Source organism: Aquarana catesbeiana, linkage group LG12, assembly GCF_042186555.1.
Source record: "Aquarana catesbeiana isolate 2022-GZ linkage group LG12, ASM4218655v1, whole genome shotgun sequence".
Lineage (NCBI taxonomy): Eukaryota > Metazoa > Chordata > Amphibia > Anura > Ranidae > Aquarana > Aquarana catesbeiana.
The window spans coordinates 23,630,730-23,702,818 of NC_133335.1; the positions used below are offsets into that span (position 1 = coordinate 23,630,730).

At 43.9% G+C, this 72,089-nt stretch overlaps 1 protein-coding gene across 1 annotated transcript; it reads right to left on the minus strand.

Moving 5' to 3' along the window:
- Positions 1–2,507: 2,507 nt before the first annotated feature.
- LKAAEAR1 (LKAAEAR motif containing 1) lies at positions 2,508–57,739 on the minus strand. The gene is made up of 4 exons (XM_073607425.1): positions 57,592–57,739; positions 32,878–33,216; positions 5,040–5,162; positions 2,508–2,672 (listed from the first exon to the last, which is right to left on the minus strand). Exons 2-4 carry the CDS (start codon positions 33,172–33,174, stop codon positions 2,610–2,612), a joined length of 483 nt encoding a protein of 160 aa, XP_073463526.1. The 5' UTR covers positions 33,175–33,216; positions 57,592–57,739; the 3' UTR covers positions 2,508–2,609.
- Between the last annotated feature and the right edge of the window lie 14,350 nt (positions 57,740–72,089).

Consider the following 72,089-nt stretch of genomic DNA (forward strand, 5'->3'; position numbering starts at 1 on the left):
GTTTTCTGATTGGCCGAAAAAAGAAGACTCCCGATTGGCCCTCAAGAAGGAGGGATGAAATGGAAGTCCCCACCGCTGTGGAGACCTGCAGAGAGCAGGGGAACGGGAGGCCGCCACCGAGTATGGAAAGCCGCGGCGATGGGGTAAGTGTGACTGACCATCCCACCGACCGACCCGATGTCAGTGGCATACTGTTTGCCGCCCCCCCAAGAAAAATTCCACTGGCCGCCACTGGGTATGAACACTTTTTCAAGGCAATGTATTACAGCTTACAATACAGGAACTGTGAAATCTAGAGGTCTGTGTATAGTCATTGATTCACTTCAGTTTCTTTCTATATTATATTATGTTTTAAATGCATTTAACCATTAAATGTTACTAGCAGTCAAACCAAAGAGATACGTGTGTGTAGGTGAAGGGAAGCACTGACAATTCAATTAAGTCTGCTGCACCTGAAAAACCCCGAATACCAGGAATGAAAAGTGATTGATGGTGTAAAGGTGCACTGATTCTAGGTAAAGGCTGGGAAAACACACAGTGTTATAAAATATAATGAACAATAATGTTGCCCAATGTGAACACAATGGGTAAATTGGAAGCAGGTGTGTGGTCTAGATTGACCTATAACGAATGTGGATACACAAAATATCTTAAGACTGTATGTGCATAATCAAAAAATATAAACAATGCAATATAAAAACACAACGTGTATATGATTTGAAAAGGAAAAACTGACGAGAGTAAATATATAAATCAGCAGTCTCTCAGGTTCCAAAAAGTTAATGTGAAAACCAAATTCAACTGAGTGAATGGGCTAAATTGAAAACAAATCCAATTATCTTCTGAGTCCCAAATCGAAAAGATGCCGATCACAAGGTGTGTGGACACTTTAGTATGAAGACACCACCGTTTTCAAGAGTAGCTCAAATGTAGCCTATCCATTCACTATAAACCAGTGACATCACTGAGAATACAGCCTATCCATTCACTAGAGACCAGTGACATCACTGAAAACAAGAGGTCCACGCTGTTCACAGGTGAGCCGACTCCAACAGTATGATCTCCTCACTGCAGGGAGCTCGCCCAGTCGCCACTGAAGCAATAATGAAAGGAAAGTCCGGATGGCTGCACACCAAACTGAGATGCAAATGTCTTTCTTCACATAAAACCATGAAGAACATGAGGAGCACTACATGTACAAGCAAGGGAGACGGCTTATATGTTTCGCACACGAATTGTGCTTTATCAAAGCCCATTTGTTTCATCTATGAACTGGTAATTTATATCTAGCCAGACCCTCCCCCGTCGGGGTGTCAGCAGGTTAATTAACCAACTCAATACCCTGCTCTTATCATTGTTTAACAATCAAAAACTTGTGTTTCAGAAACAAATAACGAAGTGTAAAAAGTAATAATACAAATATATATATATACAAAATATGCAAGATAAAAACATATGAAATGGTACAGCCAGACCTAAATGACAATATAATCTTTTATATATTCATACTTTATCAATATGGATGTAAGGTAAATTCAAAAAACGAGAATACTAAAGAGATAAACAGCCCAGGTAACAACATAAAAGAGCCACTAATGAAAGGGAAGGGAACAACAAAAAAAAAAAAAAAATGTATTGACATCACTGAAAAGGCAGCCTATCCATTCACTAGAGGACGGTGACATCACAGAGAATGCAGCCTATCCATTCACTAGAGACCGGTGACATCACTGAGAATACAGCCTATCTATTCACTAGAGACCAGTGACATCACTGAGAATACAGCCTATCTATTCACTAGAGACCAGTGACATCACTGAGAATACAGCCTATCTATTCACTAGAGACAGGTGACATCACTGAGAATACAGCCTATCTATTCACTAGAGACCAGTGACATCACTGAGAATACAGCCTATCTATTCACTAGAGACAGGTGACATCACTGAGAATACAGCCTATCTATTCACTAGAGACCAGTGACATCACTGAGAATACAGCCTATCTATTCACTAGAGACCAGTGACATCACTGAGAATGCAGCCTATCCATTCACTAGAGACCAGTGACATCACTGAGAATACAGCCTATCTATTCACTAGAGACCAGTGACATCACTGAGAATACAGCCTATCCATTCACTAGGTATACTTGCAACACAGTCACAGATATCTTACTAACATTTACCTAAAAAATCTATAGTTTTTGTCTGAAAATCTTGATCTGCAAAATCCCATTTGAGTGGAAGAAGGGCATTTGCATGGCTTCTCACCTCTATTAGAACACTGCATTTATGAAAACACAATCCTCTGTAGGATTTGTAGGTGGGAGTGATGGGAATTTAGCGGTCATTAGAAACTCATCCAGTAGGTGGCACTGAAATCTAAAGTTACAAGTTCCTTAAAGGTAATCGGTAAAACTGTATAGATCCACCTTATTGATATAAATGCAGCTGTCTGATGTGTCAGAGTGACTCAGGAATGACAAGCCTTATTGACACCGAGATCTGCACTTCTATTCATAAACAGACTTTAATAAGAAGCGGAGGCGAAAGGACACAGGATACAGTGGAATGGAACATTGTATGGTTTCTCTGCTCCTGGTTACAGTCACAGGATACGATTTGTTAGGAGCCCTTGGTCATCCTCTAAGAGATCTTCTACACGTTCCCTCTGTAAAATGACAAAGAAATAGTCAGCAGTGCACTGTATACTTACCCCCACCCCCCTCCGTAAGGGTAAAAGCAAGGCGCTGAACACAAATATCCAAAGGGTGGAGTTGGTCATTTATTGAGTCTGGGGACTCATCACTTTTACACCAATACAGTACATCATACGTACAATAACTCAACCATTATTTCCAGATAAAATCATTATTTGGCCCCTGAAAAGCATTGGCTATCTAGTGCTTTCTCCAAGTTTAAGGTTGAATGGTGAAAGACACTGGACTCTTCAGGTGTCTGTTTGGTGTTCTCATTTACATGATTGCATTAGGAATTCTCAACCCAACTGAACACCAGAGTCTGCAGCGTTCCCCTTTACATCATAATCTGCAGCCTTCCCCTTTATATCAGGATCCACAGAGTTCTCTCATGCACTGTAACCCTGCAGTCTCTGATGTAAGGGGGAACTCTGTGCGGAGTTATATTAACCTGACCTTCATGTAAAAGGAGAAATATGTTTTTTGCTTTTGTTATACCTTATACAAATAGCTAAATCGCACTAGCTTCATGTTTGTAGCTTAACCGCTTGCCGCCTGCTGTCATATGGACGGCCAGGCGGCGCGGCTCTCGTTCTGGGAGGGCATCATATATCGCCCTCGCCTTCCCGGCCCACCAGGGGGCGCGCGCGCCACCGACGGCACTCAAGCGCGCCTGGTGTTTTACTGGGGACCCGATGGGCGTGCCCGGCGGCCGCGATGTCCGCCGGGCACCCGCGATTGCCCGGTAACAGAGCAGGACCGTGGATCTGTGTGTGTGAACACACAGATCCACGTCCTGTCAGGGGAGAGGAGACCGATGGTGTGTTCTCAGTACAGAGGAACACCAGTCGATCTCCTACCCTTGTGAGTCCCCCCCCCCCCTACAGTTAGAATCACTCTCTAGGAAACATAACTCCTCGATCACCCCCTAGTGTTAAACCCTTCCCTGCCAGTCACATTTATACAGTAATCAGTGCATTTTTATAGCACGGATCGCTGTATAAATGTGAATGGTCCCAAAATAGTGTCAAAAGTGTCCGATATGTCCACCGCAATATCGCAGTCACGATAAAAATCGCAGATCTCCGCCATTACTAATAAAAAAAGAAAATAATAATAAAAATGCTATAAATCTATCCCCTATTTTGTAGACCCTATAACTTTTGCGCCAACCAATCGATATACGCTTGATTTTTTTACCAAAATATGTAGAAGAATACATATCGGCCTAAACTGAGAAAAAAATTTGTTTAAAAAAATTAAAAAATAAATTGGATATTTATTAGAGCAAAAAGCAAAAAAAATATTGTGTTTTTTTCAAACTTGTCACTCTTCTTTTGTTTATAGCGCAAAAAATAAAAAAACGCAGAAGTGATCAAATACCACCAAAAGAAAGCTCTATTTGTGGGGGGGGGGAATGATAAAAATTTCATTTGTGTACAGTGTAGCATGACCGCGCAATTGTCATTCAAAGCGGGACAGCGCTGAAAGCTGAAAAATGGCCTGGGCAGGAAGGGGGTGAAAGTGCACTGTATTGTGGTGGTTTAAAAGGTAACTCCACTTTTGTGGGGAAAAAAAATAGCAAAGAAAAAATAATATAGCGTATACATTTGCGACACAAGTCATATTGTAATTGAATGTTATTAAAAATGATCTTTCCTTTTCAATCTGCAGCCGCTGTAATTTTCTTTAAATGCAATACAATATGGCTACCTGGAGGTGTTCTGTACACAGAATATGTACTGACCACTCCCCAGAAACATAATTTCCTGCTTGAGTGATTGGCTCACCAATTTTCCCAGAAGTTTGCCTAAAATACAAGTCAGATTTCAGGCATCTCCTGCAACAAAAATGTCATTTTTGGTGAGATATTTCCAATAGAAAACACGTCTAAAGGGATGCAGGCCCAGCAGCTTTCCCCATTAGTGCTCTGCAGCTGCACAGCTGACTGATAATTATGAAACCACTCCCATTAGACCCACTCAGCACAGAGGAACAAACAGGGATTTCAGAATAATAAAAAAGGTGGGAATCTGCAACAAAGGTTGTTATAATCCTTGCAATATACAGAGATCACCCAGGGGGGGATGTTTTTTTCTTAACAAAAATGCTTTAAATATTGATATTTGCACTGAAAACTGTAGTTTTTGGCAAATTTTTGAAGCGGCAGTAAAAAAAAATTGGCTCTGTCAGTAAATTACACGTGTTATGCCAGTAAAAATTGGTGCGGTCTGTAAATGTTTGGCGTCCTGTGAGTAAATTTCACTTGGAGAGGTTGGCAATATTACTCCTGTGCTGTGTAGGAGCTTATTTCCATAAACGTACTACTCAGGCCTCACCTGAATTCGCCTTAATGAGTCCCGAGAGTCCGCCGTATGTGTCCTAGGTGGCAGGAAAACTTCCAGTCTGATGGCATCCCGGGCGGTGGGTTGGCAGGAGATGAGATTGTTCAGTTCCTGAGCCTAGAAAATAATGAGCATCTCTGTTAGCAATAAAAACCTGACAGAGATGCTATGGCCTCTCAATTCAACTGAAAAAGGTGCCGTTATTACAGTTTGTGTCTGTCAGAAAGATTCCCTTCGCTTTCTTTGCTGTGCAGAGGACACAAAATGAAAGGAAATATGCCAACAGGAACACAGACAATAATAAAAACCTACACATAAGCAATGTGAGTAGCAAACAAACATCTAAAAGTCCAAGGTTTTATTAGTATGATAACATTGATTCATAGCAAAATAAAGCCAATGCGTTTCCAGGGCCAAAGACACTCCCTCTTTATCAGGACTTAAGAACTTTGACTGTGATTAAATGGACTGAGGTGAGCAGACACCAAATAAATCTGTACTGCGATTTACTGCATGGAACTGATTCAGGTTTCACCAGTGTAAGTGAAGGCAGCAAAGGTCCTTATGTATGTGGATTCCCTGTTCCTCCCTGAGAGTGGGCCCCAATTTGTGGAGTGCTGCCGAGCCAGATCCAGCCATTGACACCCAATCAGCACCAGTATGGATGCTGGAGGGGAATTTTTGGTATGGCAAAAGACATGAGCTCACAACAGAAAAAGAAGAATTATGAGTCGCATAATAACTTTAACCGCTTGACCTCCAGAAGTTTTACCCCCCTTCATGACCAGGCCACCTTTTTGTGATACGGCACTGCGTTACTTTAACGGACAAGTGCTCGGTCATGCAACACTGTACCCAAATAAAAATTATATCCTTTTCCCCACAAACAGAGCTTTCTTTTGGATGGTATTTGATCACCACTGCGTTTTTAAATTTTTTCCGACCAATAATTGGGGGGGGGGGACAAACATTGTTTACATTCTGCTATAAAACATATCCAAAAACATATTTTTTTAAAAAATCAAGATTTCTTCATCAATTTAGGCCAATCTGTATTCTGCTACGTATTTTTGGTAAAAATAATCCCAATAAGCGTATATTGATTGGTTTGCGTAAATGTTATAGCGTCTACAAACTATGGGATAAATACTAGATTTTTCTATTCTTTCTTTTTTTTTTTTTTTACAAGTAATGATTGACTGCGATATTGCGGCGGACATTCTGACACTGACATTTGACACTTTTTGGAAACCAGTGACACCAATACAGTGATCAGTGCTAAAAATATGCACTGCCACTGTATTAATCACACTAGCTGGGAAGGGGTAAAACATCAGGGGCGATCAAAGGGTTAAAGCGTCTGTTCACCCCAAAAAAAATAAAAATAAAGATCCTGTTCCCTTAAAGCATGTTATACAGCACAGTGCTTGTGCTGTGTCATTTGTACCCCCGTATCATCTAAAATTCCTGGCTGATTCTGCCTGGCAACACCCTCCCCTCTGCAAACTGACCATGATAATCATGGCTGCTGTGCCCTGACACCGTGGTTCTGTCATCCGCAGCCTGCTGTCTCATGCTGTCTCCTGCGCCCACCTGCTGCTTTCATAACTTCTATTAAATACTCCCATCCACTCTTGTAATAATTGTCCCCGTGCCTGTGTTCTGTAAAAATAATCTGCCCGATTGTACCTATATGAGCTCAGCTGATTGTCGGCTCTCTCTCTCTCCCCTCCTCCCCAGCTGACATCAGCAGGAGGGCTCGGCTCCGCCCACTGCAGCCATGAGCCGGAAAGAGAAGAGAGGAGAGGAATCAGCTTAGCGCCCGGAGCAAAGCTTATATGGATACAATCGGGTAGATTTTTTACAGAACACAGGCACAGGGACAATTATTATAATGGTACAGAGCGGATGGGAGTATTTAATAGAAGTAGGTTAACAACCACTTTAACTGTGTGCTTAACCAGTGTTTTACTGTTGTGTGGGAGGTGCTTTTACTAAGGGAAGGCATAGATCAGTGTACCTGCTTTGCAGAGACACAGGATCCATGCCTTCCTTACGGCAATCTGCCTTGTTTAACTGTGTGCCTAGCCAGTGTTTTAGTATACACTGAATGCTGCTTTTACTAGGGGAAGAAAAGGATTCTAGTCCCTGCTTTGCAGGAACACAGAATCCATCCCTTGTCCCCTGTCAGAATGGCGATCTGCCTTGTTTACATAAGCAGACCGCCATTCTATGTAATTTACCGATGATCAGCAGGTGCCAGAGGACATTGGACACAGATCAGCTTCTGCTATGAATATTCTCAGCAGAAGTGGAGCGCCAGCGGTGTGCGCCCCCTGCAGGCGGAAATGCCAAATCATAATAATATGTGTAATATATATATATATATATATATATATATATATATATATATATATATATATACACACACACACACACACACACATATATATATACATATACACACACACATACATTTTATATATATATATATATATATATATATATATATATATATATATATATATATATATATATCTATATATAAATAAATAAAATGTGTGATCCGACGCACAGCTGTTGCCCTGTGGCAGTAAAACTGCTATAGGGCAGTCAGCTTGTGGTTAACTTTATAAGTGCGCACTAGTAAAATGGTTCCTGTGTGTTTTTTTAGCTTATAATTATTCCCTCTCAGGAGCTCAGACACTGAACCCACAAATGCTAGTCATTCAATATATTTCCTAACTATTAGTCATAATGTCTGATAAAAGAAACCCAACAGGTTTCAAAAGCTTGCATCTTTAATACCTCAATGGACTTAAAAAAAATAAAATAATGCATAGCACTTCACCCAGTGAAACTGCATGTACATTCATTCTGTGCGAATCGGCCAAAAAAAAAAAAAAAACCACAAAAAATTTTATTAGGCTTTTTCCTGTACAGGTCGAATGTTTTTCATGGATTTTAAATGGGAAAATACCGCATCTGACCACTAGATGATACTGAGTATTATAGGAATTTTGTTTAACCCCTTCATGCCGACCATACGCAAATATGCGGCCCCACTGGACTTGGCTTTTTTCCGTAGGGCTACACATTTGCGTATCTCCCTTTGTGCTGCTAGTGCACCACATGGTGAGCTCCCATCACAGAGACCGGGTCTCACCGAGAGCCCTGGGCTCCGTTCTAACGATTAGGACCCTGAATGGGCGATTCTGGGTCACCTGATCGCTGTGATAGTCTCTGATTGGCCATCACAGTGATCAGTCACTGTGAAGCCCGCTCCCATGTTTTCTGTCTCTGTAAATGGACGAGAGAGATACATTGTATCATTCTCTGTTCTTACAAAGATAGAAAAAAAAAAATCAATAAAAAAAGCCTAGATCAAGGTTTGATCTAGGTCAGAGCCAGGGTTAGTGATTTCAGGGTCAAGGTTAAAAGTCAGGGTCGGTATTTTTTTGGACAGGATTTTTCTTTAAATTAGTATTTGTCCTGACAAAAACGCGGTATAATCCACCTGGATGTACAAAGTAGTTGTGATGATATGTGCGGTTTTACCAACACAAGTCAAAAGTTGCAAGACTGTGTTTAGGCATTAAGATTTGTTTTACCCTTAGGCACGAAGGGGATAAATTATAGAAAAAAAACATTTGACCAAAAAAGGAAATAGCCTAATAATATTCACTTTTGTGCATGATTTGCACAGAATGAATTTAGTTGGGACTTTTACTTGGCAAATTGCTATGAGAATTATTTTATAATTATTTTATAAATACACCCCTTTTAAATGTTTCCACTAAACAAACGTAATAACTGCCGTCATTTAAAAGTGAAGTTTCGAGCCATGGTTTAAAATGTCCCTTTTAAATGGCAGGAACTATTATGTATTGTACTACCGCTTCCATAAAATAAAGAGAAAAAAAGTTTTGAAAACGAAAAATATGGGTGCAGATTGGAAAACTTTTACACGTCTATAAAAATGTACCGTATATATATATATATATATTTTTTAAAATTTCCTTTTCTTTTCTTTTTTTTTTATGTTGTGTAAAAGCCAGGCATAGAAACATCTAAACCATCTGTAGAAACTTCTGACTGTGTCATGAATACAGCTTCTCCCACTTACATGTAAAAACAATTTATATTTCATGATAGATGCTTGTTCCTGAAAAAACTGCCTTTTCAATTATTTAGGACTTGTCAGCACCTCCGCAGCCTGAGAGATGACAAGAGCAATTATTCCTAACTGCTTGTACACATTCCAGGTATCTGTACAGTCAGAGGTCTGAAAGTGAAAAAAAAAAAAAAAAAAAACCCTTAAAAGAAACACTATAAATCAAAGCTAAAAAAGCATGCAGATGGAGGGAGGGTAAAAGGAACATGTGACAAAAAGCTGCAGAGCCACGTGGAAATAGACAGATGAGCTTTCTGAGGTGTGTTGGATAGTGTGACTCCTCCCATTGACCCCTATGACACCATACACTCACTGGACACTTTATTAGGTACACCTTGCTAGTACCGGGTTGGACCCCCTTTTGCCTTCATTCCTCACGGCATAGATACAACAAGGTGTTGGAAATGTTCCTCAGAGATTTTGGTCCTTGGTGACATGATGGCATCACACAGTTACTGCAGATTTGTCGGCTGCTCTAGTGGTGCTCTATTGGATGAGATGTGGTGAGTGTGGAGGACATTGGAGTACAGGGACCTCATTGTCCAGTGGTGAGATGATCTGATCTTTGTGACATGGTGCATTATCCTGCTGGAAGGAGCCATCAGAAGATGGGGACACATAAAGGGATGGACATGGTCAGCAACAATACTCAAGTAGGTTGTGGTGTTTAAAAGATGCTCAATTGGTACTAAGGCGCCCAAAGTGTGCCAAGAAAATATCCCCCCCACCATTACACCACCACCACCAGCCTGAGCCGGTGATGGATGGATCCATGCTTTCATGTTGTTTACGCCAAATTCTGACCCTACTATCTGAATGTCGCAGCTGAAATCCAGACTCATCAGACCAGACGTTTTTCCAATCTTCTTTTGTACGATTTTGGTGATCTGTGCAAATTGTAGCCTCAGTTTCCTGTTCTTACCTGACAGGAGTGGCACCCAGTGTGGTCTTCTGCTGCTGTAGCCCATCTGCTTCAAGGTTCAATGTGTTGTGTGTTCAGAGATGGTATTCTGCATACCTTGGGTGTAACGAGTGCTTATTTGAGTTACTGTTGCTTTTGTATCATCTTCCCATTCTCCTCTGACATCAACAAGGCATTTTCCTTCACACAACTGCCGCTCACTGGATATTTTCTCTTTCTCGGACCATTCTCTGTAAACCCGAGAGATGGTTGTGTGTGAAAATCCCAGTAGACCAGCCCGTCTGGCACCAACAACCATGCCACGTTCAAAGTCACTTAAATCCCTTTTTTCCCCCATTCTGAAGCTCTGTTTGAACTTCAGCAAGTCGCCTTCACCATATCTAGATGCATTGAGTTGCTACCATGTGATTGGCTGATTAGCAATTTGTGTTACCAAGCAATTGAACAGGCGTACCTAATAAAGTGGCTGGTGAATGTAGACCTGCCCACCAGAAAGGCAAATACAGACCTTAAATTTACAGGGTGCTTGTGTTTTAAAGTGGAAGTTCTCCATAGAATTAATCTATGAACATTAAACAGACATATATCACGTGCACCTTGATAAATGCACAGCACCATGACTTCTGTCTGTGCTCCAATTGCCTACTGCAACTGCCTGACATTTACCAGTGACACTATGCAACCTGTGGTGTCATGCAGCCGCCTTTTGCTATCTACATCTTTGACAGTATCAGGTCATAGTGGAAGCGTTTCCCAGTCAGGCTATGCAATCACAAGACATAGATATCATGGGGTTTCTGGCAGATGGCCTACAATTTCCAGTGTCAGTTGCTGAACAACTGGAGCATGGACACAATTCAAACACGGCACTATGCATTTATCAAGGTACATGTGTTTTATGACAGTTTAATGTTCATAGAGCAATTCTAGGGAGAACTTCCACTTTGACTTTCTTCTGTGGTGACAGAGCTCATTTATAGTAGATGTAGACCTACAATCCCATAGAAGCTCTCACATGTTAATGTACAGTACATCCAGAAAGTATTCACAGCGCTTCACTTTTTTCACATTTTATGTTACAGCCTTATTAAATTCATTATTTTCCTCAAAATTTCCTCAAAATTCTACAAACAATACCCCATAATAGGAGTTTGTTTGAAATCTTTGCAAATTAATTAAAATGTAAAAATCCCATGTACATAAGTCTTCACAGCCTTTGCCATGACACTCCAAATTGAGCTCAGGTGTATCCTGTTTCCACTGATCATCCTTGAGATGTTTCTACAACTTGGAGTCCACCTGTGGTAAATTCAGTTGATTGGACATGATTTGTAAAGTCCCACAGTTACCAGTGCATGTCAGAGCACAAACCAAGCCATGAAGTCCAAGGAATTGTCTGTAGACCTCCGAGACAGGATTGTATGGCTGCACAGATCTGAGGAAGGGTACAGAAACATTTCTGCAGCATTGAAGATCCCAATGAGCACAGTGGCCTCCATCATCTGGAAATGGATGAAGTTTGGAACCACCAGGACTCTTCCTAGAGCGGGCCACCCGACCAAACTGAGTGATCGGGGGAGCATTTCTCTGTGCAGAGAGGAGAATTTTCCAGAACCACCAATCAGGCCTGTATGGTAGAGTGGCCAGACGGAAGCCACTCCTCAGTAAAAGGCACATGACAGCCCATCTGGAGTTTTCCAAAAGGCACCTGAAGGACTCTCAGACCATGAGAAACAAAATTCTCTGGTCTGATGAAACAAAGATTGAACTCTTTGGCCTGAATGGCAAGCGTCATGTCTGGAGGAAACCAGGCACCGCTCATCACCTGGCCAATACCATCCCTATAGTGAAGCATGGTGGTGGTAGCATCATGCTGTGGGGATGTTTTTCAGTGGCAGGAACTGGGAGACTAGTCAGGATCGAGGGAAAGATGAACGCAGCAATGTACAGAGACATCCTTGATGAAAACCTGCTCCAGAGCACTCTGGACCTCAGACTGGGGCGAACATTCATCTTCCAACAGGACAACCACCCAAAGCACACAGCCAAGATAACAAAGAAGTGGCTACGGGACAACTCTGTGAATGTCCTTGAGTGGCCCAGCCAGAGCCCAGACTTGAACCAGATTGAACATCTCTGGAGAGATCTGAAAATGGCTGTTCACCGACCCTCCCCATCCAACCTGATGGAGCTTGAGAGGTCCTGCAATGAAGAATGGGAGAAACTGCCCAAAATTAGGTGTGCCAAGCTTGTAGCATCATACTCAAAAAGACTTGAGGCTGTAATTGGTGCCTAAGGTGTTTCAACAAAGTATTAAACAAAGACCGTGATACAGGGGCAGACGTACAGGGGTCGTAGGAGTCTCCATCGTGACCGTGCTCCATGCTGCTGGGGGCCCGTGCGGGGCCCCTGTATGGCTGCATAGGAAGAGCAGCAAGGCTGGCTGAGACAGAGCTTCCCGATCCACGGCCGAAATGTAAATCGGCACTGCGGGAGCTGGTCACGCTGATTATGCCTAAAGTGAAAGCAGTGTGTGCTGTGCTCTCTGCCTCCCCCTACAGTGCAGTACCTGGCAAGAAGAGAGGTATAGTACTGCCGTTTTTTAAAAGGCTATCTATGTATGTATGTATGTGTGTGCACATGTATGTGTGAATGTATGTGTATATGTACATGTGTTTATATGTGTGTGCATATGTGCATTTATTTATTTAATATATGTGTGTGTGTTTTTATATACAGTATATGTGTGTGTTTTATATACAGTATCTCACAAAAGTGAGTACACCCCTCACGTTTTTGAAAAGATATATTAAAATATTTACATGTGACAACACTGAAGAAATAAACTTTGCCACAATGTAAAGTAGTGAGTGTAAAGCTTGTATAGCAGTGTATATTTGCTGTCCCCTGAAAATAACTCAACACACAGCCATTAATGTCTTAACCAGCTGGCAACAAAAGTGAGTACACCCCTAAGTGAAAATGTCCAAATTGGGCCCAAAGTTTCAATATTTTGTGTAGCCTCCATTATTGTCCAGCACTGCCTTAACCCTCTTGGGCATGGAGTTCACCAGAGCTTTGCCAGGCCATCAACTTCACCCTCAGCTTTTTTAGCAAGGCAGTGGTCGTCTTGGAGGTGTGTTTGGGGTTGTTATGTTGGAATACTGCCCTGCGGTCCAGTCTCTGAAGGGAGGGGATCATGCTCTGCTTCAGTATGTCACAGTACATGTTGGCATTCATGGTTCCCTCAATGAACTGTAGCTCCCCAGTGCCGGCAGCACTCCCACCACCATGCTTAACTGTAGGAAGACACACTTGTCTTTGTACTCTCACCTGGTTGCCACCACACACGCTTCACACTATGTGAACCAAATAAAATTATCTTGGTCTCATCAGACCACAGGACATGGGTACAGTAATCCATGTCCTTAGTCTACTTGTCTTCAGCAAACTATTTACGGGCTTTCCTGTGCATCATCTTTAGAAGAGGCTTCCTTTTTGGGACGACAGCCATGCAGATCAATTAGATGCAGTGTGCGGCGTATGGTCTGAGCACCGACAGGCTGACCCCCCACCCCTTCAACCTCTACAGCAATGCTGGCAGCACTCATACGTCTATTTCCCAAAGACAACCTCTGGATATGACACGGAGTACTTGCACTCAACTTCTTTGGTTGACCGGCGAGGCCTGTTCTAAATGGAACCCGTCCTGTTAAACCGCTGTATGATCTTGGCCACCATGCTTCTTTGCAATGAGGTGCCGTGTGTGTGTACATTTTATATATGCGCTTTTAATCCTGACCCCCCTATATGTGTACAATCAAAACTGTTTTTTTATTTGGAAAATTACCTTTATTTTAATACAAAGTGCTTTAGCAAAACTTTATTATTTTGTAATTCAGGGTTTAAAGTGGATATAAGGGCAGAATTTTTTTTACCTTAAAGTGATTGTAAAGTCTTGTTTTTTTTTTCCTAAAAAAAATAACAAACATGTTATACTTACCTCCTCTGTGTAGTGGATTTGCACAGAGGACCTGGATCCTCCTTCTCTTGGGTGCCCCTTCTGTGATCCTGGCCTCTCCCTTCTGTTCATTGCCCCCACAGCAAGCAGCTTGCTACGGGGCACCTGAGCTGAGTCACAGCTCCCTGTGTCCATTCAGACACGGAGCCCTGACCCAGCCCCACCCCCTCTCTCACTTGACTGGCTAGCTGACTTTGATTGACAGCAGTGGGAGCCAATGGTGCTGCTGCTGTGTCTCAGCCAATCAGGAAGGAGAATCTGGATGCCTGAGACACTCGTGCCCAAAGACAGGCAGGGTTTTCATAACAGAAGAGACCCTAGAAGTCTCATGTCAAATGTCCCCCTGCCTGTCAGGGGCTAATGTGATCTGAGCCGCATATGCACAGTTTAGGCCACATTTACAGCTGGCTCTGGGTGCTGCGACAAAGTGACTCCTGTGCACATGAGTGACGTCACTGCAGCTCGGCCATTCAAGCGGAGGAAGGAAGACCGGGTTAACATGGAAGCACAGGGGACCAGGGGGTGCCGTGACAGCTCTATGGGCTGTCCACGGCACACATAAAATTATTCTCCAGCACCAAAGCTCAACTGAGTCAATCTTCTTTCTATCCTGTTTCCGTAATCTCCAGCTTTCACAACCGTAATTGACAACTGAGAAAATTAGAACATAGACAAGTCTGATCTTTGTTTTTGGTGTAATTTCTTTGCATTTGAAAACTTTGTTGAGAGTCGTCATTGTATAGCCAATTCTGCGCAATTCTGCAGAATATTTAATCACAGCTAGTTGCTTCCTTGTTTATGAAAGAGCCTAGGAGATTAAAATGCTTTACAACTTCTATTCTTTCACCGTCAGGCTCAAAATTGTTGTGGTACATACTAGTACATTATGACTTGCAGGGGGGCTCATTTTAGTTTCTTAAGGAGACTTTACTACCGCTTTAAGGTAAAAAAAAAAACCCCTATGTTAAGCTCCCCCCCCCCCCCCCCCCCAAACACTTACCTGAGCCTGATGTTGATCCAGCGCTGTGCCTGACAGCAGCAGCTCTCTCCTCGCTCTCCCTCCCCCCTGGACATGAAGGTGTTAGTGGGAGCCGTTGGCTCCTGACAATCAAATTCTGTGAGCAGGGAGTGGTGCAGAGCTGCACTGTGTGTGTAAACGGACACACAGAGCCTGGCTCAGGATTGAGACTGCAAGAGTGCCCCCCAGCAAGTGACTTACTATGTGGGCACTCAGAAGGGGGGGGGGGGGGGGAGCCAGGAGCGCTGGCGTGGGGACCTCAAAAGAGGAGAATTGGGGATGCCCTGTGTAAAACCATTATACAGAGCAGGGAAGTATGACATGTTAGTTTTTTAAAAAATTAAAAATTGGGGACGTCTCCACACTATATAAACTATTCTTCAGTCCTATGGTCAAGTTGACTTATCAGATGGCCTGGGAGGGAGACCTGGACATATCTCCTGAGGTGGAGGACTGGCACAAATGGAGTGTACGGATACACAAAGGTATATTTTAAACGTGGCTCTGATTGAGGCTAGCTACAAAAAGTGCAAGCTAGACGGTATCTAGTACCGGAACACTTCTCGAAAATGTTTCCAGGCGCGTCGGCCTCCTGCTTCAGGGGCTGTGGCCAGGTAGGTTCGCTTTTATACAAATGGTGGACTTGTCCTAAAGTGCTGCGCTTTTGGATGAGAAATGCACGCTTTCATTTTTTCCAGTTACGTCAGTCAATATTATCAGAGATGCAAGTATTGCCCTACTGAATAAACCAGTTGGAAACGTCCCAAGACACACACAGGCCTTAAAATATTTAATGTTCCTGGCGGCCAAAATTGCCATTGCGACCGCCTGCAAAAGCCCAGTTATAGTTATAGCCCTAATGAAGCGTACACTCACGTGGATAATGCGACGTGAAAAAAAATGGTTAGTGTCTTGCAAGACAAACAACGCCTCTTTGAAAAAATATGGTCTCCTTGGCTTGCCTATTTGCAGGTCCCAGGCGTAAGGTGTCGACTCCAGGAATGGCTGGTAGTAGATCCCCAGATGGACTCGCCTTCTTTTCTTCTCTACTCATCCCACTCTTTCTTTCTTTTTTTTTTCCTCGTTTTACCCCTTTCCCTACCTGTTTTTCACAAACGATCAGTAGTGGGAGTTACATTCCCCCTAAATGACTGTATTGTGTTTTGGTAATGGAGAGAGTTACTGAAGCTTACAACATAAGATAAATGTCTCATAGTTTGAAGACTCTCATAAAGGTTTTGTGATATTGTTGTTCAAGGATTTAAAGGGGTTGTAAACCCTTGAGATTTCAAGGTGAAAAACCTCCTGTGATGCAGCTGTCTCCCAGAGCCCCCCTTTCACTTACCTGAACCCGATCTTTCCAGGGATGGGGACGAGCACACCAGCTCCAGCCGGTGTCTCGGTCCTGATTGGCTGCGCTGCTATCAATCAAATACAATGACGCGGGAGCCAGGGGGCGGGGCCGAGTCCTGCTGTCTGTGTCAATAGACGCAGCAGCAGGACACGGAGCATGCCCGCACGATTGCCTCGAGGGAGAGCGGCTCTCCAACGGGGCAAAGAGGAGGAGCCAGGACCGCCACTGAGGGACCCCAGAAGAAGAGGATCCTTGAGGGGCCACTCTGTGCAAAACCAACTGCACAGAGGAGGTAAGTATGACATGTTTGTTTTTTTTGTTTCGTTTTTAAAAACGAACCTTTAGATATCCTTTAAGGCTTATGGGAGTATCATGAATGGACCGGTAGGGCTACCCTGAGGAGGACCTTTTTCCACCTACGTGAGCCTTGAAGGGTTTCTTCTGTGTATCCACCTCTTTAGACCCCTTTCACACTGGGGCGGTGCGGGCGTTTTCGGTGCTTTTAACCCCCCGCTAGCGGCCGAAGAATGGGTTAATAGCGCACGTGTTCATTTCAATGGGCAGTGCATTTGGGGAGTGGTGTATACAGCGTTCCTGCACCGCCCCAAAGATGCTGCTTGCATGACTTCTTTTCCCGTCCTGCAAGTGCACCGTCCCAGTGTGAAAGCACTCGGGCTTTCACACTGGGGTAGCTTGAGAGGCGCTTTTCAGGCGATATTTTTAGCGCTAAAACGCCTGAAAAGCGCCCCAGTGTGAAAGGGGTCTTAATGTTTGGTCTCAATGTTTTGTTCTTGTGCCTCTATTGGTAACCAAGACCTTATTAGTGATGCCGATTACACTTCCTTCTCTCTCCCCACCCCCCTCTCTTTTGTTGCTTATGTACTAAAATTGTTGAATGATTCGAGCATGGCAAGGATTGTTTGCTGCTCAATTTTGTGCTGCTTATAGGAAAAAAGGTTTTAATAAAAACTATTGAAACAGAAAAAAAAAAAAAAAAAATTACCTTTACAATCACTTTAAATATTTTATGAGACCTTGACTTGTGAACAGCATCAAGTGAACTCAGAATGCTTGGTTTGCATTCTTGTTTCAGATACTGGCATAATATGCTTCATCTGAAACAATTATTTATTTATAGATAAAACCTTGAACCAGAAAAAAAAAAAAAAAAAAAAAGCTCTTCTCCCACAATGCAATGCAACAAATGTCTTTTCCCTGTTCTAAAGCTGGCCGCAGATGGATCGAAATTCTTCAGGGTCAAAAGGAACGGTCCTCAGCCCCCGTTCACACTGGAGCGACTTGTCATGCGATTTGACCTGGTCAAATCGCATGGCAAGTCGCAGCATATTGTTGGCAATGGCACTGTTCAGATCAGTGCGACACCGACTTTGCGGTTCCGCACTGATTTGCAAAAGTAGTTCCTGGACTAGATTTGCCGATTTTGACCGCGCCACTTGCATAGATATCTGTGCAACTTGTCTTCCAAGTCGCACTGACATGCGGATTTGACAAGCACAATTTAAAAGCTGCAGTCAATGTGCATGAGGGCTTAGCCCTCATGCACACTGGATGTTAAAATAACTTTATAAAAATGCTGGTAGCTTTGCAGTGAGTTTTTCCAACTTCTTTCAACGTTTTTGCAATAGCGTTTATTAGCGTTTTTTCTGCATTAGCGTTTTTAGTGTTTTTTTTTTTTTCTTGAAGAAAACTTTTTTTTTTTCAATGGATGAAAAATGCTAAAAAACGCTGGTGAGCGATGTTTTTGAGCGTTTATCGACGTTTCTCAGCATTAGAGCATTTTTACAGCTGAAAAACGTCTCGCAGAACCCACTAGTTTTGGGGTTCACATGATGGAGAGTTTAATGACTGTAGAAAAAAAAACATCTACAGCCAAAAACAGCTGCTGTAAAAACATCAAAAACACGTCCAGTGTGCATGAGGCCTTATTCCGATCAGTGTTTAGCTGTTCCTTGATTTAGCAGCTGCAGCTAAATCGCTGGATGATGCTGTCAGAATACAATGTCCCGGTGGGGGGGGATCACTCCATCCGCCTCGCTTGTCTGAAAAAAGGAATCTTTTTTTTTTTTCTCCTGCTGGCTGAAAAAAAAAAAAAAAGACTCGCCTATGGCCAGCTTTAGGGCTCTTTCACACGGACGTGTCCATGTACGGAGCCCGCTCTGCTCAGCGGGGGATCGCTCCGTCGATCCCCACTGAGCAGGCAGATGACAGTGTGTAGCGACGGACCTCTCAGAGCGCCGCTCTCCCCTATGGGGGAATCGGATGATGACTGACCGTAGAGTCCGTCGTCACCCGATCCGATAACGTATGGAAAAGTAGGTTTTTCCTCCGTTACACTTTTTCGGATCGGAGAGGGTCAGGTGTCAGCGGACATGTCACCGCTGACATCCGACGCTCATAGAGGTCTATGGAGGGTCCGTTCAGGTCCGCCTAAAAAAATGACAGGCGGACCTAAATGGATCGTTCGTGTGAAAGAGCCCTTAAGCTGTGAGATGTACTGTGAGTTGGCGTGATGAAGGCCTCATATACACGGACGTTTTAAAAAATGGGCTATAAAGCTAGTAACAACGCCTGGGAAAAAAAGCAGTGTTAAAAACGCGATTTTATTAGCGATTTGACGTCAGTGCGCGTTTAATGTCGTTTGTAAGCGTTAACGCTAAGGCGCGTTTAAAAAAAACATCCCTCTGCTATTTTCCACTCCCAAATTACCCACAAACATTTTACAGCTTAAAAACGCTGATGCTAAAAAAACGTCGGTATAGCACTAATGCGCATTTTTGAGCTTTTATCGGCGTCAAAACGCCCTAGCGCTGGAGCCTCAGAATGCGCTGGTCCTTGGTTTTTTTTGGGGGCTTAGAAACGACCATGCCTGTTACAGCTCAAAAACGCCATGGTGTGTATGAGCCTATTGAATAACATGGAGTGGCGTTCTTAAGCAGCAAAAAAAGCTCAAAAAAGCCGCTGTTAAAACGTCCGTGTGTATGAGGCCTTAAGATGAGAGGAACAGACATCATTTATGAAGCAGGCATGTACTTCCATGTTCCATTTTCCTTGACTCTCTGATTACTTTTACTACAATATTAGAACACACTCTCCTCTCCGTGTAATCAGAGAGTCAGTAAATATAACCTACTGTAATTTTATGTATATGCTGTCAATACATTTAAAAAATCTTTACTTTTACCACAATATTAGAACACCCCCTCCTCTCCGTGTAATCAGAGAGTCAGTAAATATAACCTACTGTAATTTTATGTATATGCTGTCAATACATTTAAAAAATCTTTACTTTTACCACAATATTAGAACACCCCCTCTTCTTGTAAAGATCTTTTAAATGTATTGACAGAATATAACATACATAAAAATCATTGCTTATGATATGGACAGCCTGGGTTTGGAGAAAGGAGGGGGGGGGGGGTCAAGGCAGCAACATTCCTGGCCCGGCCTCAGTGATATTTTAGGTGCGAGTGACATCACAAAGATAAAGGGGAGGCGGGGCTTCCTATTTTGGCTTACTAAAAATAGCTGCAGTGGGGATCTCAAAAGGAAACATTGGAGACTTTCCAGATGCTTTGGAAGCAAAATGACTGCAATCCTGAAGTCATTAACCCTGAACTCTGTGCTAGAGCTCTGGTCTGAGCATGTAAGGGATCGTCTATACAGCAAGTCAAATACAGGAACCTTACAGGGGCTTCTGAGTTGTTTTTGCACTTACATTAAGACTTGCTCAAGGAAAAAAGAAAAAAAAAAAAAAAAAAAAGCACTCAGGTGCACACAGATACCTAAGGGAGCCATAAAGTTATGTCAACAGAAGAATTCCAGGTATGGTATATTTCTACATAGTTACATTAGTCCAGCTTGTACCAATGTGACTATTATATACTAGGGTTACACCGATACTGGATTTTGATCGGCAAGTATGAGTACCGATACTTTCAATCAAGTACTCGCTGATACTAAGTACCAATACCTTTGCAGTGCGAATTGAGCCCACACAAATTATTGGGCTCAAATCGCACTGCAAAGAATCACATTAAGTTTTCTGCACCGCTCCTGTGTGAGCCCAGGCTGAAATCACTATGACAAGCCCAGGTCCACACAGGAGCGGTGCGGGAAACTGCATGTGATCACACCGCATTCCTGTTCAAATCGCAAACGACTCTTTGCAGTGCGACTTGAGTATGAGTGCTCATGAAAATATATACCAAAAGGGGCAATTAGAAACCTTCAGGGCCCGGAGCAAGAAATCAAGAAGGATTCCCCCCTGGCTCCTGACCTGGCCCTTCCCACCGATCCCGGGGCCCTTTACTCCCACCGTGGGACCTTTTAACCTTTTATTACGGTCCCGCAGTGTGCCACCTTCCTGCCGTCTTGGAGTCCCCCCATGGTGGAGGAACACCAGAGCCCAGTCCCAAGTGCTACCCTGGTAGTTCCGCCACTAGCGTCAGTAGTTTTTTTTATTCTTGTTTTATTTCTTTTTTTTTTTTATACATTTTTTACCATTTATTTTTTTTTTTTAGCTTATCAGTATTGCCTCAGTTTAAAGTATATTGTAGGGTAGGGGTGGGTACCATCATCCATATATCATAGAAATGGGTGCATGGGGCCACCTCAGAAGTGCCCCTGCAAAGCGAGAAGAGGGTTTGGACTATCTCACGTACATAGACAAAAGTTTCTTTATTTTAACTTTTTAACTTTGTATATTTATGTAAATCTGCTGTAATAAGGCTAGCAGGATGGTCAAGGTTAAATTTACAACCAGACCATCCCCTACCCTATATTTATTTAATGTTATTAAATCTGTATGCACTGTATTTTGCACCGCTCTGAGACTAACTGAGGCATGTGACAGCTTGAGGTTTAGCTCCCCCAGCGGCGGACATGCGCCTCTCCAGGAAATGAAGGAGCTCTGTATAAGACCTATGATTTATTCCCACCAGGATGATGATGGCCGCCGGCCACGTCCATCATATGGTCACTGCGCATGCGCCAATAGCGCACGCCCAGCGAGGGGAGTCGGACCCAGCGAAGTCATCCTCCGGCTAATGAACGTCAGCTGGGTTGGAGATACAAAAGAATGCCGGGAGCAGCCCCCAGCAAGGAGGCCAACCCCCGGGAATACACAGCAATAGGAGACACGTGGTAAGTCATTGGACATTGTGGAGCACTGCAGTCGTTTGTACATATATCCGCATCAGGCAAGCCGTATATAGTTTGCCGGTTTTGGCACTGGGGATGGATATGTTGTCACGGGTGTATACTGCTCAACGATATGACACAATAAACTCCACATATTTCTTTCTTCACTTACTGACTCTCAACTATTTTGATTATAATTATCCATCAGGTGGAATCGTTTCTTGCTGCATCTACTGTACCACCAGACCTTTGTTTAAAGTGGTGTTCCGGCCGAAATTATACTTTTTAAATAAAAATACCCATATAATACACAAGCTTAATGTATTCTAGTAAAGTTAGTCTGTAAACTAAGGTCTGTTTTGTTAGTTTATAGCAGTAGTTTGTTATTTTATAAACTTACAGCAGGCCGTGGCCATCTTAAGTGTGGGCATCTGAAGCCAGACTGTATTTCTTCCTGGATCTCATCCTTGCAGATCTCACACATGCTCAGTGCAGCACAAGCAGTGTAATAGGTTTCAGGTCAGGTTTCCATAGCAAGGGCAGTGTCAGAGGAAGTTGCCGCCCCTTCCCAGAAGGCATTGCAAACAGGAAATGATGTGATGGGCCAAGGCCAGGGAGGAGGAAGTGAAAAATGAATACAGCAGATATACAGTAGGTGCTGAAAAAAAAAATTCCAATTTGTTTACAGTGCACAGTTTAGTGAGGGATGCTGAAGAGTTGTAAAAGTGGGTGGAACTCCACTTTAAAGAAACAACTCCCTGCCAATAGATTGTTTAAGAAAACACTTCAATAATACTCCTTTATTTCCTAATCTTGGAGGGTTTACACTAGATTTGCTGACCCAAAAGGTCAGTAATCTAATATATTCATTTTTTAACCATTTCAGCTTTTTGAATGTTCTACCTTAAGCCAGTTTTATTGCCTATTCTACAATAGCTCAACTACACGTTTCAGTCAATTTTCCTTCTTTTTCTCTTTTAATTCTCCATTCTTTTTTTCACCCCCCCCCCCTTCTTTCCCATCCTTTTCTTCTCTATCCTGGTTCTTTTCACCTTCCTCACCTACTTTCGCTTTTCCCTCCCCCCCTTTTCCTTTCTCTTTTTTCTTCCCCCCTTCACCTCTTTTCTCTCTTTCATTCTTTGTATCTGGATGTGCCACACATACTTATAGACAAACATTAAAAGCCAGACTATATCATCTAAACTATATAACATTTAATATTTAGTGGTCCTAGATGCCTCCCGTGTCCGCTGTGGGGGACATTTGCCTTCGGGTGCCTCTACATATGCTGCCACTTTGCCCCAGTTTCCCCACTGTCTAGGTAAGCAGTGCTTTCGTATCCTTCCCACAATCAAAACTGAATATATATTAAAGAAAATAACGTTTAGGTATGAAATATCAAAAATACTAAGGATGATTTGATTGTGTAATTACAATTGTAATTTATCTCATCAGATGCTTATAACTGGTTCCTTCTGAAGAAGCAGCTTTTGCTGCGAAACTAGTAAAAGACATTTGCCAAGATGCATCTTACTTTATACCCCACTTCAACCTCGGGGATCACTCTCCATCCAATTGTTTGTGCAATTATTTAAAGCAGCATGTAAGGCTGTAATCATCAACTGTATTTCTGTCAATGTGGTTTTGTTCCACCGTGTTTTTATATACTATTAAATTGCTTTTATACAAAACTATATATACTTTTGTCTATGTCCTTGAGGTACCGAGATAGTCCAAACCCTCTTCTCGCTTTGCAGGGGCACTTCTGAGGTGACCCCATGCACCCATTTCTAATTAATTTTCTTTTACAAACTTATTATTATTATTATACATACAATATTTTTTTAGGACCCCCATTGGGGGGCTTTGGTGAAATATCATGGGTCTAAACAGACCCCTGATGTCTCACTTTTGAGACAAAGAAAGGGACTGAGGACAGATTCATCAGTCCCTTTCTCTGCATCCTCAGCTGCACAGAATGAATGGACAAGAATAGCTCAGTACAGAGCTTCCTATTCATTGATAAAATGAAGCATAGTAAACACAGTTTACTATGCCCCAGCCAAGAATGAATAAAAAAAAAAAAGTCAGTAATCGGTACCGATCACTGTCTCTATTCATTAAAACAAGGAGGGAACTGGTAAATGACACATTTACCATCCCCTTCCCCACAGCAGCCGCTGGGGGGTGGTAAGGGAGTCCCGAGGCAGAAGGATGGGCATAGGAAGGTGGCGGAAGCAGCATGTGGAGGAGCCAATGCCCTCCATTTCCCTCCTGCAGCCGTTGAATGTCTGCGAGAGGGAGAGGAAAGTTCAGCGGCTGCATAGAGGGATTGGTTCCCTCTTCATGCCTCCGCCATCCTATCCAGGCGACTCCTGAACGTACATCCCTGCTATATACCATACCTGGCCGATCCCCCAGGAAGCTGGAAATCATTGATGTAGCCACCACAACTTCAGTGATTTCCACTTGTATCCTGGCCCTGTGCTGTGCAGCTGGCCTGATACATTGTGAACACAGGAGGTTGGCCACTCAGCACAGGCACCATTATTCAGAGAAGGTTTTGTATAGTCTAAAATGAATGCAAAGCGTTCTCTGATTGGACAAGGTGAAAAGGTTTGGGTGGTCATGTCACGCTCTCCACCTTGTTCAATCAGAGAACACTTTGCATTCATTTAGAAAATGCTAATCATTTTCTGAATGGTGCCTGTGCTGAGCAGCCAACCTCCTGTGTTCAAAAGCCTTTAGTACAACTTTAAGGACCCATTTACACTTGCTTCAAAATGTGGCATTGGACACCCTTTTTTTTTTTAAAGCACTCTGAATGCCAATCAAAGCCCATGTCACTAAATAAAATGGTGAGCTTCTAGTGACTTTAATTTTGGATTACCGTGAGCAAAAAATAATCCACCACTTGAAGTCTCACAAGATGGCTGCCAAACATATGGACCCTAAAAATTAAAAGGTCAAACATGCATGTGTGTTCTATTTATTCTGTAGGCACCAGATCCAGTAAAGTTAAAGTCCACCACCATAACATATGCTAGCAGCTCACCTCAAATCATGGACTCTTAAAATGAAAAGGTCAAATGCACGTGTCTTGAACAAGCCGGGATCAGCTGAGGGTGACAGGCTTAATGGCAGGACTCCTCCCTTCACCGGAAGTGACAGCAATGCAGCTCATAAAAAACACAAATACAGTGCATCCGGAAAGTATTCACAGCGCTTCACTTTTTCCACATTTTGTTATGTTACAGCCTTATTCCAAAATAGATTAAATTTATTATTTTCCTCAAAGTTCTACAAGCCATACCCCATAATGACAACGTGAAAGAAATTTGTTTGAAATATTTGTAAATTTATTTAAAGAAAAAAAAATACCATGTACATAAGTATCACGGCCTTTGCTCAATACTTTGTTGAAGCACTTTTGGCACCAATTACAGCCTCAAGTCTTTTTGAGTATGATGCTACAAGCTTGGCACACCTATTTTTGGGCAGTTTGGACTCCACTCAAGTTGTAGAAACATCTCAAGGATGATGAGTGGAAAGAGGATACACCTGAGCTCAATTTTGAGTGTCATGGTAAAGGCTGTGAATACTTATGTACATGGGAATTTTTTCATTTTTTATAAATTTGGAAAGAATTCAAACAAACTTCTTTCACGTTGTCATTATGGGGTATTGTTTGTAGAATTTTGAGGTAAATAATGAATTGAATCCATTTTGGAATAAGGTTGTAACATAACAAAATGTGGAAAAAAGTGAAGCGTTGTGAATATTTTCCGGATTCACTGTATACCAAATAGTGCTCTCTGACTGTAAAATCCAATTATTTATTTAAAAATGTATATGTAACACTCACAAAGCATGTAGACAATGTTCAGTCACCGAGAGGGGTAAACCCGCAGCTCACACTGTATAGTTCTCCTGCCGCCGCCGGCTTCCACACTGACCTGCTATAGAGAGAAAACGGCTCCGAGCACTTCTTAAGCTAACAGCAAGCTCTGCACTATGCGTTACATCTAAAAGGGGGACCAAGGTGAGCGGCTCGCCAACAGCAACTTTTAAGAAGCTTTTATTCAGAGTTATCTTTGCTTTGTTGCTTGTTTTGGGGGTATTGCAGGTATGACATAGCCCACTGCACTGGGAAACCAACAAGCGAACCGGAAAGACGTCATCAGCATTCACTTCCAGTTTGTGTGTATATATTCTGGAAGTGTCTGGTGCAGGCGTCACATCTGGTGTGAAAAATGGAGCAGCAGGAAGGTGAGCGGGGCCTGGACTGGAGCAGAGCAACATAGCGGGAGTCGAGTGGACACCAGAGAGAGAAGAGGATCAGAAAACCAGAGAATCAGCATTGCTGGGAGTTTCTACTAAGTGTGGGGGGGGATCAGCAGAGCTGAGGGTCACCACTGAGCAGGTGATCAGCAGAGCTGGGAGTTGCTACTGAGCGGGAGGATCGGCAGAGCTGGGAGTTTCTACTAAGTGGGGGGGGGGGGGGGATCAGCAGAGCTGAGGGTCACCACTGAGCGGGAGGATCGGCAGAGCTGGGAGTTGCTACTGAGCGGGAGGATCGGCAGAGCTGGGAGTTGCTACTGAGCGGGAGGATCGGCAGAGCTGGGAGTTGCTACTGAGCGGGAGGATCGGCAGAGCTGGGAGTTGCTACTGAGTGGGAGGATCGGCAGAGCTGGGAGTTGCTACTGAGCGGGAGGATCGGCAGAGCTTTGAATTACTACTGAGCGGGAGGATCGGCAGAGCTGGGAGTTACTACTGAGCGGGGGATCAGCAGAGCTGAGGGTTACTACTGAGCAGGGGATCGGCTGAACAAGGGTACTAATAGGTTGGGGATCTGCTGAATGAGGTTACTAATAAGCCGGGGATCTGCTAAAGGGGGCATCAATAAGCTGGTGATCTTCTGAACGGGGGTATTAATTATTAGCTGGGCATCTGTTGAATGGGGGTATTAATGAGCTGGGCATCTGTTGAATGGGGGTATTAAAGTGGTTGTTAAGCCACTATATAATCTGTATATCATTCCATCTGTTATATAATGCTATGTGTCCCAGTGCCTGTGCTATATAAAAATAAAATACAGATGTCTACCTTATCTTAGAGCGTCTCCCAGCGCTCACGTGACTCCTCAGCTCTCTCCTCTCCCCGTATGACAGCTCCAGTGGCAGGGGCCGAGAATCCCCTGCTGACGTCAGCTGGGAAGAGGAGCAGAGTGCCAAGGAGTCACGTGAGCTCTGGGAGACGCTCTACGATAAAGTGCAAATCTGCATTTTTTTTCTTATACAGCACAGGCACTGGGACACATAGCATTATATAACAGCTGAGATGGTATACTATACAGATAAAAACAAAGAAAAAACGTCGTCAGATGACGTCGAATACAGACAAAACGTACGTCGGGAAGTTGACGCTCTGACGTCATTGCTTTTCATCTGAACGGGCGCTCGCCAGCCGGCCGGCGAATTCGCTCTACTTATGCTGGAATGTAAGTCTTTTACGTGTTTTAATAAATTTATTTGTACGGAGTTACGCTATGGGCCTCTCCTTTTTGCTCCTATGGTGGTGACTTGGGTTGTGGCAACCCCCTTCTGCCCCATGCATATCCGTGGTACATCGATTGAGTGATGTCCTGATGCTGCTGAATGCCTGAATACAAGATCCTATACAAACCTGGTTTGCCTGTCATCTGCCACGTCAACAGAGGGATGTTCCAATATTTGCTGGTATCCGGCCTTTGGTTTATCTATGAGCTTATTGAAGCTTACTATCTGGTAAGCATGTATTTTTAAAGGTGGAGGATCACTGCAAGGGGTGTCGTTTTCACTTTCCACTTTCATACACTGATCCCTACAAAGAGCCAACTGGGGACTCTTCCCATCTTATTAGAAGATTTCCTTTTTGGTCCTGGGACTTTTTTTTTTTGTTTACGTTTCACTATTTTGTGCTTTTGGCACTTTCGTGATTTTTATTATACAATATTGATTGCTCATTTTTGATTTGTATGTCATCCTATTTAATCTTTAGAGGATTCACATATATTTCCACAATCAATTTGGTGTCTTTTCATATATACCTTCACACATGGTATGAGGGTTTAGCGCAGTTTTTTCTTTGTTTTTATCCCATATTGCGTATTGCACATTTGAACTGCAGCTCTTATTAGCTTAGTCTAGCGCAGTGTTTTCTTGTTCCATATACTATACAGATGATATTTTTTTATACAGCAGTAATAGGGGGAGGGGGGGGGGGGCGGCAGTGTCTGGAGCTGACAGGCAGACGGGGGAGAGCAGAGAGGAGAGACAGCGGATGACGGAGGCATGTAAAATGACCACGGTGTCAGGGCTCAGCACCCATGATAGACCGTGGGCAGTTTACAGGAAGGGAGGGCAGAACCAGCCAGGTATTTCAGGTGGTACAGGGGGCAAATTACACAGCACAAGCACATATATATATATATCTATATCTATCTATATATATATATATATATATATACATACACACACACACACCTTTTTTGCAGGCGTGCAGACCCGATCCCTCGCTGAGCTGTCAGCTGCGGCTGTGGGCGGGTGCAGAGCCGACAACGGAAGCCCCACTCCCCATTCATTTCACCGCCGTTGTCCGCTGTGTCCTCTGCAGAGCTTCCGCCGCTGGAGACCAGATCAGCTTCAGAAAAGGTATGTATAGTGATTTTTTTCTTTACAGTTCTAGTTAGGTTAGTGTTAGAATGTGCATGTCTGTAGATGTAGGGATTTTAGTTTTAGGGTGGGCTTCCCCTTTAAGGGAATAGGATTTATTTTTTCCTTTCTGCGGTTCTTTTTACAGCAATTTAGCCACGATTTGCATTTTTTTATTCTTTTTTTGGAAAAAATTGTTGATGGGCAGATTTAAAAATGCAAATCGTGGCAAAATCGCAGTATAAAATGTACTACATGCTTTTCTGCAGCTTCTCCATTGAAGTCTATTGAACCAAAAAAGTGCAAAAAAAAAAAAAGCACCGTTTTGCATTTAAAAAAGTCCCTGACCCTTTCCAAAAATGCATTGATGTGAACGTGATTCATAGGAACCTAGGTTAAAAAAAATTCCTGAATTTCTTAAAAAAGCAATAAGCATGAAAAAACGCATTGGTGTGAATGGAGCCTAACAATGATACGCAGCCAACAGATCAGAAGCATGCAGACAGTAAGTTGGCAAACGTGAACAGCAGCACCGAGAAAGAAAATACACCAACTTTTTCTGATGCGTAACTTTGGCCGGTATATCTCCACAAAACCAGATATTAAAGCCACGTGTACTTTATCAAGGCACGATTTTACCCAAGGGTCGCCGAGTCGCTTCTGTTTATGAACTGAACTTTGCGAGTTCACTGTGACCTCCTGAAACACGGCTTCTGTCATTTCTTCTAAAAGCACCGAGACCTCTTGAGTGAGCACAAGTGCTGTATTTATGGTAGAATGAAATGAAAGGCCTAGTGCCTTCTCCTCCGCAATCTTGTTGCTGTGTGTTTATGTAAATAGGGAAGAAAGCAGCCCCTACCTGACCTATCAAAGCCGGTTTATTTTACAGCATGCACCACCTAACATAGGCTGAGCACAACCGGCAAGGAGTGAGAGCCAACATAAACCAAATACTGGGAAGTCCAGCATTGATTGCCTTCATAAGGAGAACATATATTTTGTCTGTTTATTGTTAGATAAACCTGTAAAAAGATATACGCTTGATATAAATAAATGTATCGCTATTAATGTTTCAAATATTTCTACACATAATTTCTTATCACAAAAGTCTTAAAGTGGTTATAAAAATAAATAAAATGCCTTTCTGTGTATATGGGAACATAAAACACAGAGGGTTTTTTTTCAAATTTGATTGCAGTGATTGAAGTGGAAATACTCTTTAAGTAATATATACACATATATATACTTGTGCACACTGCTGTCATTAAACTCACGTTTTTGGGGAGTTAGACCCCATACACACTATTAGATTTTCTGCAGATTTTTGTCTTCAGATTTACCAAAACCATGTAGTGCAAGTGCCTGCCTGATTGCATACGAATTGAAACCCTCATGCTATGTACACACGATGGGATTTTCCCGACAACAAAATCCATGGAATTTTTATCCGAAAGATGTTGGCTCAAACTTGTCTTGCATACACACGGTCACACAAATGTTGTCGGAAATTCCGAACGTCAAGACCTCGGGTGACGTACAACACGTATGACGAGCCGAGAAAAATTAAGTTCAATAGCCAGTGCGGCTCTTCTGCTTGATTCCGAGCATGCGTGGAAATTTGTGCGTCGGAATTGTGTACACACGATCGGAATTTCCGACAACAAGTCTTGTTGTGGGAAAATTGAGAACCTGCTCTCAAACATTTCTTGGCGAAAATTCCAACAACAAATGTTCTATGGAGCATACAAACGGTCGGACTTTCCGACAACGAGCTCACATCGAACATTTGTTGTCGGAAAATCCTATCATGTGTACGGCCCATTGGGGTTTGACCTCATATTACATAGTTTTGGTAAATCTGAAGACAAAAATCTGCAGAAAATCTAATAGTGTGTATGGGGTTTTAGGCCCCTTTCACACGGGCCGTCCGGTGAGGTCTGACTGTCAGCTTTTCAGGTGGACCCGATTGGACACTGCATTGTCCTCTATGGAGCGGCGAATGTCAGCAGAAACATGTCCACTGACACCCGCCACCATTCGATCTGTTCCTGTCCGCCAAAAACAGACAGATAGTAGTCCTATTTTCCATGTGTCCCGTAGGTCGGATCGGATGGAAACAGACAGGCGATCCGTTACCATCTGATTTCCCCATAGAGGAGAGCGGGTTTTCTGAACGCCTTAAAATCGCATTCAGAAGAGGGAACTTTGACCACAAAAAACACTGAACGCTCTTAACCCGTGTGTAAACGCTCATAAACGCGCCTAAACGCTAGGCACCTTTAGCACTTCAGTGTTTGTTTATTTTCAATTGCCAGAATAAATTAAAATTCTGGCCAATTAACCACTTGCCCTCCAGAAGGTTTACCCCCCTGCCTGACCAGGTCATTTTCGGGAAGGGAAGGGAAGGGAAGGGAAGGGAAGGAAGGGAAGGGAAGGGAAGGGAAGGGAAGGAAGGAAAGGAAAGGAAAGGAAAGGAAAGGAAAGGAAAGGGAAGGAAGGAAAGGAAGGGAAGGGAAGGGAAGGGAAGGAAGGAAGGGAGAAGGGAAGGGAAGGGAAGGGAAGGAAGGGAAGGGAAGGGAAGGGAAGGGAAGGGAAGGGAAGGGAAGGGAAGGAAAGGAAAGGGAAAGGGAAGGGAAGGGAAGGGAAGGGAAGGAAGGGAAGGGAAGGGAAGGGAAGAGGAAGGAAAGGGAAGGGAAGGGAAGGGAAGGGAAGGAGGAAGGGAAGGGAAGGGAAGGAAGGGAGGAAGGGAAGGGAAGGGAAGGAAGGGAAGGAGGAAGGAAAGGAAAGGAAGGAAAGGAAAGGAAAGGAAAGGAAATATATTCACTTGATGCTATAACATATATCCAATAAAAGAATAGAAAAAAAAATGAATTTCTTCAGCAGTCTAGGCCAATATGTATTCTGCTACATGTTTTTGGTTAAAAAAACCCCAAAAAATCCCAATAAGTGTATTTTGATTGGTTTGCGCAAAACTTATAGCATCTATAAAACTATTTTTTTGTTTGTTTTTACTAGTAAAGGCGGCAATCAGTGACTTATAGTGGGGTCTGCGATATTACAGCGGACAAATCGGACACCTGACACTTTTTTGAGACCAAAAATATGCACTGTCACTGTACTAATAACACTGGCAGGGAAAGGGTTAATAGGGCGGCACAGTGGTCTAGTGGGTAGCACTCTCACCTAGCAGTAAGAAGGGTCGCTGGTTCGAATCCCAACCACGACACTACCTGCCTGGAGTTTGCATGTTCTCCCCGTGCCTGCGTGGGTTTCCTCCGGGTACTCCGGTTTCCCTCCCACACTCCAAAGACATGCTGGTAGGTTAATTGGATCCTATCTAAATTGTCCTTAGTATGTATGAATGTGTGTTAGGGACCTTAGATTGTAAGCTCCTTGAGGTAGGGACTGATGTGAATGTACAATGTATATGTAAAGCGCTGCGTAAATTGACGGCGCTATATAAGTACCTGAAATAAATAAATAAATAAATAAAAATAACAGGGGCAATTAAAGGGTTAAATGTGTTCCTAGCCAGTGTCTGTGTACTGTGGGGGAGGTACTTTTTACTATGGGAAGGCATAGATCTGTGCTTTGCAGGAATACATGATCAATGCCTTCCCTACTGACAAAACGGCAATCTGCCTTGTTTACATAGGCCGTTCTGCTTCTGTAATGAACAACTGGCTGGCGGACATCCGGTCCACGCTACCCAGCACTGGACTCCCGTTGTGTGTGATCACAGCAGGAGCGGGATACTCGCGGGGCACGTGTGTACCCCAGGCCTGCAAGTGTCAGATCATGTACTAGGTACGTGATCTGGCACAGAGCAGCCGCCCTGCTGCAGTATATCTAAGGTGGGCTGTTTGCAAGTGGTTACGTAAATAAACGCACAAACTCCAAATACTGCTAAACTTGCCTAAAATGATTTAAAATAATGCAGCTTGGATGAGTTTATAAACGCTGATTCTCTCTTGTCAGGATAATCAGCGTTTACAAGAAATCAGAGTACATAAGGCCTTAAGGTATTCCCACAGACTGCTGTAGGTCTTTCTTCATTCTGCTCTCACAGCTTGCAGTACAGAGCTTGTCAGTCGGGGTTACACACAAAGTGTTTTTCACACTTCTGTACATCACATCTCATCTGTCTATCACAAGCACAGATGGTACCTCATGCTATGAGGGATGAGAATGACAGACCGAAGCGTGTACATGTTTACACCAGCGATGTCAGCAATTAAGTCAGCAATGACACCCCCCACATAAATATACGGGAAGAATCCATTTATGACTAGTACACACTAATAAAGAATTCTGACAATGAACTCCTGACCCTCTGTACAATCACAAATAATTTTGTCACTAATTCTCCCAGCAGGACTAATCTTCTAGCATTCTGAAAACATCAATAAAGCTGACAAGCAAACGTTTTTCGTTCTATCAGCAGATAAAATTGGTCTGTGGAAATCTCCCGGGATACATAAACCATCTTACTTTCATGCACTGGGAGCGGAATCTCATCAGGCGGATACGATTTCGAGCCTCTGCGGCCTTCAGCTGGCCCACCACCTTGGCCTGCCTCTCCTGCTCCAGGTTTGGGATCTGTTTTCGGGTCTCGGCCTGGGATCTGGTGGCGTGTTCCTTCAGCCGGGTCCGGGTGGCCGCTATTGATGCTGCTACCGATTTGTTAGGCTGCTCGTAAGCCAAGTATCTGGCACGTTGCATGGGGTCCATCTTTCCCTGTTTGGCACCTTTCTTCAAAGGTTTAGGCTGATCTTTATTTGACGCCATTAGGAATTATTGCAGTATCCTCAAAAAGAACCAAGACAATTCCTACAAATTAAAAACAGAACATTAGGGTTTTCCAATTACAAAGATTATAGAGGTATACTATATTGTCAAAAGTATTGGGACACCTTAATCCGTAGGGCTCAATATTGAGTTGGCCCAACCTCTGCAGCTATAACAGCTTCAACTCTTCTAGGAAGGCTGTCCACAAGGATTAGGAGTGTGTCTATGGGAATGTTTGACCATTCTTCCAGAAGCACATTTGTGAGGTCAGGTGCTGATGTTGGACGAGAAGGCCTGGCTCACTGTCTGCGCTCTAATTCATCCCAAAGGTATCAGGTTGAGGTCAGGACTCTGTGCAGGCCGGTCAAGTTCCTCCACCCCAAACTCGCTCATCCATGTCTTGGTTTGCGGTAATCTTTCAGGGTTTGGGCTTGGCCTCTTAGTTCCAGTGAAGGGAAATTTTTGGACCAGTGCACAAAGCAAGGTCCATAAAGACATGGATGAGCGAGTTTGAAGTGGAGGAACTTGACTGGCCTGCACAGAGTCCTGACATCAACCCAACAGAATACCTTTGGGATGAATTGGAGTGGAGACTGCGAGCCAGGACTTCTCGTCCATATCAGTGCCTGACCTTAGAAATGCGCTTCTGGAAGAATGGTCAAACATTCCCATAGACACTCTCCTAATCCTTGGGGACAGCTTTCCCAGAAGAGTTGAAGCTGTTATAGCTGCAAAGGGTGGGCCAACTCAATATTGAGCCCTACGGAATAATGCCCCATACACACGATCGGATTTTCCGACGGAAAATGTGTGATAGGACCTTGTTGTCGGAAAATCCGACCGTGTGTAGGCTCAATCACACATTTTCCATTGGATTTTCCGACACACAAAGTTTGAGAGCAGGCTATAAAATTTTCCGACAACAAAATCCGTTGTCGGAATTTCCGATCGTGTGTACACAAATTCGATGCACAAAGTGCCACACATGCTCAGAATAAATAAAGAGATGAAAGCTATTGGCCACTGCCCGTTTATAGTCCCGACATACGTGTTTTACGTCACCGCGTTCAGAACGATCGGATTTTCCGACAACTTTGTGTGACCGTGTGTATGCAAGACAAGTTTGAGCCAACATCCGTCGGGAAAAAAAATAGGATTTTGTTGTTGGAATGTCCGATCAATGTCCGACCGTGTGTACGGGGCATAAGACTGGAATGCCAATAAAGTCCATGTGTGTGTAAAGGCGTCCCAATACTTTTGACAATATTCTGCAAGTAAGAAATGCTAAAATACCCGATCCTCCCCCTCAGTAGAGCTCATCTGACCTAATATTCTGGTTATTTGATAAGCACTGAAGTGATGTGGAGCAGCATTTTCTTCAGAGAAGGTGAGCATTTTAAGGGCCCTCTGTTGTTATTTTATTTATCCAACCCTGCAAGGTGATCTTTATGTTAAAGGGGTTCTAAAGCCTAAACATTTTTTAACTTCTAGCCCAATTTGAGGCAATTTTTTTACCCGCATTGCACGGGTCAACTGCTCCTTTTTTGTAGGGGGGTTAGAGCTGCACGATTCAGGCCAAAATGATAATTACGATTTTTTTGCTGAGAATAAAGATCACGATTCTCTCATGATCTCGCAGCGTAACATTATCTTTCATATTATACAAAAAAAATGGGCTAAATTTACTGGGTTTTTTTTTTTTTAATTCAGTAAAGTACATTTTTTTTCCAAAAAAATGGCATTTGAAAGACAGCTGCGCAAATACAGTGTGACATAAAATATTGCAACCGCCATTTTATTCTCTAGTGTCTCTGCTAAAAAAAATATATAATGTTTGGGGTTCTAAGCAGGTTTCTAGCAAAAAATAATGATTTTAACTTGAAAACAAGTCACAAAAAGGTTTAGTAAGTGGGTAAACTTCCCTCATTTACACACCTTCATTTTTTTGATCTAAAGAACAAAAGTTACAATGTTTATAGTTAGCTCAGCAGCTGAGGAATGTTGTGATACTTGGCAAACTGCCCATTTTTTTTTTTTTTTTAATAACAGCTGTTGGCTTCAGCAGAAAATTCTCTGCATAGAAAGAATCGGGAAAATGCTTTGTGAAGATCGCAAGGGGGAAAGGATCGCAATCTCGATTCTTAGACCCATTTCGCGTTAAAAAAAGCGCCTGAAAAGCTCACAAAAACCTAGTTCCATTAAAATAAATGAATGCTTTTACATTGGGGCAGTGCACTGGCAGGGCAGTGAAAAAACACCCCTCTTCATTGAAATGAATGGAAAGCTCTTCAAAAGCACCTGAAAAGCTCTTCAAAAGCGCTCACTATTTTACTGGTGGTTTAGAAGTGCCTCAGTGTGAAAGGGGCCTTAGGCTTCATTCACACCGCTCATAAAACGCTTGAAAAAAAACATCTGAAAAACACCCAACAAGCAAAATCTCAATAATTTCAAAACACCCTAAGCTCAAAAAAGAAGCTTCTTTGGGGCAGATTACAGGCGTTTTTCTGCCTTTTACATTGGTAACCTAAACAATATCGCGCCATAATTATGGTAAAAACGCGTGACTTTGAATTGCTCAGGTCTGAATGCAGCCTTAACGATTAATCATGCAGCTCTAGTAGGGGGGTGAGCACAAACTTTATACTCATCTGATCTGTCGATCCTGCTGAAAAACCACACTCCCCCCCATGGTCCAGCAGTGAACTCTTCCTGTCTATGAAACGCGCTGATATCAGGAACAGTCCATTTTCTAGCTGGAGCGTGGGGTGCAGTACCGGTCTTGTGAGGGGGGGTGGATCGGCTGATCAGGTAACTATATTTCTGCGGTCCTTCCCCTAGAATAAAATGAGCAGTTAACCCATGCAGTGCAGGCACAGCCCCACTGCATGGAGAAAATGAACTTGCCTGGAGTTCAGCTTTAATGTATTCCTTGCATTAAGGAAAAAAAATGTTTAGGTAACAGTATCGCCCCCTCGCTCCCCCTTATACTTATCTGAGCCCGCACTGGATCCAGCGTTGTGTCCACCTGTAGCGGCACTCTTCTCTTCTTCCTGCTTTGCTGAGGCAGCAAGAGCCATTGGCTCTCTATGCTGTCAATCAAATCCTGTGATGAGGGAGTGGGGGGCGGGGCCAAGCCACACTGTCTGTGTCCATAGATGCAGGCAGCGCTGCTCAGGATCGAGCCCGCAGGTGTGCCACCATTAGGAAGAGGCTTCCTATGGCGGCGCACCGAGAAGAGGCTTCCTATGGCGACGCACCGAGAAGAGGCTTCCTATGGCGGCGCACCGAGAAGAGGCTTCCTATGGCGGCGCACCGAGAAGAGGAGGGGCCAGGACTGCCAGTGAGGGACCCCAGAAGAGGAGTTTTAGGGCTGCTCTGTGCAATTCCACTGCACAAAGCAGCTAAGTATTTCATTTTTTAAATTTTATTTTGAGTTTACAATCACTAACACTTGAATACAGTTCTCCCTTAAACCTGGGATTGCAATGCACCTCCCAAATCATCTAAAACTATTACATTATTGTCAATAAAACGAACAAAATACACTTGTATTTGAGTAAGTACAATCCAACGATTGCAGAGCCGCATTCTTCCCAGCAGTATTACACAGCCGCCAAAGAAGAAGAAAAAAACCCAAAGACTTTCAAACCTCGTTGTTGGAGAAAACCGTTGAGAATTCCTTTCACTGCAAGAACACATTTTTCAACATTCAAAGAAATAAACCTGACTAACTCACTAGAAAAAAAAATAATAATAGACTAAACTTCAGACACTCTGGTCGCACATCGCAATGGAAAAAAAGACAAATACTGTTACAGATGGAGAGGAAAAAGAGAAGGTGATGACAGAATCTAAAGGTGGACAGATAGTGCTGCAAAAGAATAACCTGGAAAGACAGCTACCGACAGACAGGCCTAGCGTTCTGAAGTCCATGAGGTCCTAAAGAGCCCTCATCTTGATAGAACAATACCAGCATGACCTTCATAAGATTCTGGAGCAATGTACGTGGCTGCAAATAGATGTTGAGGACAAGCACTGGCAGGATCATAATAAATAAAAAAAACAAAAACAAAAAAAAACACAAGCTATTTTTTATTAATTGTCAAACTCAAATTTCATTGCAAGCCACATCAGCACCATGGTTGCCCTCAAAGGACTGGTTAGATATGTAAGACTTTTTTTTTTTTAAAGAGAAAAGGTGCAGAAACTCAACCACTCCCCCCTGCTGAACTGCATCGATTCGGATCACGGATTTGGATCACGGGCCTTATGGTTGACACATGTAGTTTAGTAGTTGTTGTAGTAGCCCTGTTAGGCTTTGTTTGTCTCCACTGGAGATTTTCCCCCATATTTCTTGTGCAGTCAATGGGACAGGCAGTTAGCAGAATATTTCCAATAGGGACACAGCCAGGGCTGGACTGGGACAAAAATGTGGCCCTGGACTTCATCCAGACCGGCCCAGGGCACAACACATCAGGGTACAGTGTACATCAGGGCACGGTACAGAGCCCAGCACATCAGGGCACAGGGCACGGCACATCAGGGCACGGCACAGAGCCCAGCACATCAGGGCACGGTACAGAGCCCAGCACATCAGGGCACAGAGCACGGCACATCAGGGCACGGCACATCAGGGCACAGCACATGAGGGTACATCAGGGCACAGCATATCAGGGTAGAGAGCCCAGCACATCAGCGTACAGGGCAAATCAGGGCACAGCACATCAGGGTACAGGGCACAGAACATCAGGGTACAGGGCACAGCAGAGCACATGACATTGAGGCACAGCACACCGGGGCGCGGGACATCAGGGCGCGGGACATCAGGGCACGGGGCACATCAAGGCACATAGCAAATCAGGACACGGGGCACAGCTGGGCACAGCGGGGCACATAGCACATCGGGGCATATTGGGGCATTTTGGGGCACATTAAAGCACATCAGGGCATATTGGGGCACATCACACATCAGGGCACATCAGGGCATTTTGGGGCACATCAGGGCACATTAAAGCACATCAGGGCACATTAAAGCACATTGGGACACATCAGGGCACAGCGTTTACCAGCCAGCATGCAGAGTAGCGTAGGAAGCGTGTGTAATAAGTTCTCTCTCCACTGCTCCTCGGCGGCCCCTCCTCTCTTCGCGTCCATCCCAGATGATGTCATAAGCAAATGGGGATAGACGAGAAGAGGGGCCGACGGGGAGCAGCGGAGAGAGAACTTATTACACACGCTTCCTGCGCTACTCTGCATGCATCTCAATCTACCCGTCAGGCACCAGCTGTCGGCGATTAACAGGTAGATCGCCGTGGACCTCCAATACAACAGGCAAATTAGGCGGCCCACTATGCCATTGGCCCACCGGGAAACTCCCGGTAGTCCTGATGGCCAGTCCATGCCTGGACACAGCAACAGCACCATTTAGTAGCTTAAGACCCCTTTCACACTGAGGCGCTTTGCAGGCGCTATAGTGTTAAAAACAGTGCCTGCAAAGCACCCTGAAACAGCGGCTCCATTCACTCCAGTGTGAAAGTCGGAGGGCTTTCACACTGGAGCGGTGTGCTGGCAGGGCGTCAGAAAAAGTCCTGCCAGCAGCTTCTTTGGAGTGCATTAGGAGCGGTGAACTCACCGCTCCTAAAGCGCCCCTGCCCTATGAAAACAATGGGGCAGCGCTGCTATACCGCCGTCAAAGCGCCACCGCAGCGGCATTTTGCGGGCGGATTTAACCCTATTTCGGCCGCTAGCAGGGGTTACAACCGCCCCGCTAGCGGCCGAATAGCGCAGCTAAAACAACAGTAAAGCGGCACAAAAAATAGCGCTGCTTTACTGCTGACGCCTGGGGCGGCTCAGTGTGAAAGGGGTCTAAGGAAGCACTGAACGGCTGTGGAATATTGCCGACAGCAATCACACCATGAAGGAAGTTCTATTCTTCCACCACACTATACTGTGTATAACAGAAGGTTGACTGAACTTGGGTTTTACACAATTGTGTACACATTGGGGGTTATTTAGTTAAGGCAAATCCACTTTGCACTGGAAGTGCACTGGGAAGTAGAAGTAGAAGTATAACTGCCAATGTGTCTTGCTCTGGTGTTAAGCAACCAATGCAACAAGATTTTTAAGCTCAGAAATCCAGAATGGAAGAAATTAAAAAGGATAGGGCCTATGACAGGTACATCATCACGCAATTCATCCCCGATTGGTCGGTTTACTTTTGTGCCCGGAGGGAAGCCAGTAGGAACGTAGTAAACTATTTTACATGTCTTGATTGACTTCATGCTGATTTTACTTGGAATTCTTGTAAGTGCAATCTTTTATTCTTACCTATCAAACTGTCTTTTTGTACTGTACTATGGAAGCGCATTTCTCGTTTTTGTTTTAGAGTATTGCTGGAGCAGTGTGAGCCACATATGGTTTGAGGGAGACCTTATTTCCTCGTGCCCTGCTTGGCCACCTGTAACTCAGCGATCAATTCTATCTGGTAAGGAAGTTTGCATTATTCACCTCGGGGGTGGAGCATCATCTTTTCTGGCTGTCAACTTGGTCCAGCACCACAGTTTTCTCTCACCTGTCTGTCTTAAATCACGGAGCACAGAGGAAAATTTTCTATGAACAGTGTGGTCCTTGTTTATATATTCCTCCTTTATGCATATGTGCTTTCAACACTGTATACCAGGGGTAGGCAACCTTTTGAGCACAATGTGCCGAAAAATGTTTTCAAAGAAATTGAGCGTGACGATTTTATAACCAAAAAATGGAAAGTAAATGCTGTAAACTACTTTAGTAGTGAGAAATTAACATCCTGCACTCTCACGCCTCAGATCACTGCCCCCCCCTGCAAATCTGCCCCAACACTGTAACCCCCTGCTCATATGTCCCACCACTGCACATCTGCCCCACCGTTGTACCCTCCTGCTCTTCTGTCCCACCTCTGAACCCTTCCTGCTCTTCTGTACCACCTCTGAACCCTTCCCGCTCTTCTGTCCCACCTCTGAACCCCACCCGCTCTTCTGTCCCACCTCTGAACCCTTCCTGCTCTTCTGTCCCACCTCTGAACCCTTCCCGCTCTTCTGTCCCACCTCTGAACCCCTCCCGCTCTTCTGTCCCACCTCTGAAACCTTCCTGCTCTTCTGTCCCACCTCTGAACCCCTCCCGCTCTTCTGTCCCACCTCTGAAACCTTCCCGCTCTTCTGTACCACCTCTGAACCCTTCCCGCTCTTCTGTCCCACCTCTGAACCCCTCCCGCTCTTCTGTCCCACCTCTGAACCCTTCCTGCTCTTCTGTACCACCTCTGAACCCCTCCCGCTCTCCTGTCCCACCTCTGAACCCCTCCCGCTCTTCTGTCCCACCTCTGAACCCTTCCCGTTCTTCTGTCCCACCTCTGAACCCCACCCGCTCTTCTGTCCCACCTCTGAACCCCTCCCGCTCTCCTGTCCCACCTCTGAACCCCTCCCGCTCTTCTGTCCCACCTCTGAACCCTTCCCGTTCTTCTGTCCCACCTCTGAACCCTTCCCGTTCTTCTGTCCCACCTCTGAACCCTTCCCGTTCTTCTGTCCCACCTCTGAACCCTTCCCATTCTTCTGTCCCACCTCTGAACCCTTCCTGTTCTTCTGTCCCACCTCTGAATCCTTCCCGCTCTTCTATCCCACCTCTGAACCCCTCCCACTCTTCTATCCCACCTCTGAACCCTTCCTGCTCTTCTGTCCCACCTCTGAACCCCTCCTACTCTTCTGTCCCACCTCTGAACCCCTCCTGCTCTTCTGTCCCACCTCTGAACCCTTCCTGCTTTTCTGTCCCACCTCTGAACCCCTCCTGCTCATTTTCCCCACAGCTGTACCCTCTTCTCATCTATGATTTGCAGAGTGGTGAAAGGAAGCAGAGATGAGACACATCTACCTGTCCTGGCACACTCATCCTGCTGATCCACCTCTCCCATCCAGTCCACGTGATTGTATGCGATGTATGGGATGTATGTGATGTCACATACAAGCATCTGGAATGGATGCGCAATGATGAGCTCAGGTCAGGGGTATTTTCTGAAAGCAGTGGACCTGTGTGCAGGATCATAAGTTGGGCCCCCGCAACTGAGAAAAAGTGCGGTGCTCTGCGCCACAGAAAAAGTTGGGTGTGATTTTCATTGTGCTGAATACTGGCTGTGGCTTAAAGGGACACAGAGTGCCGGGTTCAGTAGTAAGTGACGCAAAGGTTCTGGAATAATTTCAACAAAGTTCCCAGAAGCGCAACAGTAATTCCACAAACTGTCACCTGATTGTGGTTTTCTCCATCGCAGTGAAATCCCTTCTTTCTGAGATTGGTAGTGGCAACCAAATGCGTCCTCTTCCTCCAGATGGTGGGTGGGGCTAGCAGGACTGTGATTGGCTTTAGCAGTGGCCAATGACAGCCCTCCTCCTCCTGGAAACAGGGACCGCCCCCCCCCCCCCCCCCCCCCAGCAGAACTGCACCCAATCTCTTCCCCATCACAAAAGCGGACAATCGCAGCTACAGCAAAGTTAGAGAACCAAACAATGTTTCCCATAATTTACAATGTGTGGGGGAGCAGTGCCTCCCCCTCAGTGTAGGTGTGGTGTGGGGAATTGTGAAATTGAATGCATTAGTGTCTCACCGACACTTCCCTGCGCTGCTCTGCTGATGGGGAGAAAGCCGAGTGCCGGCTAAAGAGGCTTTGTGTGCCGGGGGCTGCCTACCCCTGCTGTATACGCTCATTCTGTTTATTTGATTTGCCTGTGAAGTATGTACATTCATTCATACTCATTATTTTAGATAAATGTCAGTACCGTTCAGTGGGTTGTTCCCTAAAATCATTTGATCTGGTGTTTATATTAGCGCTGCACATTTTTTTTAGAATTACAGTGCTTTGAAAAAAAAATTGGGTTGTCCCCAGAAAAGTAATAGGAGGGGAAATCTTCCAATAGGTACACTAGTTCTGGTGACCTGGAGGACCCCAAAGAATTCCCTTAATTTGCTGAGATTTTCCTCTCACTTCCTGTTTGGCTATGGGACAGGAAGTGAGGGGAAATTTCCATAATGGATCACAGATTGGGAAAAAAAAAAAAAAAAATCCAAAAGGGGTTATAACCCTCCCTTACACTATCCATAATGAAAAAAGAATATTTTTTTCCCCTATAGTTCTACTTTGTTTAGACATTTTCTTACAGCAGCTAGTTCAGTAATTATAAGAAAGGTGTAGGACTGATTCTCCCCCAACCCCCCCCCCCATGTGACCTGGAGAATATCAATATGTACGACCCGTACTTAGTGCAACATCTCTTTTTTGGTTTCTGTGAAAATCTTGTTATTTTGTGAAAATCTGATAAACTTAGATTAAACATAAATAATATGATAACTGTTTGACTTTTGTTTACTTTAGGTATGCTTCAAATAAGCTGCAAGGATGCCAATACGGGAGAACCGTAACAAAAAGTTGAGCACCTGCCCCACAGCAACCAATCATCTTCCAGAGATGGAATCCTCACTGGTTGCTTAGGATTGGTAGAGCCTCTTTGCTGTAGGCAACAGCTTTACTGTAACTGCAGTTTTCTTTGCTCAAACCTGATGCGTTTCGGATTTTGACCTTGAATTCTGCATGAATTTAAAATCCTCTTAAATAAAAAACGGATTCAAAAGAAAAGAGGTAAAAAGCTTGGCATTGCGGGCATGTTGGAGATGTCTTCTGGGAAATCTTTAAACAGGCTCGTTGTCCCGGTTCACTGTACGTTGCGAGGATTATTTGTCTTAGCGGAACAGAAGAGATTTGTTGGAAATTTGCTGTACGGTTTTGCTTTCTTGCAAGGAAGACCTTCTGACCCCCCCTGGAGAACAGCCGCTGGAGGTGAAAACGGCTCAGCGCATCGCAGACAAACTGTTACCCCCGCAGAGCATGGAGGAAACACATCGGAGATAGTTGCAGTGCAAATGGTTAAAATCAAAGTGGATGAAGAGCGCAGATATACGTGGCCTGGGAGGGAAATAGACGGCTCTCAAGCTGAGAACAAACATGTAGAACAAAATGTGGAGGAGGCAATTCAGGTTGGAGCCACCAGGATCAAATACTATCCCTACTCCTCAAAAATGCTTCAGTTACAAAACAGAGCTTTTCCCCCTGTACACCGCACCTGTCTATAAAGGCAACGCGTTCACCGTCAGCCATATTCTCTATTAAAAGAGAACCCGTTACCACTTACTTATGCAAGAATCCAAATATGCACTCTTTAAAGTAGATGTAACCACTGCAATCACTAACATTTGATATGAGCTTTAAAATGTTGGTGTCAATTCAAAAAAAAAAAAAAATATATATATATATATATTGAAATGATATATATATATATATATATATATATATATATATATATATAGATATAGATATAGATATAGATATAGATATAGAGAGAGAGAGAGAGAGAGAGAGAGAGAGAGAGAGAGAATAGAGCTTTCTTTAATCACCGCTAGGATTTTTATTTTTTGCGCTATAAATCAAAAAAGACTGAAAATTCGATAAAAAAAAAAAAAATTCTTCGTTTCTGTTAAAATTTATTGCAGAGTATTGGCTAGTATTGGCAGAGTATTGGCAGAGTTGCAGAGTATTGCACAGTATAGCACAGTGTTGCAGAGTATTGGCTAATATTGGCAGAGTATTGGCGCGTATTGGCAGAGTATTGGCGAGTATTGGTAGAGTTGCAGAGTATAGCACAGTGTTGCAGTGTTGCAGAGTATTGCAGATTATTGCCATTATGTATAATGAGCAGTGCTGTGGGCACTAAACATCCAGCCCACAGTGCTGCCATCTCTCCCCCTCTCCCTCCGCACTGTACCGATCGGTACAGAGAGGGGAGGGAGGAACCGGCGTCATGACATGACGCCAGTTTGTTTACATGTGATCGCTCCGTCATTTGATGGAACGATCACGTGGTAAACGCCCACGATCAGCGGCTATTTACCGTGATATGTGACGGATGTTCCCGAGTTCCATGGACGTCCACCCAGAACTAGCCGACCGCACTGTTGCCGTCTTTCGGCAATGGCCCGGTCGGCAAGTGGTTAAAGTAAAAAAAAAAAAAATTACATGCATGTCATACTTACCTGCTCTGTGCAGCAGTTTTGCACCGAGCAGCCGGGATCCTTCTCTTCCCAAGTCTTCTGCCGGCATTCCTGGCTCGTTCCTCTTGCATGGGGGCACCCAGCTTGCTATGGGGGCACCCAAGCAGGCTCGCTCCCGAGACGCTGCTCTGCGAGTCCATTCACACACAGAGCCACCGCTCGCCCTGCCCCCTTTCTTTCCTCATTGGCTCACTGGCTGTGATTGACAGTAGCTGGAGCCAACGGCTCCCACTGCCGTCTCAATCAATGAAGAGGAAGAGACCTGGGAGAGCCACTGCTCTTGTACACAACGCTGGATCGAGATATTTCAGGTAAGAATTTTTGGGGGGCTGCTGCACACAGAAGGTTTCTTTTATTAGCTTGCATGAAGGTAAAAAAAACCTTGAACCTTTACAACCACTTTAGGTCTCATTTCATTAAAATAATTCCTGGTGATCCTGCCATTAGGATCTTTGCTCAGGCTCTTCCTGTTATAAGGGGGAAGAGATGATCTGTCTCTATCTTCCAGTTATACCCCGTCATAGGGTTTCTGATGGCGGTTTCAAATACACATTACTCAAGCATGGTTCACTGTTGTCACCATCAGGAAACCCACCCTGAAAAATGCCACACAGACATTACTGGAATGCATGTAGACCAGAATTGGCTGCAAAGAGGCTGGAGGTGAATAAAAGCACTGCGAAAAGTGATGAAAAAAAGTTTAAACAAGTATTGCATTTAAAAAAGCCATAGTTCACTATACGGAATGGGGTTGATTTACTAAAGGCAAAAAGACTGTGCACTTTGCAAGTGGAATTGCACTAACTTTCCATGGTAAAGGTAAAGGTTCACTTTGTAAATAATACCCAAACTGGTGCAAGGAAAATAAAAAAAAACAAAAAACAAACATTTTTTCTTGCATATAATTGGATGATGGAAATCAGCAGAGCTTTACCTCATTTACTAAGCTTTGGGGAAAACAAATGCAATCTATTTCCCTTTAGTAAATCAACCCCAATGCATTAACAAGCTATATATAATTAAATCTGAGTTTACCTTTACTTTGAGACCGTATATTCAGATTCTCACATAGGCTCAATCACGACTGGTTCTCTGTAAACGTAATAGCTCATTTGTAGGCGTTTTTTATACAACTCAGTGCTTGTTGCACTACATATGGACCATATTGTAAAGACGACATAGACAAGCAATTTAAGAATGAAGGGAGGGTGCACTAAAATAGCCACGGCCAAAATATTCTGGAAATAATAAAATATAAATCATTTTTTCTTTGTATTAGCTGTGATTTTAATGGCATTGTATCTCATTTCAGATATAAATATGTTCTCTTATCTGTTTTGTGTTTGAACCTTGGCCGTGTCCTGAAGAAGCTTAACGGCGAAACGCGTAGACGTACAAAAGGCTCACTGCACATGAACACAGATGCATATATGCTACGTTTTTTATCTCCTTTTGATTATTCTATGTTATGTAAATTCCAATAAACTTGTTCATTTATATTATTCTTCCTCTCCATCGTTTTCATAGCCTATAAAGTCTGACCTTTTGGTAATACTTAGTACAACCCCTGTTTTTGTTTCCAGACAGACGAGACAACTACTAGGTGGGTTAAAGTGGTTGTAAACTCAGAAAAAAACAAAACAAAAAAAAACCCTGCAAGATAAAAAAGGCATAATGAGCTAGTATGCATCGCAGTATGCAAATACTTAGATCGTAGCTGTTGCAGTGGTCCCCGCACACCGCTGTGCCCGGTGACATGTCTCCCGGAGTTATTTCCGGGTTGGCGGGCTCCGGGCCATTTCTTCAGTGCGCTGACGTCGGCACATGCGGATACAGTGAATATATCCTAAACTGTGCAGGTTCACTGTAGGTAAAAGTGGGTTTACAACCACTTTAAGTGGAGTCTAAAGGCTGGTGAAATAGGTGCTTAACCCCTCTGGCAGTATGATTATTTCAGATTTTTGATGCTCAAAGCGGTACAATTCTTTTGCATGGAAATTTGGCGTTTTATATTGTAGGTCTGTAGTTCTTAGGAATAACTCACTTAAATCTGTCCAAATAGTAGACATCCCGGGTATGATAAAGTTTGAAACACAAAATCATAAGTTATAATATAATAACTATAAATAATTATAACAAATAATAATAATAATAATAAAGGAAAAAATATTCAATAATGTAATCAAATCAAAAACACTGAAATTTGCTCAGTTGCAGAATTGTCGCTGTCATTACTTTCAGTGTTTGATGAGGAATTTCCCCACAAATCACTACCGCTCAATTCTGCAAGTGATTCTAATTTATTTTCGCTGTTTTCTAGCTGGTCTAAAACCACTTTTGATGTACAGGGACAGTTTTTGGTTGCTATGGACAATCTCCAGTTTCCAGGCAGAAAGAACAGTATATATAATATAAAACTGCATGCAGGGCATAGGACAAAGCACTGGGGACAAAAGGGATGTGAAATAATGTGCTACAGTAATGTAATCTGTAAGATTACAGTGTACTGTATATGTATTGTGTGAGTTTGCCTTTTTGAATTTGGCGCCGTGCTCCGTCCCCGCGCGTTGCATCGCTCGCAGGGAACGGAGCTCGGCTCTGTAATACATCGAGCGAAGACACAGCCGCCGCACACTGCGGGGAGACATCGCAGGATGCTGGGGACAAGGTAAGTAACTGTACCTGGATCCTGCGATGCGATCTAGAGTGTGGCTCGGGGTTACCGCTTTTGGTACTGAAAACCCACCCCGAGCCAGACTCAGGAATACCGTCAGGGAGGTTAAAAGGAGGATTACAGTTATCTACTATATAGGATCCAAAATGTCACTTCAGCAAAATATATTACCACAGCTGGAAGGGAAGAACAAACTGCACTAAAAAGGGTCAAAACAAGAACAAAAGAAAAAACAAACCAGCAAGTATGAGCAGAGATTCTCCTGTATGACAAACTACAGAATAGTAATAATATAAAGTAAAAGAATTGCGCTAAAATACAGAAAAATGAGTCAGTTCATCAGATATGAAAACATAAAGTCCATATGTGATACACCAGTGATTCTAGCCATGAGACTTGATGATCCCCGATGATAAAACCGCCATCAATCACCTCATGTGAACAGTGCCGCCACCAATAATAAGATTAGCTGCTTACCAGCTCCAATCCCCCGTTACAGGGGATCAAACAGCGCCTTTGAAATCATTCTCCTAGTCCCGGGGCGTCACTCGCTCATATGAACGGATGGATATTAGATGTATCAAAAGCTGCAGGCACCAATGTCCTGTGACCAATTCCTCCAACAGAAAGATGTGAAGTGGAAGAAATCGGACTCTGAGTCTGATGCTACCACTTCACATCTTTCCGTTGGAGGAATTGGTCACACTACTTTCTCTTTTGGACTTTGGTTCACCAAGAAATATAAAGAAGAATGAAGTATTAAACATAGTAACATATAGTTACATAGTTAGTAAGGTTGAATAAAGAAAACAGTCCATCCAGTTCAACCTGTGAAGGTGTGTGTAGAAAAATAATTTCCCATATCCCCCGTAAACAAGAGGTCTCCCACAATTACTCACTAAAGCAGTCTATAGATTATGCTATTATTTTACCCATGGTGGAAGGAAAGAAGATCACTGGAGTCCCCCATCAATACAGACAGTGTTGCTGGGGGAATCCCTCCCACAGCACTATTGTGTTATTTCAGTGGGGAGCCTTCCGGCAAAACACACACACAGGAACACCGATAGTGGCTACATGCTATGTGATCACATGCAAAAAGTCCAAGAGGCTGGTTGTACTGAAGTTGTTCGATAGATCGACTTCAGTACAATCAGCCTGCCCATAGAAGGATCGAATCTTGGTAGGTCCCTGCTGAACCGGTTGAGATTCAATCCATCTATAGCCGGCATAATTCAGCAACTGTCATCTTCTAGTCATATCATTCTACAATTGTGTAGCCATTGTTCAGATGGTATGACAATTAGTGCCCAAGTATGGCTTACTGCCGGTTCACACAGGGGCGACTTGTCAGGCGACCTAGTCGCCTGACAAGTCGCCTCCCGTTCTGTACAATGGAACCGTTCTAATAGGAGTGACGCAAGTCGCTCCGACTTAGAAAAAGGTTCCTGTGCTTCTTTTGGGGCGACTTGAGGCGACTTGCATAGACCTCTATACAGAAGTCGTTTTGCAAGTCGCCGTGGATGTCGTGTGCAGGTCGCCTCGGTGAGGCAACCTGCAAGTCGTGCCGCCCCTAGTGTGAACCGAGCCTTACTGTGTGCTGCACTCTGGATTATTGGTTAGAAGTTCTGCCTTGCAGCAGAGAGGAAGTACAAAGAGTACAAAATCTGGTGCAGCTCTGCATAGAAACCAATCAGCTTCCATTTTTCATCGTCAAAGCTTAACCACTTCAATGCTGGGCACTTTCGCCCCTTCCTGCCCAGGACAATTTTGAGCTTTCAGCGCTGTCGTACTTTGAATGACAATTGCGCGGTCATGCAACACTGTACCCAAATACATTTGTATCATTTTCTTCCCACAAGTAGAGCTTTCTTTTGGTGGTATTTGATCACCTCCGCGGTGTTTATTTTTTGCTAAACTAAAAAAGACCGACATTTTTGAAAAAACAAAAAAAAACAAAAACAGTTTTTCTTCGTTTCTGTTATAAAATTTTGTTTTCTCCTTCACTGATGGGCACTGATGAGTTGGCACTGATGAGGAGACACTGATGGGCAGCACTGACAGGTGGCACTGATGGACACTAATAGAAGGCACTGATTGGGCAGGTACTGACAGGTGTTAATGCTGGGTACTGATTGGCACTGTGATGGACACTGATTGGCACTTTATTGGGCACTGGCAGGGGGTTATGATGGGGCACTAACTGGGCACCCATTGGCAGCTTATTGGTACATTTGATGGGGGCTGTGCTGATAATCAGTGTGCTGATTATCAGCACAGACCCCCCCCCCCCTGTCAGCGCGAACCGAGGAATGCCATTTACCGACACTTCCTGGTTCTCGGGGTGATCAGCTGTGATTGGTCACAGCTGATCACGTGGTAAGAAGCCTCTGAGGCTTCTTATCAAGATCGAAGCTGGCCATACATTATACAATTCTCTTGTACAACTGTCCTTTAGATTTAACAAAACCATAGAAAATGAGGTCAAACCTAAACACTTTAAATTTGTATGCAATCAGGCAGACCCTTGCACTACATAGTTGAAGGTAAATCTAAAGGAAATTGAGTAAGAAAATTGTATGGTGTATGGCCATCTTAAAATGCAGTGAAGATCCGCTTTAATTAGCAACTTGCCTAGCGGGCCAATTCTGACACTTCTCTCCTACATGTAAAAATCATAATTTTTTTGCTAGAAAAAATTACTCAGAACCCCCAAACATTATATATGTTTTTTTTTTAGCAGAGACCCTGTGGAATAAAATGGTGGCCGTTTTATTTTGGACGGTATTTGCGCAGCAATTTTTCGCATTTGTTTGGAAGAAAAACAGTTTAATTTAAAAAAAAAAAAAAAAAAAAAAAAAAAAAAAGAGAGAAGGATCACAGCTTCCCAGCCGAGGCGGTGGCATTTTTTCAAATGCGGAGGTCGGGCGTGACATCATAACATCGCACCCGGGCTCCGAACTATCGTAGAGACTTCGGGGACCATCTGGTCCGCCCAAAATCTCTTTCGTCAACATCCGGTACTGGTCGGTTTCTTCTCCGGTTCACCGATCGCACAGGTGAGTCGGTAGAAGCACCGGAGGGTGGCGGTAGGAGGGGGGGCTCCCCCCCGCCGCCTGTAAGAACAATCAAGCGGCTGAACAGCCGATATGATTGTCCTTACGGTAAAGGGAATCAACGGCTCTAAAAGAAGATAACTGAATGATGCCACAGGCATCAAAGTCGATGACGTCATATGACATTGAGCAGGCGGGAAGTGGTTAAACAGCCTGAAGTTAGAATCGGATTGGCCACCATGCACAGATGCACCAGATCCTGGGTGCTCCAGGTTTAGTAAGGCCGGGTTCACACTTGCTGTGGATGCGGCTCACAGCAGGGGTCCGGTGCGTCTCTGTTTCAGGTGCGAATCAGGTCCGAATTTTTGCCTGAATTGGGACCTGAAATGGAGCCAAAGCCATACAGGACTCCTGTGCAATTCGCTCTGCAGCTGCCTCGGAGGTGTGTGAACCGGCTCCATTGAGAGCCTGGCACAGTCTTGTCCTGTCATGTGAATTGGATGCGGGCAAAACCTCCATCCAATTCACGTAAGTGTGAACCTAGCCTGAATCTTCCCCATGGTGTCCAGAGAATCACCAATATACAAAAACATACTTGGGGGGCACAACCTAAAATGCTTTACATTCAAGATGGTGCTGCTATAAGACCAAAAACAGTACAAAACATTACAGCGATTACACCTCCCAAGACCTCCTACAGTCAAGTTCTCTCGTCTCCTCCTCCCATGCTCATCTCCAGGATTTCTCCAGAGCCTCTCCCATCCTCTGGAACTCGCTACCCCAACCTGTCCGGCTATCCCCTACTCTTGCTACCTTCAGGCGATCCCTGAAAACTCATCTCTTCAGGAAAGCCTATCACGTCTCTAACTAATCTCCTACCACTTCTATCAGCTCATTCCCCACAGTTACAACCTTTTGTACCACCTGCCCCACCCTATTAGATTGTAAGCTTTTCTGAGCAGGGCCCTCTTAATCCTCTTGTATTTTATTGCATTATAACTATTGTCTCCCTTTTATATTGTAAAGCGTTGCGTAAACTGTTGGCACTATATAAATCCTGAATAATAATAATAATAATAATAATAATAATCGTAAAAGAATGAAAGTACCAGTGTCTCAACCATGGGAAATAAACTCCTTTATGTGGGAGAACTGAAGGGATACTTCCTATCCAATGGTGGCCACTAATAAGAGATAATGAAGAGGGGGAGGGGTGCTCCTCGGATACTGCATGGATATATACATACACTGCTGACTGGGCTTCTCCAGAAAACAGGATGGAGTCCCTATACAAATGTTTCCATGGTGTCACTGACAAAACTCTTCTCCCACTTACCATCATCTGATTGGCTGTCTAAGCTATCCAGCAACTGGTACAGCCAATCATCCCTTCATCACCAGGTGAAAAGTGATTTGTGTTTCATGAACACAGGTACTTGTGGAAAGAAAAGATGAGTAAGAAAAAAAAGAGATAAATAATGACATAAAAATCACCCCGAATACATTTCTCTGCTAGAAAAGTGTTCATTATTAATAATCCCCCAAGGCCGTCACATCACAGCCCTGCATTCTTACATCCACAGACATATGTGGTTTTTTTTTTTGCTTTTGTAATGAAAATGCAAATTAACTTTTGTTTTCATCTGTGCGCTAATGTCCGCCCAGGACCGAAAATATAGAGAAACGCTGTGTAATCTAATTACATGAAGCAAACAGAGAGGCTGTGCTGTCTGATGACACGGGAGTGAGCGCAGAGCCCAGCGCTGTCTACTTCCATTCTGGATAATTAATAGCACCGTGACGAGATGACAATCCCGCCAGCCCAATTAAATGGGCTTTTATTTGTGCTAATAACGAAAAGTGCCCATTAAATAGGCAAAGTTTTAAGTGCAGCACTAATAGGATACTACAGGCTTGTAATAATACTATAACTTGGACATAAAAAGGTGTATATTCTGTGCTCTGAGCAGCCAGCAAAGGGTTACCTGCAAGAGTGAGCCACACACATTACAATCTGCCATTTCCATCATTTCCATGTCACAGATCCCCAAACTACACGATCACATGTATTTTACATCTCCACATCTATGGTGCTTTCTTGACAATTATGTGTTGCCATGATCAGTCTATATTCATATATTCTATGTTCTATAGAACAGCTTTTCTCAACCTTCTCATGTCATCAGGAAATCCCTGCTAAACATCATATCTACAGCTCATGGTAGATTAGTATGAGCAGAACATTGTAGATATATTGAATAAAACTAATAAATAACATGGAATACACGGGGACAAGGTGCTTGGGGTGCCCTGCCCCTAAGCAACCCCCCCCCTCCATGTTTAGGGCATATGGCCTGGTATGGTCCGGGGGGGGGGGGGGGGGGGCACATCATGAAATGGATTTTGGGGGGGCCCACACCATTGTTTTTTACATTTTTGCATTGGGGTTCCCCTCAAAATCCATACCAGAACCAAACGACCTGCTATGAATTGGGGAGGAACGACGTTTTTGTGATTTTTTTTAATGCCGGCAAATCTTTTCTTTACATTCAGCAGTCAGAAGACCTCTGACAGCTGATGACTCATCGGTTGTTAAGGACACGGTGGCCGTCCGTTTCCAAACAACCATGACAGTGGCTGCTGTCTGCTACTTAACAACCAGTTAAAATCATACACGTTCCTTAAATACCGCATGCTTGGACCACTACTTAATTTTTGCATGCATTTAATTCTTTATTTTCTTCTGTGAATTGAGTTTAATAACTGTTCATGCAGTATTAATCAAGCATTTTTAGCTACAGTATTTAGGGAAAATGTATCTGGACACTTAAGCATCTCGCTTGCGATATTTCTGTGAATGAAGCCCATTGTCCCTTACATTGGAGGTCAGTGGGAAGAACGACCCTTACATTGGAGGTCAGTGGGGAGAACGACCCTTACATTGGAGGTCAGTGCGAAGAACGACCCTTACATTGGAGGTCAGTGCGAAGAACGACCCTTACATTGGAGGTCAGTGCGAAGAACGACCCTTACATTGGAGGTCAGTGCGAAGAACGACCCTTACATTGGAGGTCAGTGCGAAGAACGACCCTTACATTGGAGGTCAGTGCGAAGAACGACCCTTACATTGGAGGTCAGTGCGAAGAACGACCCTTACATTGGAGGTCAGTGCGAAGAACGACCCTTACATTGGAGGTCAGTGCAAAGAACGACCCTTACATTGGAGGTCAGTGCAAAGAACGACCCTTACATTGGAGGTCAGTGCGAAGAACGACCCTTACATTGGAGGTCAGTGCGAAGAACGACCCTTACATTGGAGGTCAGTGCGAAGAACGACCCTTACATTGGAGGTCAGTGCGAAGAACGACCCTTACATTGGAGGTCAGTGCGAAGAACGACCCTTACATTGGAGGTCAGTGCGAAGAACGACCCTTACATTGGAGGTCAGTGCGAAGAACGACCCTTACATTGGAGGTCAGTGGGAAGAACGACCCTTACATTGGAGGTCAGTGGGAAGAACGACCCTTACATTGGAGGTCAGTGGGGAGAACGACCATTACATTGGAGGTCAGTGCGAAGAACGACCCTTACATTGGAGGTCAGTGCGAAGAACGACCCTTACATTGGAGGTCAGTGCGAAGAACGACCCTTACATTGGAGGTCAGTGCGAAGAACGACCCTTACATTGGAGGTCAGTGCGAAGAACGACCCTTACATTGGAGGTCAGTGCGAAGAACGACCCTTACATTGGAGGTCAGTGCGAAGAACGACCCTTACATTGGAGGTCAGTGCGAAGAACGACCCTTACATTGGAGGTCAGTGCGAAGAACGACCCTTACATTGGAGGTCAGTGCGAAGAACGACCCTTACATTGGAGGTCAGTGCGAAGAACGACCCTTACATTGGAGGTCAGTGGGAAGAACGACCCTTACATTGGAGGTCAGTGGGAAGAACGACCCTTACATTGGAGGTAAGTGGGAAGAACGACCCTTACATTGGAGGTCAGTGGGGAGAACGACCATTACATTGGAGGTCAGTGCGAAGAACGACCCTTACATTGGAGGTCAGTGGGAAGAACGACCCTTACATTGGAGGTCAGTGGGAAGAACGACCCTTACATTGGAGGTCAGTGGGGAGAACGACCATTACATTGGAGGTCAGTGCGAAGAACGACCCTTACATTGGAGGTCAGTGCGAAGAACGACCCTTACATTGGAGATCAGTGCGAAGAACGACCCTTACATTGGAGGTCAGTGCGAAGAACGACCCTTACATTGGAGGTCAGTGCGAAGAACGACCCTTACATTGGAGGTCAGTGCGAAGAACGACCCTTACATTGGAGGTCAGTGCGAAGAACGACCCTTACATTGGAGGTCAGTGGGAAGAATGTCCCTTATATTGGAGGTCAGTGGGAAGAATGTCCCTTATATTGGTGGTCAAGAATGTCCCTGACATTGGCAGGCATTCCAAAACAGACAATGAAAATGGGACAACTTTTCTATGTATATAGCAATCCTTTTCAATGTCAATTGAAGGAAAGGGGAAGAGAAACTGTTCTCCTGTTCCACCAGGAATGTAATTTACTACTCATTACTTTACAATATTGAAGTTCTATCATTGATCTACATGAGCTGAATATACCATGTTAATGGGCTAGAGCAGGGGTCTCCAAACTTTCTAAACAAAGGGCCAGTTTACTGTCCTTCAGACAATAGAAAAGCCGGACTGTGGCCATTAGGAGTAGAAATGGTCCTGACATCAGTGGGGAAAAAACAATGCTCCATCTTTGGTGTCAGTGGGAGAAATTGTGCCCCATCATTGGTGTCATTGGGAGAAATTGTGCCCCATCATTGGTGTCAACATGAGGAATGGTGTCCCATCATTGGTGCCTGTAGGGGGGAATTATGCCCCATCATTGGTGTCTGTGGATGAAATAGTGCCCCAATGGCCGGATAAAAGCAAGCAAAGGGTCGCATCTGGCCTGCAGTTTGGAGACCACTGGGCTAGAGCATTGATACTTTTAGGTTTATGTTTATTTTTAGCTACATTGAAACACATTCTTGATACACTTGATTTTTTATTTTCTTGTTGATTACACATTAACTTGTTATTGCAACAATTGAGCAAAAGCACCACATCATTTAGTACCTTCAAGCAGTTGGGTTGGCTGCCCACAGAGGAGAGGGAGAAACATCCAGTCCCCAATCTCCTCTGAAGGCCAGAAATGACGAGGATTTCGTCACTGCTGTTTTCAGTGCTGTGTTTCCCTGGCTGGTATGGCCAGAGAAGCTTTTGATCAAACAGATCTAGGGGTTAATCAAATGCTTTGAATGAGAATCTGTTACCTGCCCAAAGATATCACAAGTGATGCAGTTCATCCCTTGTGATAGCAATAAAATTGAATAAAAAAAAAAACAAAACAAAACAAAACAAAAAAACATTGAACTACTTGACCCCCAGGCCACTTCTGACATTTCTCTCATACATAATGTGATAAAGAAATAAATGCAGCGCTAAGGGTCATTAAACATGCGTTTTCAGTGACTATACAAAAGTATGTAAAAATAAATAAATAAAAATCGGCAATTGTTTGCTAGAAAATTGCTTAGCAAATTATTTTAATAAAGAATTACCTGCCTCCAAACATTATATATAATATAAGAGAATAAAATGGCGCATGTTGCAATTTATGTCACGTGGTATTTGCCCAACGATTTTTCAAACTCAATTTTTTTTTTAAAAATGTTAATGAATTTTAGTGCACACAAACACAATATAATACCCATGTTTTTGGTAAAACATGAAAGAGGATGTTATGCCCAGTAAATAGATATCTAACAGGTCATGCTTTAAAATTGTGTACACCTGTGGAACGGCTCCAAACTACGGTACTCAAAAATCACCATAGGCAATGTTTTAAAAGCCTTTACAGGTTACCAGTTTAGAGTTACATAGGAGATCTGTTGGTAGAATTATTGCTCTCACTCTCACATTCACAGCATAACCTCACATGTGTGGTGCGAACACCGTTTACATATGTGTGTGGGACTGACATGCGCATTTGCCTTTTGCATGTGGGATGGGGGTGTCGTCTTGGAGGTGTGTTTGGGGTCGTTATCATGTTGGAATACTGCCCTGCGGCCCAGTCTCTGAAGGGAGGTGATCATGCTCTGCTTCAGTATGTCACAGTACATGTTGGCATTCATGGTTCCCTCAATGAACTGTAGCTCCCCAGTGCCGGCAGCACTCATGCAGCCCCAGACCATGACACTCCCACCACCATGCTTGACTGTAGGCAAGACACACTTGTCTTTGTACTCCTCACCTGGTTGCCGCCACACACGCTTGTCACCATCTGAACCAAATAAGTTTATCTTGGTCTCATCAGGACATGGTTCCAGTAATCCATGTCCTTAGTCTGCTTGTCTTCAGCAAACTGTTTGCGGACTTTCTTGTGCATCATCTTTAGAAGAGGCTTCCTTCTGGGATGACAGCCATGCAGACCAATTTGATGCAGTGTGCGGCGTATGGTCTGAGCACTGACAGGCTGACCCCCCACCCCTTCAACCTCTACAGCAATGCTGGCAGCACTCATACGTCTATTTCCCAAAGACAACCTCTGGATATGACGCTGAGCACGTGACCTCAACTTCTGTGGTTGACCATGGAGAGGCCTGTTCTGAGTAGAACCTGTCCTGTTATACCTCTGTATGGTCTTGGCCACCATGCTGCAGCTCAGTTTCAGGGTCTTGGCAATCTTCTTATAGCCTAGGCCATCTTTATGTAGAGCGACAATTCTTTTTTTTTCAGATCCTCAGAGAGTTCTTTGCCATGAGGTGCCATGTTGAACTTCCAGTGACCAGTATGAGAGAGTGAGAGCGATAACACCAAATTTAACACACCTGCTCCCCATTCATACCCGAGACCTTGTAACACTAACGAGTCACATGACACCGGGGAGGGAAAATGGCTAATTGGGCCCAATCTGGACATTTTCACTTAGGGGTGTACTCACTTTTGTTGCCAGCGGTTTAGACATTAATGGCTGTGTGTTGAATTATTTTGAGGGGACAGCAAATTTACACTGTTATACAAGCTGTACACTCACTACTTTACATTGTAGCAAAGTGTCATTTCTTCAGTGTTGTCACATGAAAAGATAGAATAAAATATTTACAAAAAATGTGAGGGGTGTACTTACTTTTGTGAGATACTGTAAATGTGTTGGAATGGCCTAGTCAAAGCCCAGACCTCAATCCAATAGAAAATCTGTGGTCAGACTTAAAGATTGCCGTTCACAAGCGCAAACCAGCCAACCTGAAGGAGCTGGAGCAGTTTTGCAAAGAGGAATGAGCAACCCCAGATTGAACACTTCCCCCAGTGCCTGAAACATGTCAGTGGTGAGAGTTGTGTCTCTCTCTTGCTTTAGCTCAGTCTCCAGCAATACTCTCCTCCTCAGCTGTCCTCCAGGACTGTCAGGAGGTTCTATGTAACTACAGAATGATAACAGTACCAAAACTTCCCGGGAATTCGTGTGAAAATACTGCCAGCTGCGATTTCCTTTACCTAACAGGGGCCTCTCTTCTCTCCTGCACCACACCCGTCCCCAGTACTCCTCCTATGTGCTGCTCCCGTCCTCCTCAGGCCGCCATGACACCTCTGTTGACAAACGTCGCCGAGGCAACCAGGTAACCAGGCGAACTTCCCGCCTCTGCGCGCACGTGACTCCCCGGCGGCCAATGGCGGTGCTCGCTGAGAGAAGTTCTCTGAGGGGCGGCGCTTGTGTTGTGTGGAGAAAAGAGTGGCGGGCTGGGGAAGTGACTGCTTGTGTGCTCAGTAATAACTCGCTTTGGAAGAGGCACACGGCGGCTCTAAAGTTATTTAGTCCCGCAGCCTGTCTATAAGGAGCCGCAATAACTTTCCCACTGTACGAATACGTGCTAATGAGAGGCGAACACAGTCACGATAATAACTTCCTATATAGTAATCATATTCAAATATTTCAAACTTTATTGAATATTATAAATAAAGATTGAAATATTTGAATATGATTACTATATAGGAAGTTATTATTATTGAGAACCATTATAAACAATAATTACAAACTTGTCATGAGTTATTACACCCACAGTCTGCATTCATAACCTTCTCAATGTGCTAATAAAGGCTAAATAATACACAGCTTTATGAAGTATGTCGCCATTTTACACAAATTTAAGGTTCACACCAAGGATGGGCTCGGGCGTGTTCACAACTCCACGTGCCCGCACCCGCCAGGAAGCTGACACTGCGCAGCGCTGATCACAGGTAGTGAGATATTTCCTGATCTGTGTCGCTGCAGATCGGAAAATGTCTCACTGCTTGTGATTAGCGATGCACAGTGTCAGCTTCCTGGCGGGCGCGGGCACGTGGAGTTGCAAACACGCCCGAGCAAAACCTTAGTTCACACACAGGTCCGGCTGCGGTTTGCAGTCCGATGCGTTTGTATTCACCGATTAAGGCTGCGTTCACACTATCTACGCATGCGGCTCACAGCAGGGGTCCGGTGTGTCCCCGTTCACCGTTTCGGGTCCGATTTCAGCCTGAATTTTTGGCTAAATTGGGACCAAAAGACGCACAGGACTCCTGTGCAAATTCGCAGCAGAGATGTGTGAACCAGCTCCATAGAGAGCCGGTCAAAATCTCCTGCTTCGCAATAGAACCCAACTTCAAGTGCAACTTTTACCCTGAATTTGCACCTGAACTGGACCCAAAAACACAAAGGACCCTTTTACAAATTCGCAACACAGCCACCCCTGACATGCTCCATTGAAAGTCGGTCACACTCAGATGTTATGTGAAGTGGATGTGGTGTAAAACACATCCAATTCGCATATATGTGAACCCAGGTTGACATGTTGGGTATCCATTTACTGGGTGCAACCTCGTCTTTTATATGTTACCAAAAATGTGGTTAGCTTTTTTTTTTGCATTTGTTTGCCCTAAAATTCACTTTAGCCTAGGTTTCCACTATTGCGACCTGAAAGTCGCATGATTTTGATGCGACTTGAAGCAATGCCTGTGTATTCTTGAGGTCTACAGACCTCAAGTTGCATCAAAGTGGGACCAAAGTTGTGCAGGGACTCTTCTGAAGAGTTGCACAGATATGCACAGTAATCATGGGGTACGACTTGTCATGTGACTTTGCAGTCCCAAGCTGCATGACAAGTCGCACTAGTAGAAACGTAGCCTTTGTGTCTTTTATACTGAAAGTTGTGGTAATTTATCAAGAAAAAAAAAAAGGTCAGTCTTATAGACACCATACCCTATACACACACTATTAGATTTTCTGCAGATTTTTGTCTTCAGATTTACCAAAACCCTATAATATGAAGTCAAACCTTAAGAGTTACAATTTATATGCAATCAGGCAGGCCCTTGCACTACATGTTTTTGGTAAATCTGAAGACAAAAATCTGCAGAAAATCTAATAGTGTGTATGGGGCTTTAATGCCGGTTCACACAAGGGCGACTTGTCAGGCGACCTAGTCGCCTGACAAGTCGCCTCCCGTTCTGTGCTACGGAACCGTTCTAATAGGAGCGACGCAAGTCGCTCCGACTTAGAAAAAGGTTCCTGTACTACTTTGGGGGCGACTTGCATAGACTTCTATGCAGAAGTCGTTTTGCAAGTCGCCTCGGAAGTAGTTTGCAGGTCGCCTCGCTGAGGCGACCTGCAAGTCGTGCAGCCCCTGTGTGAACCGGGGCTTGGGCTTCATGTACATTAGCAGCTCCTAAAACTTTAGGAGCTTTTGGCGTTTTTTTTTTCAAAGCTCCTAAACTTAACTCCAAAAAAAAACAAAAAACGGTGTGTCCATGTACACATAGGTCTTTAGGATCATTAGGAGCTGCTGCGGTTAGGGGAGGTCCAACCTCCCTCAACCTCCTTTTCTTGAACGTGGAAGAATTGCGTTTAGGATAGGAACGTTTTGACTGCGGTAAAATGAAGGCACAATTTTTGCATGTTTTCCCACAGCCGGCGGTCAGAATAGACTTTGAGGTTGATTTACTAAAGGCAAAAAGACTGTGCACTTTGCAAAAGTGCAGTTGCCCCAGAGCTTAGTAAATGAGCAGAAGCTCTGCTGACTTCCATCATCCAATCATGTGCAAGCAAAAATGCAGCTTTTTTTATTTTCCTTGCATGTGATTGGGTACTCTTTGCAAAGTGAAACCTTATTTCATTTACTAATCTCTGCAGCAACTGCACTTTACAAAGTGCACAGTCTATTAGCTTTAGTAAATCAACCCCTTTATGTACGTGAAGCCTAATGCTGCGTCCACACGATCAGACATTCCGACAACAAAATCCTGGATTTATTTCAGACGGATGTTGGCTCAAACTTGTCTTGCATACACACGATCGCACAAATGTTGTCAGAAATTCCGAACGTCAAGTGTAGGCACTTTTGGCTCTGGACACGGGTCAGCATGGGCACCCTGACCGATCTGCAGTTATTTAGCCCCATTTACAACAAACTACAATGCTCTGTGTGTTCTGACACCTTTCTATCAGAACCAGCATTCACTTTTTCAGTAGCTCTTCTATTGGATTGGACTACACAGGCCAGCCTTCGCTCCGCATGTGCGTCAATGAGCCCTGACCCGGTCGCTGGTACTCCAGTTTTCCTTCTTTAAGTGGGGTACACACTAGAAGAAAATCTGGCAAACGAATTTCCTCGTTTCACATCAAGTCGGAACCGAGGAAGGAAATCATTTTTTTCTGACACCCTAGAGAATAAAATGGAGGTCATTGCAATACTTTATGTCACACCGTATTTGCGCTGCGGTCTTACAAACGCAATTTTTTGGGGGAAAAAATACACTTTTTTGAAATAAAAAAAACAGTAAAGTTAGCCCAATTTTTTTTTATATTATGAAAGATAATGTTACGCAGAGTAAATTGATACTCAACATGTCAAAATTGCGCCCGATTGTGGAATGGCGACAAGCTTTGACCCTTAAAAATCTCCATAGGCGACGTTTAAAAATTTCTACAGGTTACCAGTTTTGAGTTGCAGAGGAGGTCTTTTGTTAGAATTATTGCTCTCGCTCCAACAATCGGCAAATGTGTGGTTTGAACACCGTTTACATATGTGGGCGCAACTTACGTAAGCGTTCGTTTCTGTGTGCGAGCTCGGCAGGACGGGGCGCTTCAAATTATTTTCTTTTTTTCTTTTTTCTTTTACTTTTTCATTTTTTATTTTGATGCTGTCCATTTAAATAAAAAAAAATTTGGATCACTTTTATTCCTATTACAAAGAATGTAAACATCCATTGTAATAGAAAAAAAGCATGACAGTACCTCTTAAATATGAGATCTGGGGTCAAAAAGACCTCAGAGCTCACATTTACACTTAAAAGCAATAAAAAAAAAATTCCCCTTGGGTGGATGTGATGTGTGACGTCGCTTCCATCATTCAATGGTATGGAGCCGAGCGGGGGCCATCTTTCCTCACTCGACTCCATGTCTCGCAGAGGAAAGGATCGGATCGTCTCCGCCGCTACCGACGGCTCAGGTAAGAGGCGGAGACCACCGGGGAGCGGCGGGAGGGCACCTGAAAGCGGACCGCCCACTGTCAGATAAGATACCGGGGTTATGGCAGCTAGCTGAGGCCATACCAGCGGTATTTAGCGTCAAACAGTCGTATAAAAACAGTACACATTAAACGAAAATCGTTCGTTCTGTTTCCATATGAGAAAAATTTTGGCGTTTGTCCCTTCAGAAATTTTCATTCGGAAGGTCGGAATTGGCTGTTGAAAGTTGTGTACACGCTATCAGCAAATCATACGACCGTTCCTCGGATGAAAATGTTTGCCTGATTTTCTTATAGTGTACGAGCCTATAGACCACTTTTCGCCAGTCCTGACCACTGCAGACCGAGAACATCCCACAAGAGCTACAGCTGTGCCGTCTAGCCATTACAATGTGATTCTTGTCAAAGTCATGCAAATCCTTAGCCCCGGTTCACACAGGGGCGGCACGACTTGCAGGTCGCCTCAGCGAGGCGACCTGCAAACTACTTCCGTGGCGACTTGCAAAACGACTTCTGCATAGAAGTCTATGCAAGTCGCCCCCAAAGTAGTATAGGAACCTTTTTCTAAGTCAGAGCGACTTGCGTCGCTCCTATTAGAACGGTTCCGTAGCACAGAACGGGAGGCGACTTGTCAGGCGACTAGGTCGCCTGACAAGTCGCCCCTGTGTGAACCGGCACTTACACTTGCCCATTTTTTTTTTCCTGCTTTCAATGCATCAACTTCAGGGACAACATGTTTACTTGCTACCTAATATCCCCACCCACTTTCAGACGCCATTGAAACAAGATAAGCAATGTTATTCACTTAACCTGTCAGTGGTCATATTGTTCTGGCTGATTGGTGTTTAACCGCTTGCAGACCAGCCGCCGTCATTATACGGCAGCAGGTCAGCATGATCCCACGAGCTGTCATATATATACGTCGGTTCGTGAGATCAGGATAGCAGATGCTTGCGCGCACGTGCCCGCTGCACGGCGGGGGTGCTGATGCTCATGGCCAACGGTCGCGATGACCACCAACCGCAAGCGATCGCAGGCACAAGAGGCAGAACAGGGAAGTGAGTGTGTAAACACACAAATCCCTGTTCTGTGAGGAGTGACAGATCATGAGTTCCTAATAGCTAGGAACAACGTTCTGTCATCTCCTCTAGGTCAGTCCCCTCCCCCCACAGTTAGAAACACACACAGGGACACACAGTTAACCCCTTGATTGCCCCCTAGTGTTAACCCCTTCCCTGCCAGTGACATTTTTACAGTAATCAGTGCATTTTTATAGCACTGATCGCTGTATAAATGCCAATGGTCCCAAAAATATGTCAAAAGTGTCCGATGTGTCCCCCATAATCCCGATAAAAATCGCAGATCGCCACCATTACTAGTAAAAAAAAATAATAATAATAATAATAAAAATGCTATAAATCTATCCCCTATTTTGTAGACGCTATAACTTTTGCGCAAACCAATCAATATACGCTTATTGTGATTTTTTTTTACCAGAAATATGTAGAAGAGTACATATCGGCCTAAATTGAGAAAAAAAATTAGCTTTTTTTTTTTTTTTTAAAAAGGTGGATATTTATTATAGCAAAAAGTACAAAATATTTAGTTTTTTTTCAAAATTGTCGCTTTTTTTTTGTTTATAGTGCAAAAAATAAAAATCGCAGAGGTGATCAAATACCACCCAAAGAAAGCTCTATTTGTGGGGAAAAAATTACGTCAATTTTATTTGGGTGCAACGAGGCACGGCCGCGCAATTGTCAGTTAAAGCGACGCAGTGCCGAATCGCAAAAAATGGCCTGGTCATTCAGCAGCCAAATCTTCCGGGGGGGCGAAGTGGTTAAAACAGCATAAGAAAAACTTTTAAAATAATAATCAGAACTTTTATATATAATTAATACAACTTTATCACGAGTCTATTTATTACACCCACAATCTGCATCATAGTAACCTTGTCAGTGTACTAGTACATGATGCTAATAAGAGGAAAACATATCATAAACAAAGCTTTATAAATAATAATGTTCGGAACTTTAGATATAATAATCAGAACATTCTCATGACTATTTATAACACTCACAGTCTGCCTATAAAGCACCATAACAACCTTCTCATCGTACCAATACACGCTAATAGGAGGTTTATATAATAAACACAGTTTTCTATATAATAAACATAGCTTTTTTTATAACACTCCCAACTAATACACAATAATCAGAACTTCATAGTGATTCCATATAGTTCACCCACAGTCTGCACCATAGCAACCTTATCATTGTACTAAAAAAATGCTAATAAGAGGCCAACATGTAATAAACAGCTTTATAAATCATAATTAGAATTTTATATATAATAATCAAAATATTATATACTAATCAGAACTTTATATATAATGACTAGACTATCACATAAAATCCCAATAAAATGCATTTACGTTTTTGGTTATAACATGACAAAATGTGGAAAATTTCCAGAGGTATGGATACTTTTTCAAGGCACTGTACTTTTTTTTTAAAGTATTTGTTTATTGGTTTTCGATCAGGGGCGCCCCCCCCCCCATCCCTGCCGCCGCCTCCCTATCCATGCACCCAGCCCCTTTCAGGACGCCGGACGCATGGACTCCTATGGTAGTGTGGGAGGGTTTTTTTTTTTTAAGCAACCGATGAGAGCCTGAGGCTCTAATAGGCTTCAGAAAAGGGTGGGCTTGGGGCACAGAGAGTGCGTCCTAATCCCACCCTGTTATGTGACCATAGCAAATAAATTTTCGCTATTTTTACACCATAGTGCCTCCCTGCCAATCAGGAGACAGGTCAGTGAGACCTGTTTCCCGATTGGCCAAAGCACCGGGCATCCTATTGGATACCTGACGCTTTGGCAGAAGAGACACACAGGGGAGGAAGCTGGAGGATCGGACCCCTCAGCCGCCGCTGCTGCCCACACTGAGACACAGGAGGAGAGGACCCAACAGCCCGGTAAGTGCCAGACTTCCTCCCGCGAGGGGCGGTAGTACTGCCAGTGTGCGTGCCCCGTGCCCCGCGGAATGGAGGAGGAGATGCACGGGAACCGTGGAGGATGCAGGAGCCATCGCCTGCCCATCCCACAGCTTGCTTCCGTCACCCAGATGGGGTAAGTGCCGGTCTGGGTGGGCACAGAAGCTGCATATGATTGGCACAGAAGCTGCATATGGTGGGCACAGAAGCTGCATATAATGGGCACAGAGGCTGCATATGATGGGCACAGAGGCTGCACATTATGTGCACAGTGGCTTCATATGATGGGCACAGAGGCTGCATATGATGGGCACAGAAGCTGCATATAATGGACACAGAGGCTGCATATGATGGGCACAGAGGCTGCATTTGATGGGCACAGAAGCTGCATATGATGGGCACAGAAGCTGCATATGATGGGCACAGAGGCTGCATATGGTGGGCACAGAAGCTGCATATGGTGGGCACAGAAGCTGCATATGGTGGGCACAGAGGCTGCAAATGATGGGCACAGAGGCTGCATATGGTGGACACAGTGGTTGCATATGATGGGCACGATGGCTGCATATGATGGGCACAGAGGCTGCATATGGTGGGCACAGTGGCTGCATTTTATAGGCACAGTGGCTGCAATTGATGGCACAGTGTTTTTCAGTTTGTTTGCTCCCCCCCCCCAAAAAAAAAATTTTGAGCACCAGCCATCACTATTTTCAATATAAAGTTTTGACAGGTCTTTTGCAAAAGGTACATCTTGTATACACTGAGCATTATATAACCAGCAGCCGAACATGGCCAACTTATAACACATTAGTAACATCACCCCCGGTTTCCCTAATGGAGGGAAACTTGATAGAATGGTCTAAAACCAGTACGTTATAGAGCTATATATACGGTAAAAGACATTCATTCTCCATTTACACACATACACACCACAACATGCAACCACCATTCAGACCTCACCGCCCCCTCCCCGCCGGTCATATTTAAGGGTCATAGTTACATAGTTACATAGTAGGTGAGGTTGAAAAAAGACACAAGTCCATCAAGTCCAACCTAAGTGTGTGATTATGTGTCAGTATTACATTGTATATCCCTGTATGTTGCGGTCATTCAGGTGATTATCTAATAGTTTCTTGAAGCTATCAATGCTCCCCGCTGAGACCACCGCCTGTGGAAGGGAATTCCACATCCTTGCCGCTCTTACAGTAAAGAACCCTCTACGTAGTTTAAGGTGAAACCTCTTTTCTTCTAATTGTAATGAGTGGCCACGAGTCTTATTAAACTCTCTTCTGCGAAAAAGTTTTATCCCTATTGTGGGGTCACCAGTACAGTATTTGTAAATTGAAATCATATCCCCTCTCAAGCGTCTCTTCTCAAGTTCAGTGCTTGCAACCTTTCCTCATAACTAAGATCCTCCAGACCCTTTATTAGCTTTGTTGCCCTTCTTTGTACTTGCTCCATTTCCAGTACATCCTTCCTGAGGACTGGTGCCCAGAACTGGACAGCATACTCCAGGTGCGGCCGGACCAGAGTCTTGTAGAGCGGGAGAATTATCGTTTTATCTCTTGCGTTGATCCCCCTTTTAATGCATGCCAATATTCTGTTTGCTTTATTAGCAGCAGCTTGGCATTGCATGCCATTGCTGAGCCTATCATCTACTAGGACCCCCAGGTCCTTTTCCATCCTAGATTCCCCCAGAGGTTCTCCCCCCAGTGTATAGATTGCTTTCATTCTTTTGCCACCCAAATGCATTATTTTACATTTTTCTACATTGAACCTCATTTGCCATGTAGTCACCCACCCCAGTAATTTGTTCAGATCTTTTTGCAAGGTTTCCACATCCTGTGGAGAAGTTATTGCCCTGCTTAGCTTAGTATCGTCTGCAAATACAGAGATTGAACTGTTTATCCCATCCTCCAGGTCGTTTATGAACAAATTAAATAGGATTGGTCCCAGCACAGAACCCTGGGGAACCCCACTACCCACCCCTGACCATTCTGAGTACTCCCCATTTATCAGAACCTTCTGAACTCGCCCTTGTAGCCAGTTTTCAATCCATGTACTCACCCTATGGTCCATGCCAACGGACCTTATTTTGTACAGTAAACGTTTATGGGGAACTGTGTCAAATGCTTTTGCAAAATCCAGATACACCACGTCTACGGGCCTTCCTTTATCTAGATGGCAACTCACCTCCTCATAGAAGGTTAATAGATTGGTTTGGCAAGAACGATTCTTCATGAATCCATGCTGATTACTGCTAATGATATCGTTCTTATTACTAAAATCTTGTATATAGTCCCTTATCATCCCCTCCAAGAGTTTACATACTATTGATGTTAGGCTAACTGGTCTGTAATTCCCAGGGATGTATTTTGGGGCCTTTTTAAATATTGGTGCTACATTGGCTTTTCTCCAATCAGCTGGTACCATTCCAGTCAATAGACTGTCTGTAAAAAGTAGGAACAACGGTCTGGCAATCACTTGACTGAGTTCCCTAAGTACCCTTGGATGCATGGAGCCATCAACAGGACGCCCGGCGACCTACAGAAACAACGACCTAAACAGAAGTCAGTTACCCCCTATTGTTGGGAGAGCGGAGTGTCACTCCAAAAGGAATCAGCAATATCAAGCCAGTGTTGCCAGACCTTGAAGAACTTTTTTGGCAGGCCATACCATTATATGTGAGTTTGAAGATGGGTACAACTTTATTCACCATGCGATGAAATGTTTGTATATCCGGAGCAGAAGCATTATTTAATTGCAACAAAATTAATTTCCTGGCATAAAATAATAATATACGTACAAGAGTACGAGTCCTGTGTATAAAGCCATTTAACACACCCAATAGTCCAACCTCGGGAGTGTGAGGTACTGGTAAATGCAAGGTGTTGTAAAAAAAAGAAAAGTCCTTCCAATATGCCGACAGAGAAGAACAGGACCAAAACCCCATTCGGGCCAACCTGGCTGGAGTGTAATGCAACTGGTGTATGAATTTAAACTGTGTATATTAATCGTTGGACCCAATAAGGTCCTGAAAGCAGATTTCTGAGGCCTCCTCCCACCCCTCCTCAGACAGCCCAGGAATCAGAACCTCCCATTTCCGTTGAACCAGTTGGAAGGGGTTGACTCCGGCCGACTGGAGGCGAGAGTAAACAGTTGTCACCAGTTTCTCAATATCTAGATATGACAGCAGCACCTCTGGTGGTGATTCAGAGAGCTCCTGGGTTAAACCCGCAAACTGTGCCCGAATGGCATGACGCAACAAAAGATATTTGAAAAAGAATTTATTAGTCATTCCACACCAAGCCTTCAACTCCTCAAAGGAAACGAATACATTGTAAACAAAAACGTGGAAGGCATGGGTGACACCGAGTCGTTTCCACCACAGGGAGTCCGGGTGGCCCAGGAGCTCTGAGAAATTGTGATTGTGCCATGGGGGGGCATTAGGAGACACCCCGCCCAGAGCAGCGTTTGGGCATGGACCTGTGTACTGCATCTACGAGTGAGGCCCTCGAGCCAAATAGTGCAGTCAGTAGAGCAGTGGAGCAGGGTGAGGAGGCCTCCAGGAACCAGTAGTAGACATAGGTAAGTTGTTGGGACGCTAGAAAATAGTGCCGTAAATTTGGGCAGGCCAATCCACCATCAGATTTAGCAGCTTGGAGAGATGCTTTTGCAATACATGGGTGTTTTTCCTGCCAGAGGAAGGTGGATAAGATCGAATTTAGTTTTAGAAAAACAAAAAAACTGGGGATGCCCGCAAAACATATAAAAATTTGCGTAAGTATATCATTTAAAAAATGTTCACACGGCCAATCAGATTGAGAGGCAGGGAGGTCCAGGTGCGTAATCTAGTCTCCATGTGAGTTATATTAAGGGATTCAAAAGTGGATAGGTCCGCATTAATATAAATCCCTAAATATTTAAAGGTGGGCTGAATGGTCAGTTTGGATTGAGATAGATAGGTATAATCGAGGTTGGGGCCAATAGAAAACGCCACAGATTTCTCCCAGCCAACACGTAGCCCAGAGACCTTCCCAAACTCCTCCACAACTCCCAGCAGGGAGACAAAGGACTGTTCTGAGCCATCTAAATATATTAAGGCATTGTCTGCATAGAGGGAGATCTTTTTAGACAGCTCCCCATAACAGATTCCATCCACCGCCGCCGTCTGTCGTACCACCAGAGCAAGGGGCTCTATTGCCAGTGCAAACAGAAGACATGGATGAGTGAGTTTGGGGTGGAGGAACTTGACTGGCCTGCACAGAGCCCTGACCTCAATCCGCTAGAACACCTTTGGGATGAATTAGAACGGAGACTGCGAGCCAGGCCTTCCTGTCCAACGTCAGAGTCTGACCTCACAAATGTGCTTCTGGGAGAATGATCAAACATTCCCATAGACACACTCCTAAACCTTGTGGACGGCCTTCCCAGAAGAGTTGAAGCTGTTATAGCGGCAATGGGTGGGCCAACTCAATATTGAACCCTACGGACTAAGACTGGGATGCCATTAAAGTTCATGTGCATGTAAAGGCAGACGTCCCAATACTTTTGACAATATAGTGTACTTTGTTGATACAGCGTCGATATTTTGATATACTTTGATACAATATGGATATACTTCGATAAGTCGTTGATATTTTGATATACTTCGATACAATGTCGTGTTTTTTTTAAATATACTTTGATACAATGTTGATATACTTCAATACAATGTGGATATTTTTATATACTTTGATACAATGTTGATATACTTCGATACAATGTGGATATTTTTATATACTTTGATACAATGTTGATATACTTCGATAAAACATTGATATTTTGATATACTTCAGTCGATATTTGGCTATACTTCAATACAATGTTGATATTTTTATATACTTTGATACAATGTTGATATCCTTTAATACAACATCGATATTTTGATATACTTCAGTCGATATTTGGATATACTTCAGTTGATAATTAGGTATACTTTGATACAATGTTGATATTTTGATATATTTTAATACAGTGTTGATTTGTCAATATAATTTGACAACAAATGTTGATATACTTTAACAACAATATATATAACACCATGTAAAATACAAGACCGCTGTATTGTCATTAATAGCAGTCCATTATCCCTGTTTATTAATATATCCACGACTACCATATGATTATCCACACCTATGGTAATTGTCATCAGATTGGCGGTATTATCACCTCCGCATTTTGAGATGAAATAATTAGGATCTGTTCCATATGAAAATATCTGCCACATAACGACTCACTTGGGATGCCGCCATTCGCACCTTTACTGACAGCTCCATTTTTCAGGTCGCCGTTTCAAATATTTGCAAGGGAAGAATAAACAATCTCTGTATCTCGACTGGGAGACACATAAATGGAAGAAAACATCTTTTATTCTCTTTATTTTATTGTCAGGAATTCCGACTGATGTTTGTAAAGCGTTTTCGGCAATCAATAATTTAAAGAGTGAGTAAAGCGGCAGTTTGACATAAATATTTATGAAAGGTTCCGTGTTCTGAGTTGAGAAATGTACACAAATAACTGCAGGGTTTATACATCAATAACAATTTCCACTGTGCCCTCTTCCACTGCCGTGCAATGACAGCCTGGCAGATGTGCTTAGAAGACGTGGTTTTAGCATTGGTGCATTCATATACCGTAGCTTGGCAGACGACATACCAACATCTCCTAGCACTGCATTCCTATCTTTTTTACTAGTGTGCGAATAGCAAATGCACAGTGTTGGTAGTTTGGTTTTCGATGCCAAGAGTCAGACTCTGGTATCTATCTGGATTTTTGGCGCAGATAACAAGGAGGAAATAAAAGTTCCCTGAACCCTGAGGTTGAGTCTAATGGCGTGTACACATGGGCAGACTTTTCGGCATCAAAGGTCCGACGGTCTTTCCGACGGACTTTCGACTGACTTTTGACGGACTTCCGACAGACTTTCGAACAAACGGACTTGCCTACACATGATGACACCAAAGTCCGACGGATTCGACCGGACTAAAATAAGGAAGTTCATAGCCCGTAGCCAATAGCTGCCCTAGCGTCAGTTTTCGTCCGTTGGACTAGCATACAGACGAGCGGATGTTTCGACCGGACTCGAGTCCGTCGGAAAGATTTGAAACATGTTCCAAATCTAAAGTCCGTCTGATTTTCGAAAAAGTCCGCTGCAGGTCCGATGAAGCCCACACACGGTCAGATTGTCCGACGGATTTGTCCCATCGGATCAGTCCGGTCGAAAAGCCCGCCAGTGTGTACACGGCATTAGGCTAATTTCACACTGGAGCGGGGGTGCATTCGTTTGAGTCACGCTTTACCGCCATTTTAGCAGCGCTTTTCGGCCACTAGCGGGGCGCTTTTAACCCTTTCTTCGGCCGCTAGCGGGGGGGGTTAAAAGTCCTGCAAGCAGCATCTTTGGGGTGGTACGGGAGCAGTGTATGCAGCACTCCCAATATTGAAATGAATGGGCAGCGCTGCTGAAACGCCTGCATATCGCTTTGGCAGCGCCGCAACACGGGCGCTTTTAACCTTTTCTTCAGCCGCTAGCGGGGGGGGTTAAAAGCATCTGTGTGGCGGCGCTGCCAAAGCGTTTTGCAGGCGTTTTAACAGCGCTGCCCATTCATTTCAATGGGCAGGGCGTTTTGGGAGTGCGGCATACACCGCTCCTGCGCCGCCCCAAAGATGCTGCTTGCAGGACTTTTTTTCCCGTCCCGCAAGCGTATCGCCCCAGTGTGAAAACAATTTACAGAGGAGGTCTAGGGCTAGAATTATTGCTCTCGCTCTAACGATCGCGGTGATACCTCACATGTGTGGTTTGAACACCGTTTTCATATGCGGGCGCTACTCATGTATGCGTTCACTACTGCGCACAAGCTCGTCGGGACAGGGCGCTATAAAAAATTTTCATTTTTTTTTTACTTATTTATTTTACTTTTTAGTTTTTATTTTAAAGCTGTCCTTTTTAATAAAAAAAATTAGGTCACTTTTATTCCTATTACAAGGAATGTTAACATCCCTTGTAATAGAAAAAAAGCATGACAGGACCTCTTAAATATGGGATCTGGGGTCAAAAAGACCTCAGATCTCACATTTAAACAAAGATGCAATAATAAAAAAAAAATTTGCCTTTAAGAGCTGAGTGGAAGTGACGTTTGATATTGCTTCTGCCCTCCCATGCTATGGAGCCGAGCAGGGGCCATCTTCTCCTCAGTCGGTAGGCAAGAATCCACGGGAGAGGACGCGGTCGTCTCCGCTGCTACCGGCGGGTCCAGTAAGTGGCGGAGACGAACGGAGAGTGACGGGAGGGGGTGGGCACCTCTCCCGCCACTGATAAAAGTGATCTTGCGGCGAATCCGCCACGGAGACAACTTTTATACCAAAGAGAAACGCACGCCGTTCCTGAAAATACCGGGGTTATGGCAGCTAGCTGCTGCCATAACCCCAGCATTTAGCGTCAAAGTATAAACGTACGGGTACGGCAATT

Coding starts and splice junctions, on each gene's coding strand:
- LKAAEAR1 (XM_073607425.1), bottom strand. CDS start 33,174: ATGGCGTCAAATAAAGATCAGCCTAAACCTTTGAAGAAAGGTGCCAAA. Junction 5,163..32,877: donor TCCGCTCCCAGTGCATGAAA/GTAAGATGGTTT, acceptor ATTATTTTCTAG/GCTCAGGAACTGAACAATCT. Junction 2,673..5,039: donor ACTCATTAAGGCGAATTCAG/GTGAGGCCTGAG, acceptor GTCATTTTACAG/AGGGAACGTGTAGAAGATCT.